The 68,935-nt window shown below is 35.4% G+C and overlaps 8 protein-coding genes and 1 long non-coding RNA gene across 14 annotated transcripts in view; 5 read left to right on the top strand and 4 right to left on the bottom strand.

Moving 5' to 3' along the window:
- Positions 1–3,382: 3,382 nt before the first annotated feature.
- LOC125221899 (chlorophyll synthase, chloroplastic) lies at positions 3,383–7,006 on the bottom strand. The gene is made up of 15 exons (XM_048124223.1): positions 6,760–7,006; positions 6,605–6,649; positions 6,365–6,453; positions 6,145–6,232; positions 5,682–5,767; positions 5,494–5,580; positions 5,357–5,422; positions 5,201–5,284; positions 5,051–5,112; positions 4,636–4,711; positions 4,481–4,543; positions 4,290–4,371; positions 4,135–4,211; positions 3,851–3,898; positions 3,383–3,732 (listed from the first exon to the last, which is right to left on the bottom strand). The coding sequence occupies exons 1-15, from the start codon at positions 6,872–6,874 to the stop codon at positions 3,667–3,669; spliced, it is 1,134 nt and encodes a 377-aa protein (XP_047980180.1). The 5' UTR covers positions 6,875–7,006; the 3' UTR covers positions 3,383–3,666.
- Positions 7,007–8,331: 1,325 nt separating this feature from the next.
- Positions 8,332–10,485, top strand: LOC125185642 (bifunctional monothiol glutaredoxin-S16, chloroplastic). 4 transcript variants are annotated; one of them, XM_048082203.1, is made up of 3 exons: positions 8,332–8,788; positions 9,614–10,088; positions 10,174–10,272. In XM_048082203.1, exons 1-3 carry the CDS (start codon positions 8,402–8,404, stop codon positions 10,224–10,226), a joined length of 915 nt encoding a protein of 304 aa, XP_047938160.1. In that variant the 5' UTR covers positions 8,332–8,401; the 3' UTR covers positions 10,227–10,272. The 4 variants fall into 4 exon arrangements, with proteins under 4 accessions (XP_047938160.1, XP_047938158.1, XP_047938162.1 ...); XM_048082201.1 differs by having other exon boundaries at positions 10,156–10,272; XM_048082205.1 differs by lacking the exon at positions 10,174–10,272 and adding an exon at positions 10,287–10,485 and having other exon boundaries at positions 8,333–8,788.
- Positions 10,486–11,424: 939 nt separating this feature from the next.
- On the top strand, positions 11,425–19,890 carry LOC125222489 (phosphoinositide phosphatase SAC8). Of its 3 annotated transcripts, none has more exons than XM_048125132.1 (20): positions 11,425–11,756; positions 12,393–12,479; positions 13,028–13,155; positions 13,241–13,332; positions 13,423–13,483; positions 13,765–13,821; positions 14,090–14,123; positions 14,280–14,360; positions 14,443–14,549; positions 15,309–15,395; positions 15,499–15,576; positions 16,147–16,211; positions 17,593–17,691; positions 17,804–17,903; positions 18,054–18,162; positions 18,259–18,331; positions 18,434–18,527; positions 19,273–19,359; positions 19,494–19,560; positions 19,637–19,890. In XM_048125132.1, exons 1-20 carry the CDS (start codon positions 11,594–11,596, stop codon positions 19,759–19,761), a joined length of 1,794 nt encoding a protein of 597 aa, XP_047981089.1. In that variant the 5' UTR covers positions 11,425–11,593; the 3' UTR covers positions 19,762–19,890. The 3 variants fall into 3 exon arrangements, with proteins under 3 accessions (XP_047981089.1, XP_047981086.1, XP_047981088.1); XM_048125129.1 differs by having other exon boundaries at positions 11,427–11,756; positions 19,634–19,890; XM_048125131.1 differs by having other exon boundaries at positions 11,428–11,756; positions 13,426–13,483; positions 19,634–19,890.
- Positions 19,891–19,987: 97 nt separating this feature from the next.
- LOC125222490 (acyl-coenzyme A oxidase 4, peroxisomal) lies at positions 19,988–23,573 on the bottom strand. The gene is made up of 13 exons (XM_048125133.1): positions 23,444–23,573; positions 23,166–23,270; positions 22,832–22,938; positions 22,557–22,634; positions 22,343–22,466; positions 22,177–22,250; positions 22,036–22,095; positions 21,701–21,810; positions 21,276–21,435; positions 20,999–21,075; positions 20,702–20,873; positions 20,527–20,619; positions 19,988–20,389 (listed from the first exon to the last, which is right to left on the bottom strand). The coding sequence occupies exons 1-13, from the start codon at positions 23,469–23,471 to the stop codon at positions 20,258–20,260; spliced, it is 1,320 nt and encodes a 439-aa protein (XP_047981090.1). The 5' UTR covers positions 23,472–23,573; the 3' UTR covers positions 19,988–20,257.
- A 1,198-nt stretch (positions 23,574–24,771) lies between these two features.
- On the top strand, positions 24,772–25,398 carry LOC125222492. The gene is made up of 2 exons (XR_007176569.1): positions 24,772–24,911; positions 24,977–25,398. It is a non-coding gene; the product is annotated as an uncharacterized LOC125222492 (long non-coding RNA).
- Positions 25,399–28,493: 3,095 nt separating this feature from the next.
- LOC125222491 (selT-like protein) lies at positions 28,494–30,506 on the bottom strand. Its single transcript, XM_048125134.1, has 4 exons — positions 30,250–30,506; positions 29,908–29,972; positions 29,167–29,485; positions 28,494–28,765 (listed from the first exon to the last, which is right to left on the bottom strand). Exons 1-4 carry the CDS (start codon positions 30,427–30,429, stop codon positions 28,670–28,672), a joined length of 660 nt encoding a protein of 219 aa, XP_047981091.1. The 5' UTR covers positions 30,430–30,506; the 3' UTR covers positions 28,494–28,669.
- Positions 30,507–35,413: 4,907 nt separating this feature from the next.
- LOC125220047 (trihelix transcription factor GT-3b) lies at positions 35,414–36,736 on the bottom strand. The gene is made up of 3 exons (XM_048122162.1): positions 36,361–36,736; positions 35,671–36,218; positions 35,414–35,515 (listed from the first exon to the last, which is right to left on the bottom strand). The coding sequence occupies exons 1-3, from the start codon at positions 36,613–36,615 to the stop codon at positions 35,455–35,457; spliced, it is 864 nt and encodes a 287-aa protein (XP_047978119.1). The 5' UTR covers positions 36,616–36,736; the 3' UTR covers positions 35,414–35,454.
- A 14,830-nt stretch (positions 36,737–51,566) lies between these two features.
- Positions 51,567–56,365, top strand: LOC125222708 (calcium-dependent protein kinase 13). The gene is made up of 7 exons (XM_048125470.1): positions 51,567–52,390; positions 53,543–53,686; positions 53,932–54,084; positions 54,584–54,699; positions 54,785–54,952; positions 55,566–55,796; positions 55,871–56,365. Exons 1-7 carry the CDS (start codon positions 51,763–51,765, stop codon positions 56,015–56,017), a joined length of 1,587 nt encoding a protein of 528 aa, XP_047981427.1. The 5' UTR covers positions 51,567–51,762; the 3' UTR covers positions 56,018–56,365.
- Positions 56,366–68,221: 11,856 nt separating this feature from the next.
- Positions 68,222–68,935, top strand: part of LOC125219005 (jasmonate-induced oxygenase 2-like) — a 1,978-nt gene continuing 1,264 nt past the window's right edge. Inside the window, exon 1 of the mRNA XM_048120843.1 lies at positions 68,222–68,870. Within this exon, the coding sequence (XP_047976800.1) occupies positions 68,377–68,870 (494 nt within the window). The 5' untranslated portion in view covers positions 68,222–68,376. The remainder of the gene's footprint in view (positions 68,871–68,935) is intronic.

The following is a 68,935-nucleotide window of genomic DNA, read 5'->3' as shown; positions in this document are numbered from 1 at the left end:
AGAATAAAGTAGAAAAATAAAAAGTTGAGAGAGAAGAAATAGGTTTGCTTTTCTATAAAAAAATGACCTAGTGGGACAACTCTAAAAGAAATACGACCTAGCTATAGAGGGACGAATGAAATAATAATTGTTAGAGAATCAATAAGAGCATCCACAATGGATGCCCGATCGCGCGCCCGATCGGCCGAGATCGGCCGAGATCGCCCGATCGGCCGAGATCGCGCGCCCGATCAGCCCTCGGTCACGCCCGAGCGCGACCGATCCCGAGCCCGATCGATCGGGCGTGAGATCGGGCGCCCATTGCAGGCCGATGCCCGAGCCCGAGCCCTATCATTTTTCTTTTTTTATTTTTTATTTTTATAAATTATATAAATCCTAATTAAAAATACTATAAATACTCCATTTTTCTTCATTTTTCACACACCAAATTTAGATGACTAGTTTGGTTTTTTTTAATTTAGTATTTTAGTTTTAATGTAGTTTTTTTTAAGCTAAGTATATGACCTAGTTTCACTTTTAAATTAAGTAATGTAGTTTTTTATTTTTTGCATTTGTGGTGTTTAATATAATATATTTTGGTATTTTAGTTTAAATAAAAACAAAATTAAAAAACAATGATTTAAAATTGAAATGAAAAGTGGATAAGAGATAGGGCATGCACTAGGGCTCCACCATTGCAGAAAGATAGGATATGCTGACGTGGCAACCACTAGGGCTCTCACTAGGGCTTCTACTAGGGCATCCATTGTGGATGCTCTAATAACGAGGATCAAGAAAATATATTCCATAATTAGAGTTTAGTTGTGAAACAAAAAAGATCACGACTTAATTTAATGGATTGTTGAGAACTTTGTATCATACTCCTAAAGTTTATATTCGAATTTTGGACTTTCTTATGTATAGAACTGCAATTCCTTTGAAGGTGAACCATCTCATTGTTAAAAAAAATAAAAATTCTAGCCACCAACTCTGTCCTTAGTGATTGTATTTATTATAAATGAGTCACTCATCCCTTAAAAGGTCTTATAAGACGAAGGGTATACACACTTATATAGAAGAGCTAAGATCATCATCAAGTTGATGTGGGACAAGATTTAAGTGAATTTAACACGCCCCCTCACGTTTGGGCCGGAATGGCATTGAACTTCCATCACATGGGTAGGCAGAGAGAAGAGATAATATAAAGAGATAAAATCCATCATCAACTTGGACCCGCAGTAAAATATTGAGAATTGGATAGGATGGAGAAACCTCATGGAGGATGAAGATTTTACATAAACCCTAGATGTGAGATGGAAGAGAAAAGAGATTGAGATATTTCAGATTTTAAAGAGAAACTGTGACAAAAGAAAGAAAAAACAAACGGAAACAGATTTCATGAGGCTCACAGAGATTTTTAGAGAGATTCAATGAGAGAACAGAAATTGAGATTGATATTTCAGTTTCATAGAATCATATTTCAATCTTTGAGAACAGATAAAAACCGAATTCAACCAGAGATTAAAATTGAGAAACAGATGTGATATTTTCGATTGATAGAATCCTATTTCAATTTGTGAGAATAGAGAAAACCGAATCCAATCGGAGATTTAAAATTGAGAAACAGATTTGATATTTCAGATTCATAGAATCCTATTTCAATCTGTGAGAAAAAAGAAAACCGATTTCTATCGGTGAAATCAGAGAGAACCGATTTAGATCGTTGAGAACAGAGAAAATTCAATGAGAAAAAAATTCAGATCAGTGAGATTCAAATCAACCGATTCAAAATTGAAAAGAAAAACAGAGATCACTTTGAAAAAAATTCAGATCGGTGAGATCCAAATCAACCGATTCAAAATTGAAAAGAAAAACTGATATCACTTTTTCCGTCGGTGGTGAGTCGATTGGAGTCGGAGAACTCTCCGACAACAAATCACTACATTTGTTCATTATGAACAAAGAGGAAATAGATCGGGAGATAAGAGTGATATGCGAAAGATTTTCGCTGATACCATATTAGAAATGGGTCATTCACCCATTAAAAGGTCTTATAAGGGGGAGGGTTATCCACACTTGTAGAGAAGAGCTGATTATCACTAAGTCGATGTGGGACAAGATTTAAGAGAATTTAACACGCCCCCTCACGTGTGGGTCGGATTGACATCGGACTTCCATCACGTGGGTAGGCAGAGAGAAGAGATATAAAGAGATAAAATTCATCATCGATTTAGACCCGCTCACCCCTTAAAAGGCCTTATAAGGGGTGAGTGGTCAATTTCTAAGGCCATGCTTGATATGATGGAATGGAATAGGGGAATGGAATGACATTCCTACCTCCATTCCATTCCTTTGCTTGGTAAATTCCTTAGGAATCACCATTCCATTAGGAATGGTCATTCCATTCCATGGGAATACTCATTCCATCCATTTAGCTAAGGAATGGTCATTCCATTCCATTTCATTTTCCTTTCTTCTTATTTTAAAATTTAACAAAATTATATAAATATTATTTAATATTATATTTAAATTTAATATCATCTCAATTTTAGCATAAATTAAAATTTTAAAATTTTTAATAATTGAAAAAAAAAACACACACAGCAACTCACACACACACACACAAAACACAGCAAAACACACACACAGCAAAACACACACACACACGCACACACACAGCAACTCACACACAACAGCTCACACAACAACTCACACAGCACACACAACACACACACATGCAGCAATTCACACACAACACGCACATGGCAAAACACACACACAAACAACTCACACACCACCACATATACACACACACATCAACACATGCATACACCACATATGCACACTCATTTACGTGTATCGTACAAATTTATATGATCCAAAATATTGACAAAAATATTTTTGAATAAATATTTTTTTTATAGAATCAACATATTTATTATTCATATTTCATTCCAATCCATTCATATATTATTTTGTAGTTACCAAGCATAGGAATGAAATCAATCAAGGAATAACAATTCCATTCCATTTGTAAACCTTACATTCACCAAGCACAAGAATGGAATGAAATTGTCATTCCATTCCCACCTTCATTCCATTCCCTCCTCATTCCATTCCATCATACCAAGCATGGCCTAATAGTATTACTTGTATTTCAGTTTATTTAAAGGATTAGATTATTGATTGTGTTTAAACAAAAAGATCACACAGTACGTAATAATTCCAGTTACTTAAAACGGATGAGAACTCATAGACGACTTCTATACAAAGAGGAACTTCAAGTTGGCAGCGTCGAAAGCCCGTGCTGTGGTGCTATTCTTTTCAATGGTATATATAACTACACACAGATAGCATGGACAGGTAAAATGCTGCTTACTTACATGAACCTTTTATCAAACAATGAACAAAAATCGAGTCGCTTGGACCGATCTGGATATTGTTGACTTGCATCAAAATTTCAATCACGAAAATGTAGTGCAACTTACAAAGGATCCACATGATAGTTCTCGAATAAGATTGTTATCTAATTTGAAAGGGCCCTATAACAAGACTGGCGTGAAGTTCAAACTACAACAGGAGAAGTAGATCCTGCTGCATTAACAAGACCTTTCTTCTACGAGAATGAAAATAACCTACTAGATAGTCTATAAATTCAGGCCGAGACTGTTACCTGGATTCATCGCTCTAAGACGAGCTAGTTGCTAATGCAGTGACTAATAGACCAAGTATAAGAAATGGCTGTGCACTAGCCTGAAATAGAATATGTAGCTAATCAAATACGTACAAAATACCCAAATGTTCAGCCGTTCAACTGCTTTTTATGCTCGTCATATTCATGAATCATACGATACAAGGAAATAATATGTACCTGATACTTGACATCATATTTCACTGGGTCTTTGAGGAAGTACTTGAACTGTTTTAGATGGTAGTCAAATTCACTAGTTAGAGCAGTATATGACAGTCTAACGGAGAAAATATGCGAAGATATTGAACATCATTATTTCCTAGCACTGTTGTAATTTCAAGAGTGATGGGGTTTCTGTTGGTAGAGATACTTATTATCAAATTCTGAACATTATTTCCCGCTCTAACTTAAGGAATTATTCAAGGAATGAATCCAGAATAAAGATAGGTCTCAACCATCACTACCTGAAAAAAGACTTGAGGGGCAATTAACCCTAGAAGAGCTAAAGCATACAACGGTTTACCAGAACCTAGTAGATATCCTGCAATGAAAATAACAAAAGCTTGTCATGAGATACCTTCACCAAAAGTTATCTTTTGAGTTGATACTAAGCATTTACCAGCGACAGATATCTGAGTTATGTCGATAGCACCAACACAGATCCATTTTGCAGTCTCAGAGCCAAAAGCCACTGGGAGCGACTGTATATATTGAATTATGTAAGACTACAATTATTTGCTTCCCTGAATGCAAGTATGTATGTTCATCAGGATTCCACGCAAATTTATCAAACTAATCTGTAAAAGTTACCTGCAGTCCCATTTTTCGGTCTCCTTCAACACTCTTGAAATCATTTACAATTGCTATGCCCAGCTAAGGTTCAGAAACGCAGAATTTATGTAACATTTTCATCTCAATTAAGACGCACATAAAATGTAGAGATAGAAAAAAGAGATATCACGTACACCGGCTATACTGTAGAGCAGTGTTAGAACAATAATGTCTGGTGTAAGGGTCCCAAACAACGCTTGACCAGCCCACCTAAGATTGATATATCCAAAGTGTTAAGTAGCATATGTCCAAGAATTTTGAACATCATAAGACATACAACAGGGGGAAAGGCACCATGCTCATGGCATGAGTTTGACATAAATTATGACTATTATGTCCAGATGAATTTTACTCACATCTTACACAAATGATGAATTACACATTAATTTCATATGTATTATGTAGGCAATTATCCACAACAAAATAAACCACTGACTAATTTACTGCTCATTCCAAAGTGGTGACTAGTCTTCATCGTATATTGAAACTCCACACACAATTTTAATACTTCCAACATACATTATACAAAACTCAAAGTTGAGAAATTACCAAGGCAAACTAATGTAGCTCGCTCCTAGGGCGAAATTGCCGATCCAGCCATTTTGTTTTAGCTGCAAAACAGGAAGTTTCTACTTATTCATCCCTCTCCAAATTTTCAAACTTCAGTGTATAAATTAAGTTCAAAGATGAGGTGGACACCTTTAAGGGTGGAGCTGAATATATGTAGGATAACAAGGATCCGCCAAGGGCAAGGTAAAATATCACGGGGAAATTATGCCCGGCCTACATACAAAATGCAATTAGGAAAGATTCTACAGCATTTGTAAGTAAAGAACTATCCTTTTGAAGACCTACCCACACATCCAACAGACCAGCCAACCCGAGGCCTGCCAGGAGCAGCACCCATATTTGTGTAATCACCTGATGATATGTAATTAGTATTGGAGAACAAGATCATTTCATACCAAAGAACAACTTAAAATGTAAAGTACCTCATTCTCAGATACTGCTCCTGATGGTATTGGACGATAGGGTTCGTTGATGGCATCGATCTCTCTATCATACCAATCATTTATCGTCTACAAGATGAAATACAATAAATACACAGACAGAGATCTGGAGACTAGAGCAGATATAGAAGTTCCATAATTAGCAAACATCTAAATAATATGGGAACTACCTGTGTATAACCAGTCAGGCAAGGTCCAGACATAAGCATGCAGACTACTGATTTAGCTACATCTTCCGGAGTCCAGTGGAAATTTCCTGTGAGAAAGTCAGGGTAATTGCATAAGATGTAGAGGGCACGAAGTATATTGAATCATCGTGAAAATGGGTGGTTAACTCATTATTTGAGGATTAAGGAACATAATTAATTAAATTTCAGTTTATGCACACGATATGTCTGCCTTTTGAAATAAGCTTATGACACAACACAATGACTACTATTAACAGCCTGCAATAGTAAATGAGTATATGATATTACGACAATATGTGAGGCAAATGCACTGTGCAGTAATCTCATGAATCTACAAACAGTAGTAGTAATAGTTACTAATATAAATTGACCCCAATGTCACACTTGCGTTATAAGTAAAACACTGCCAACTTAACCACCCCGTGTTGCCAGTGATAGAAATTACCCGACGCAGCAGCTCCACAGACTACACCCCAAACAAGTGGAGGCCATGTAACAGGCTTCATCAGCTGAACTCGAATCTTCCATTTATCCTAAAAATTATCAGTACGTGTATTAGCAAAATACCAAAAAATCATGAGAAAACTCCCGGACTCTATACAACACTCATTACCTCCAATCTCAGTATCAAATTCAATAAATCCATAGTTTATAAATAGACTTACAGTTTCCTGCTTAGCTCCTTTAATACCGAGAATCTGATTAAAGCTTGAACCCTTATCAGCCGGTGCCTTATCTGGTACCTTGGCTCCAACTACCACACATCAACCGAAAAATCTCAACAAAACATTTAAACCTCAATCCATATGCAACCAATTTAAACCATTTAAAATCTCCATATTCACCAAAACATCCGCAAATAAACACATAAAAATAATGAAAAAAAAACAGAAAATCCACAATACCTTTGTCTGTATCGGTCTCAGTAGCTCTAACTACAAGTCTCCGCACTAGAAAACTCAATGCGCACCAAATTAGTACATGAAAAACACAGAGAAGAAGCGCACAACGCAATCGCTCAAAACAGCAATCAAGTATTTATTAGGAAAAATAAGCTTACTATGTAAGGAAGTAGAGCTCGGATTGACCGACAGCCGTCGATTTCGCTGCGAATTGAATGCGCCGTAGTTGGAAGATAATTGCAGTGAAGAGGCTGAGTTGAGTAGAGAAGCCATTGCTGAGAAAACGGGAGAGCTTAGTGTTCCGATGATAAAACTATAGTGTCTTTATCGTAGTCTTCAGTGGTGACGTGGCGCACAGTGATTGGATAAGCGTCCGTTTGGGCTCTACTATGAAATTCTAGCCCAAGTTCGCTATTCGGCTATTTCCGGCAAGGCCAACTAAACAGTAGATTAATAATTAATGAGATAACCTTTTTCTTCAAATGGGATTCAACAATTCAACTTACAACAATTTCCTTCTTGGAACAAATAACTTGTAAGGATATTTTCCATTTTTGCAAGAGGGATTTTAATGCTATAAAGACATAACTGGGTCATGCATTTAAACTTGTTTTAAAATCCTTTATTTTTCTTAGTATCCAATATCAAATTTTGTAGTAATCAAATTCATGATAAAAACCAGTCCCTCGTCTAATTTAAACTAATAGATATAGAGTAAATTATTTTTAAGAAGTCTCTAGATAAAGTGAATTTTCACATAAGAGACATAAAATACTCCCTTCGTCCCATTAAATATGCAATATTTGGAAATCGACACGAGTTTTTATATAGTGTTGTTTTATGAGTTAATGAAGACAAAGTAAAGTAAGAAAGATGAAAAAGTAGAGATAGAGATGTTTTCATTTTAGGAAAAATTTCATTTTTAATGGGACATTCCAAAAAAAACGTTTCATTTTTAAGGAGATAAGATGTTTTCATTTTAGGAAAAGTTTCATTTTTAATGGGACATTAAAAAAAACGTTTCATTTTTAAGGAGATAGAAGAACTAATTGATAAGAACACGGAAGATAGATTTTAGAAGAAAGATATAAGCATGTCAAAAGAGATAAAATTTTTAAATGACTCAAAAATCTATCTAAAGGGAGATATAAGCATGTCAAAAGAAATATTTTTAGATGACTCAAAAAAAGTGTATAACGATTGTCATAAGATCAGAATTGATGGTGTCTTAGGAAACTAAAAGGAGTAAAAGATAAATCTTAAAAAGAGAGAGAGTTATTATGCGATTGCCGCATCTCCAGCAGCCTACCAATTCCCACGTAATGGCGCGCAACACATCAATTCTTGTGAATTAAGTGAAAAGACAATAAAATACTATGAAAGAGAATAATACTACATCCATCCCACAAGAATATGACAAATTTTGCTTTTTAGTCTGTCCCACTCCCACAAGAATATACAGTATCCAAACTCGGAAAAATAATTTCTCTATAATAAGTTGAGATCCGTTCTCCAATATCAATATTTTGATTACTTTTTTTTCTATATCTCTTTTACTTATCCATTATGCATTAAAACTTGTGTCCAACTAAAAGTGCATATTTTTATATTGACCGCTAATATTTAATTTAGAAAACGTTTTATTTAGCCATATCTGCAACATGCTGTAACTAGTGTAAGAAAGGCCCACGATTCAGCCCAATATAAAAAAACAGTGTATACAATACAACCGGATAATAAAAAGCGAGGGTCGTCTGATATATCGGAGAAGATATCTGTAAATCAGAAGGGTCGCATAAAATGGGTGCTTTAAACTTGTCATCTCCAACACACTTCCCTTACTCTCTTCAGAGACTCTCCATTTTATCCAATTCCATATATGCCCCTTCCCTTTCTTTCAATTCCCTTCCCAGCCCCACCGCTCTCTTCCTCTCCGCATCCTTCAAGCACATATCGCCGGCGAAGCACCGCCGCCGCGGCCTTATCGTCTCCGCGCTGCAGAAGTTGTCGGATACTGACTCGGTCACGGTTTCCTCCGATTCTGATGGAAACTTCCCGACCAATTCCGGTGTTTACGCCATTTACGACAGTGGCGGCGACCTTCAATTCGTCGGGATAACGCGGAATCTCGCCGCCAGCGTTCTCGCTCACAAGAAGTCCTTGCCGGAGCTTTGTTCCACCGTTAAGGTATCGAGTTTTGTGCTTAGTTAAATTGCGATTTTGCGAGAATGCATATGAAGAATCTGTACCTTTGTACAAAGCTTTTAGTAATTTGCTTCATCGAGTTTGAATTAATCTCCAGCTCTGAATTTGGAGCAATTTAATTTGATCAATTACCGATTCATAGTTGTTATAGTGCAATTACTCGGATGAAATCACCATTCCTTATCTGAATCCACCCGCCCCCAAATTTTCAATTAGGTTTTCATTGGAACTCTATGTGCGAAAAGGAATTTCATCGCATAATTTACCAGCTCAAATTCGTTAATTTACTCAACTTGGATGGAAATGTAGCACTAGAAAGTAGAAACACTGTTTGATTGGCTGTTTTGCTTTTTTCCAAATTCGACCATGCTTTATTTGAAGCCCCTTGATTGAATGAGTTTAAGCTTGAAAGCAGTATCATTTGAGCTCAATCACATTGTCAAGTGAAATTGAATTGGAATTCAAGAGTGGGGTCATAAATTGAAAAGATTGAACTACGTTTAATTTTATTTATTTTTTAACTTGGAAACCTAATAGTAAATCTTCTAATCGTAAGAAATAAGAATAGCTATTGCTTATCTTTATCGTTCCACGCAGAGATTGCTTACAAATACACTTCCTTACATGTAGTTTATCGTTCCAGTCAGCTAAAGTTCGAACTGTAGGCTCAAAATGTTTGAACAAGATTCTGATTACAATAGGCACATATGCATCATTTCATTGATCTGTATAGGTTTTTGTTCCATTATGTATAGTTCTTGTGTTTATCATTTGCCATTTCAAAATCATTGGATTGCCATTGTGTAGGTTGCAGTGGTAGAGGACCCTGATAAAACTGCTCTAACCGAAGCATGGAAAGCATGGTTGCAAGAACACATAGCAGCTACTGGGAAGGTTCCACCAGGAAATGAACCCGGGAATTCAACGTGGGTGAAAAGGGCTCCGAGAAAGAAGTCTGATCTGAGGTTAACACCAGGCCGCCACGTTCAGCTGACAGTGCCTCTGGAGGATCTCATTGACAGGCTAGTGAAAGAGAACAAAGTGGTTGCATTCATCAAGGGTTCAAGAAGCGCCCCATTGTGTGGGTTCTCACAGAGGGTCGTGGCGATTCTTGAAAACCAAGGGGTAGATTACGAGACCGTTGATGTGCTTGATGAAGAGTATAACTTCGGTTTGAGGGAGACGTTGAAGAATTACAGTAACTGGCCTACATTCCCTCAGATTTTTGTTAATGGCGAATTGGTTGGGGGCTGTGATATACTGACCTCCATGTATGAGAAAGGTGAGCTTGCTGGTATGTTCAAGTAGAATGTAATTTTATATACTCCTTTTTATCTTTTGTTTTTCAGAGTTTATTTTGGATCCAGGAGGAGAAAGAGGCAAAGCTAGTTGTATTAAGTCAAGTCAGATTATGGATTGATTGATACATTGTTTCCATGTATCAATAAAAAACAGTTTTCATGATATGAAACAAATGCAGGTTGCCTCGATTGTATACACTGACAAATTGTCAAAAGACAGATGAGACATATACCAGCAGCCACGAAGGCTTCAGACTATTGTGCTAGAAGTAGTCAACATAATTGACTCTTGATTTGGCATGGAATTTTTGGTGTCCTAGGACCCAACAACATAAAACATCCTCGACCACTTAAACATCTTCAACGATGTTTTCAACGGTAGAGCTTCGACGACACAATTCACAATCAACCTATGTCGCTAATGACATTTATCCAATTTGACTAACATTTGTGGAGTTCTTTTCGTGTCCAACCTTTGCCCAATAGAGCTCTTTTTGCACAGAATAAACCTACATTTTGCATTTAAAAACGTTGAAAGAACATTCTGTGTTCTACATGCATGGTTCGCCGATCATCAAAGGTCCAAGGGGTTTGTGATATCGGAAGTACTTGTTGATATCATGTACACATGGATTATATATTGAGGATGAATGACAGAATGACCCAAACTGGATATATGATCGGCTCATTGAGCTCATCCTGAATTGAGAAGCAGTGATTAATTGCTAATTTTGCCAAAAATTAAAAAAAAAATTGCAAAGCTGAAAGATCCAATTAAAAAAAAGCAACTTAAAATTGGAATTGTTCCGGTTTGGAACTGGCGATCTTGCTTGCTCCTTTGGTGGGCACATAATTTGCAATACTACTAGAATTTAGATATTGTGGTCAACTGAATGCTCTCGAAAATATCATAACTTGTAAATTATGTTCAATTTAATCCCAAAATGGAGTATCATTTAAGAAAGAAAAGTCCCAAAATAGTTGTAGTCATAATTCATAAATTTTGGAAAGTGATAATTTGGATACGTGTACCATTTTTCTTCTATGGAAATGTCTGGTCACCAAATCCAGAAACAACCTAACATGGGAAGGGTTATATATTCTCGACCCACAAAATAAAACATAGAAAATGATGTGTAACTAAAGGACGTGTTTAAATAATTGATTCTAATAAAATTTCTAATAGTAATATTTTTGAAATCAATTACTAATACAATTAACATTCCTAATTTCCATTATCCACGCTTCTTAGTTCTTATCCTTTTTTATTATACTTATCCAGTAAAATTCTTCCTTATTCATCTTAAAATTGATTAATTTGACAGTTTTAACTAACTTTCTTTCAAATTCCTCGCACCAATTGGATCGTTGACCTCTTATCACTATCCAATTATTCGATTGTGTTTCTCTTCTAAACATTTCCGAATCCAAACTTTTCTCAGAAAAAAAAAAAAAAAAAAAAAAAGAAATTTCAGAAAAGGAGGTAATGGAGGCGGAAATCGAATCCAATTCATATGGTAGTTTCAAGCTGTGGAGCGAATTGGAATTAGAGGAGTTCGCCGATAAATTAGTGTTTAAATCTGTGGAATCGCCGGATCAAGGCTTCTGTATAAACCGATTCGATGGAAATATCGACAAGCTTGACAACGGTCAGTAAAATTTTATTATCTAATGAGTTCTTTTATGGTGCTAATTATTCAATGATAGTATGTATATAATTTTTCGTTTGATTGTCAATTATCGGAGATCGTCATGTTTATTTCTTGAGAAGAATTTCTTTGGAAATAGTTAATGTCTTTGTGATTTTACTACGTCAAAGGGCGGATTGGCTATTTTGATTTTGAGGAACTTTGGTATGAGCTTCCAATTAGCGACTATGCCAATATTTTTTTGAAGTTTTATTTTATAATGTCATTGTAGCACAAAAAGTAGTTATTCTAGTGATATTTTAGAGTAATTTACTACTGAATGTTAATAGTGTTCGTGTGGAGGAGGAGCAAATTGTGTAGGAATAGGAATTTGTTATGCAATTTACAAAAAAAATTATTTTGGAAGTATGATGGTCCTAATGATGATTCTACATGTTTTTCGTGTGCATCTCACCGGTGGATTTTAAAAACCTCGCGAATTGACTTGGGTTACAGGTGTGGTTCTACGAGTATTGGATGATATTCTTATCCCTTTTCTCGATTATTTTCCTTTTTTCTCTCTGCGTAAAGCAACATCACTGCTGAAATTTCTGATTCTCAATCTATTGTTGACGTGGTGTTAATTTTCAAATATAGGTGATGGTCCTTCTGGAAGTCCTAACGTCTCAAGTCCTAAAGTCTCGACTGTATATGGCGTCGCTGGAACAATTAGGTTACTTGCAGGTGCTATTTTTAACTAGTCATAGAACTGTTGTCTACCACCATTATTATGAATAAGCGTCAGCTCTTTACAGCGAAGAATATGTCTGGCAATTTGTTATTCGAACTCTTTTGTGTGATCACTAGTACTGCATTTGTTAAAATGTTCATCAATTTTCCAGAGTAAGAATGTTCAGCTTCTTATCTAGATGTTTATCTAATGAAAAACAGAAAGAATTTAGAACCAGACACTGCAAGTTGAAGTTCATATGTTTTGTGTTATAGAAAGGATGTGAAAGAGGGATGAGACTTGAACTATATACATAGTAAGTTGAAAATTCTACAAAGTACTTAATCCTTTGAAATAAATTGCACCATATGCTATCTGGGTACAGCTCCTTCATTACACTGACTAGATTGACTCCAATGGAAACATGATATACAATCACATTGGAATGTGCATTGAAAGGGCCAATTAATGCTTAGATTTAATTAATCTGATCATATGCTTATCTAACATGTTGCTGTTCTGTCTACCATACTGGCCAAACTGACAGATTATCTTTTTGTAGGTACATATGTGATGGTTATAACTTCTAGGAAGGAAGTTGGAAATTATCTTGGTTTTCCTGTTTTCCTGGTTACATCAATGAAGTTTATATCCTGCAATGAAGCTTCAAGAAACTTAACTAGTCAAGAAGTATACTTTTGCATTTTTCATTTAGTTAATGTTTCAAAGTTCCTGACAGTTTGACTAGATAAGTAACAAGTGCATCTATTTACAGAAAAGGGATGAAGATTACTTTATGACTCTATTGAAGACAATTGAATCAACTCCTGGCTTGTATTATTCTTATGGAACTGATATAACACTGAAGTACGTTTTCAGTATAACTTTCTCCTATGCTTGTGTTTACATGAAAACCAGTTTTTATTGATTCGTCTTAAAAATAGCTGATACATTTAGCAGCTTGCAGAGGAGATGCAAGTTGGCAAAAGGATGGGAGAGTAAGCCGATTTGGAAGCAGGTATCTAGGTTTTACTCCAAGTTTTTAATTGGCTTGCTTATGATTCATATTTGGTACGTTGTAGACTTGTAGAGAATAGATTAACATATCAATTGTACATCATTTACTTGGAAAATATTGTTTCTCTTCTTTTACAAATCTAGATACTGAATTGATAAATATATTTAGCTCTTCCACTACATTGATTGTGCCTCATAGATGGAATTTTGCTCAACCTTATTTCTTTTCCTAGAGGTTTTTAAAATGCATTTTTCCTGAAACTGAATTCTGGTGGATTGCAGGGTGACCCACGATTTGTTTGGAACCGGAATTTATTAGAGGAGCTTATTGAGAATAAGGTTAGATATATATATTACCTTCCACTATGCTGGATAAAGAACATGCTAAGTTCTATGTTGGATGGTTTCGTTTTATTTTCTTTTCTTTTCTTTTTATAAATTTAAACCTCCATATTTGTTTCTTATTATTTCCTCACCGATGGAATCTTTTTTAGATAGAAAGTCTGTAGGAATGAAGTTTGGTTTTAGATTGAGGACTATGTGGTGCTCATTTCTCATGAGTCTGTTGTGGTATATCTTATTCTAATGGCGTGCTTTAATCATGCAGCTTGATGAATTCATCATCCCTTTATTACAAGGAAATATCCTTATCTCAGTCTCTGACCCCCTCCCCCCCCCCCCCACATGCACACACATAAATGTAGTTTTATGTTCTGTTTTTCGTATCAAGCATCTAATAATAATAAAAAAAAAGGATAGGGGAAAAAAGGATTATGTTTTACTTGACCAAGGATAAAGCTTTCAGACTGGAGAACTGAAGTTAAAAGATTCTCCTGCTATTATTAAAATAGTTTCACGGAGGTGTACGAGGCGCTTAGGTAACAAAACATGGTTGTCTTTTATTACATAAAATAAATTTTGGATCCTTTAAAATTCAACTTACTGCACATCTTGATTTAGGAACAAGAATGTGGAGACGAGGAGCCAATTTAGAAGGGGATGCTGCTAATTTTATAGAAACCGAGCAGCTGCTGGAATTTAAAGATCATATATCTTCTTTTCTGCAGGTGTACTTCAGTTATCTTCATCCTCCTGTAGGATATAGATTGTTGTGAATAACTGGAACCTCGCCTTATTTGATCCGATTGATCCCTTTCTTAATTAAAGCAGATAGTATAGAATAATAGATATCAATCGCATGCAACAGTAGGGATGAAAACAGTTTTCTACCTTCACATCTTGCTTCTTTTTTTCTTTTTCTTGAAATACCCCTGCTTAAGCGCCTTGAGTTTGGACTGTTGATATATCTAAACATTTTGGACTTTTGATACATCTAAACTGGAATAAATACCTGTTTTATAAGCATCTTTATGCTTAACAATTAAGTTACTGTGAAGTAGGGAAGCCATATAAGAAGTTGAACTTTGTGAACTTTTATTTATATATCCTTTTCACTTTAATCAAAACTGTAGATTTTCATGTTTACTTATCACGGTTCTTTCAAGTCCGTTAATATATACTCCCTCTGTCCCACTAGAAATGAAACGTTTTCCTTTTTGGGTTGTCCCATTAAAATGAAACGTTTCTTAAAATAGAAATAACTTTATCTCTACTTTTCCCTCTCTCTTACTTTATCCTCTCTTCTTTAACTCACAAAACAACACTACATAAAATCCTGTGCCGAAAAGCAAACGTTTCATATTTATTGGGAAGGAGGGAGTATGTATTAGAATGACTGTATATTGAAGATCTGGAGTGGATACCCTTTTATTTTGGATGCTCTAACCACAGGGAGGCAAACTCATAAAAAAAACCCTGTTTTTTAGGTTAGGGGCTCAATTCCACTTCTATGGGAGCAAATTGTTGATTTGAGCTACAAACCGCATCTTCAACTAATTAATCATGAAGATACAGTACGTATATATCCTTCTAATTAACTTCCTGTTTCAGAGTAATGTGTTTTTCTGTATCTACTCTTTTATTCATTGCTAACCCTATTATATCTGCTTGTACCAGTCTATGGTTGCCGAACGGCATTTTAATGATCTATTGAAGTGTTATGGAGGGTGTATTGTGGTTGACTTGACAGATAAGGTTAGATATTCTTGGTCAATACCCCTAGAGTTTCGGAGCAATATGCTGTTCAATGAGCCTGGTTTTAGCTGTTTATGTTGTATTCTCTAATATTTGTCCAAAGTGGTGAAAATTCGGTCATTTTCTTCTTGGTCAATTTTGCATTCATGGTAGTCAAAACTGGCTCTGTTTATTAATTCATCTTTGCTTTTGTATATATGATTTTATTGCCGGTTTCCTCAAAACACCTACTTCCTCCGTCCCAAGGAAGATGACCCCTTCCTTGGGCGGCACGTGATTTTATGTAGCTTTATTTTATGTGTTAAGTGGAGAGAGGATAAAGTAGAAAGATAAAGGTGTTTCCATTTTTAGTAATGAGTCATCTTGGTTGGGACAAACCAAAAAGGAAAGTGGGTCATCTTCAGTGGGACAGTGGGAGTACATTACAAAAAGAATGACACATCTACTGAGTTTCTAAGATTTGCACCTGTTCAATTATCTCAAATTCCACTATGTAATGTGTGTTGTTTAATGCCTGATTAATAGTCTCGTACAAATTTGACTGGGTACTCTGTTTCTTTCTGTCTTTAGCATGGAGATGAGGGTATGTTAAGTGCAGCTTATGAAGAAGAAATGCAAAAACATCCAAATGTGAGGTGCGTTATTTATATTGGTTCTGTAAAACTATGATATAAACTTCTGTTTCGCATATTAGGAATAAAATTGCCTAAGATAGCAACATGAAGTCCCAGTCAGAGCATCTGAGAGGTAAGGCGATGGATGAATGAAATATGAGCAGAGAATGAACGAAACAGCCTTTGGAGGAGAAACTAAAGAACAAAAGCAGGGAACAAAAGGAATGAAATAATATAAAACTGAATAAAAGAGAACAGAGATAAATCCGCTTACAGCCCTACGGAAACTACCGCCCTATACTACTTTTTCCAAAACACATAGCTCTTCTAGTGAGTAGCTATTTATAATAACTACTAAAGACTGTTACTTTAAATATAACTCTCTAACATAAACCACTACACTCACAATAAACAACATACAAATAATGACCAATAAAATATAAAGACTCTTGCAAAGGATAAGGGGTGATCCTTATCATCCACGTTCACCGCACCAATTGACAGAGTTGAGGCAGTGGATGAATGAAATATAAGGAGAGAATGAACAAAAAGCCTGCTGAAGAAGAAATGGAAGAACAAAAACAACGAACAAAAATATAAAACAAAATAAAAGACAACAGAGATACATCCTTTTATGAGGCCCTCTAAGGTAACTACAGTTCTATGCTACTTTTTCCAAGAGACGTAGCTCTTCCATTGAGGAACTATTTATGTAGTAATAAGTACTGAGGACTCATACTTAAATAAAACTCCTACCCCTAAACCAACTCTAATAGATAACTACTAGACTCCTTGAGACAATACACAACTAAGTAACTAACAAATAATAGTACTCCCTCCGTCCCATAAAAGATATCACACTTGTGGGACAGCACGGAATTTTAGGAGGCTTTGTTTTGTGTGTTAAATGGAGAGAGAAAATATAATTTTTATATTAATGTGAGAGGGAACTTTTTCCAAAAATGGAAATGTGACATCTTTTGTGGGACAAACTAAAAAGGAAAGCGTGACATCTATTATGGGACGGAGGGAGTAATTAATAAAAAATTAAAAATCTAAAGACTCTTGCAGGGGATAGGGGATGATCCTTATCATAATCCCACTTTATAGGTTTTGAAAATTCTAAATTCTTACAGAACTTAAGGAAATGAAATGCTTGTCCTTTTATCGTTTTTTTCACTTAAGAGCATAATTGATCCACTGACTGCTCCAAAATTTATGTGCCTAGATTATAGATGACACATAAATTAAAATATGTTGTGTTTAACTATGTTTTCTTTCCAACTATGTATTAACCAGTACAGCGATCTGTTTGAATTCTTTGTACTTCCCCCTTCTGTTTTCCTCCATGTTTTTAATGTGGCAAAGGAAAATATAACATGTTTATATGTTGTTGCTCCAGGTATGTCTCATTTGACTTCCACCAATCATGTGGCCATGGAAACTTTGATAATATCCAACTTCTGTACGACGAAATTTCTGAAGACTTTGAGAAGCAAGGGTAATATTTGGACTTTGCATTTCAAGTTTCTTATTTCTGAAATGTTTTTGTGAATGATACTATGGTGGATCTTGGTAACGCCCTTTTAATATTTACTATTCTAGCTGAACAGATACTTCCTTTTAGATTCTGAAGGAAAGATTCTAGCAGAACAGGAGGGAGTGGTTAGATCGAACTGCATTGATTGCCTTGATAGGACAAATGTAACACAGGTTGGAGGCCTACATATTCATTTTCTCTCATTCAATTACTAGCAATCCCTGCATAGGACCTTCTCCTTATCAATAGTGAAAAATACTATTGTTTTACTGTTTTTTAAATCATGAATTCTTGATATTAATAAATTGATGTTTCAAGTGCAGAGCTACCTTGCACAAAAATCTTTGAATTCTCAGCTACAGAGAATGGGAGCCATTTCTTCAACTGAAAGCATTTCAATGTTCAGTGAAGATTTTGAAGTTTTTAAGACCTGTATGTATCAAATATGATTAATTCTTTTAGAATGTTACTTTTGATAGACTATAAAGCACTAATCTTTTTCTCATGCTATTCATGGCACGGTGGCAGTATGGGTAGAGCACGGGGATGAGATAAGCCTAGAGTACTCTGGAACTCATGCTTTAAAGCGGGACCTTGTAAGGTAACCACAGAACTTGGGGAAATTACTAAATCTCTGGATTAGTGTCATGTGATGAATAGAAATTCACAGAGTCTAGATGTTTTGGTTGCATTTTGGTCACAGGTATGGAAAACAGACATTGTCTGGTATTATTAAAGATGGGATAAGTGCCCTGTCAAGATATTACTTAAATAATTTTCAAGATGGGGTTCGGCAGGTAATCATCTAGTACTGTTGTTCATACTCGTTTTTCTTTCATCTTCCCCGTGTTTCTTTTTTTTTCGCAATTTTACATTATTTTTTCTTGGGTTATTTAAAAAAATAGCATGATCTTTGAACCTATGGTGAGTTTTTAGCCTGAATCTACAATAATTCTCCCTCCGTCCCAAAAGAATATGCACTCTGAGTTCAGTTGGCGCGAGTTTTAATACACAATTGGTAAAGTAAGAGAGAGATAAAAAGAAAATGTAACTAAAAGTATTGTTAGTGGAGAATGGGTCCTACCTCATTAGAGGGAAAAGAATTTCCAAAAATAGAAATTGCATATTCTTATGGGACGGACTAAAAAGGAAAGAATGCATATTCTTGTGGGACAGAGGGAGTAACAAATATGGCCTGAACTGAAGTCTGTTGTCCATTTTATAGCCCAAATTTACAATAATTACAAATAAAGCATGAACTTAAGTCTGTTACCAGGAAGAAAACTAAAACACTGGCAAACTGTGGTTGACATGTATCACCAAAAAAAGCTGAGTTGGAATAAAAAATATAAATAAATAACAATGACAGTTACATATTTTATGAATAACCCTAGATTTGTATGAGTATTTGTACGTAATTGAGTTTGAGTTTGAGTTTGAGTTTGAGTTTGAGGTTAGTGTAAATGGTTGGAGATGGCCCAAGTTGATGCTATATTTTTAATAATAACCCTATCGGTCCTGATAACTATACCTCGCTTGCAGGATGCTATCGATCTCATCTGTGGTCACTATACTGTGAGCAGAATTAGACCCTCTCCACTCCAGCCTAAAGGAATCGATACCCTCTCAGTAAGATATAATCTTTTGCATAATAGTCACATTCATTTTCAGGTTTCACAATTGGAATCTCAACTATCCATTCACTCACTCTGTGTTAACAATAAACTAGATCACTTTCTAACTCGGGAACTGTATATTTTCAGTACCTTCCAGTTGCATCTGCTTTAGTAATTGGGGGCTTGACTGTGACGTCAATCACATTAAATCAAGGTATCATTACATTTATCTCAAGCAAGTGATAACGGTCACTAACATCGTCTGGTGTTTATTTACTGAACTGCAGCAGGTCGAAATGCACAGCAGTATCTATCTTCTGTGGTCTGCGCTGGGCTAACTGCTGGATTGATGGCTGTTGTTAAGGCCAATGGGAGGCAAATATGTTCGAGGCCTCGCTTGTGTGGTCTGTTTTAGGCAACGCTTGTACACTAGCCAAGACAAGTTTTTCGAAATTTGTCTAATAAAACTAAGAATAGAAGAGGTGGTGATGAACTGTGAAACTCAATTATTTCGCAATGTATAAATTTACATCACTTTGTTATTGGTGAGCATAGTTTTATAAAACACACTGGGTATGGAGATCTTCACATCATGCAACATTGACTGCATAATCTAAGCTTGGTTTCATCATATACCTGAATTTGCTAAAATAAAATTAATTGAAACCACTGAGATCGGAATATTCACATCCCATACATGAAATTGCCTGAAATTACAGAGATGGTGATGCTGCCACTTTTATTGGAGTACTAATCAATAATACTTATAATATAAAAGGTTCAACTGTAGCAAATTTGTAGCTAGTCGAGTTTCTCTTTTAATTGGCACACATGCTAATTCCAACCACCCATCTTGGGGTGCAGAAGCCAAGCAACTTAACGAAACCCAGTCAACTCATGGAGCCACAGTATCACAGACGACTCCGGTTGCTCAATGCTGCTGGCCTGAAACTGGCGATTCCTGTGATCTCTCTGCCCGTTACAAGGGTGTTGATGTCGTAAGTGCCTTCATATGTATATATGGGCTCCAAATCACAGAACGCCTGACAAAAAAATCACATGGTAACAAGGGAAAGAGTTGTTGCATCTCTTAAACAATGCAAGATCGTTATTCTAACAAATATACTAAGATGAAAATTCGCTCTTTGGATATAGAACTAAAGGTTACATGATACCGTACCTTTGCAACAAGAAAATCGGTTAAAATCCCATTGCCACCAAGTAATTCCCGCCCAAGAGAAACAGTTTCTCTTGCCTTCAAGGAAATCCATGACTGAATGGAAAGTTTCAGTTAGAACCAAAATGTGCTATTCTCCATGTTTCTTGATTAACCAAGTGCAATAGCAATGCTATACCTTGCCCATGCTAGCTTGACCAGGAGTCATTTTACCACTCTCGTACAGCTTGCACAGCCGCCAACCAACGAGAAACATTGCTTGAATATTACTTAACATGCGAACTAATTTCTGTTGGTTGATCTGGAAAGCTGCCAATGGAGAACCAAATTGCTTCCTCTCCTTCAGGTACCTTTCATATAATCAAGCTCATAAAGCTCAAGAAAGGGATTTAAGGACATACAATGGGTCATGCACTGCAAAGGTGAGGTAGGTAGTACTTAGTAGCATAAAATAAAAAATAAGTTAGTTATTTACCTGTGACAAATGTCATACACACCCATCGATATGCCAATTGGCTGCCAAGCAACCATGACACGAGAAACAGCAAGCACCTACTTCCAGGTAATGTTCAATCATTAGCAATGTAAAGAAATCAAATTATTAGAACAAGGTTGTGTTACCCTCTCGAAGCAGAAGGTAGATGAAAAAGATACAGAGCCAGAAAATTTCTTCAAGTATCATTATGAATATCATGTGCTATTGATTCAGGCAACATAAGAAACTAGCCAAGATATGTTCTAGGATATCGTACCTTGCTTGTATCTTGAAATGAATTAACTCCGGAAAGCCTGTCTTCATCAGGTACAAAAACTTTTTCCAGTAAAATATCACCGTTTTGCACAATTCTTAGGCCAATTTTGTTTTCTATTTTGGTCGCTTGTAAACCCGGAGCATCCTTCTTCACGATGAATCTGTAGCAAATTCAGATCAGGTAAATAATGTTGATACATGTGCTAGAATTTGGATCATGATCAGCATCATAGAAACAATGTCATCCATCACAAGAAGGAGAAAGAAAAAGTGATCAATACAGACCATGAAAATGTAAATCTCCTTAATAAATCAACAAGGGCTGAATGAGGAGGGGAGAGACATTTAAAGAGACTGTATAATGTGTTAGTAACATAGCAAAACTTGGTTATGCAGAAAGAGACAACATTCTGTTTTTTGACTTACCCATTAATCTGATTCGTAGCAGTGTTTCTAGCAAAGATAACTAAAATATCTGCAAAAGTACTATTCCCTATCCACCGCTTTTGGCCATCAAGTATCCAACCACCCTCGACCTGATTATTTGAATCCAAAGTAAGTATCTACAATAGTGGTCAACACAAGCAAACACATTGATGCAAACTCATATAGACATAATATGTGATGTCATATTTGAGGAATCATGGTTTTCTTAATTAAAACCTCATTTTCTGAAATTCTGTCCCTATAAGATCATTTATATATAAACAGCGTATAAAGTAATGAGAAAGGAATAAAGAGTAAAAATTTATACTCCAAACCTTTCTTGCAGTTGTTCTCAGAGCACTTGCATCACTACCATAATCAGGTTCAGTTAGCGCCTAGCACCAATCAACAAAAAAGTTAGCTACCAATTTGCGACATATCAAGAAAAGAGAATATGCATTGCAAATGCTTCTCACCCAGCACGCTATTGTCTTCAGTTCTGCAAGGGAAGGTAGATATTTCTGCTTCTGTGCTTCCGATCCACAAAGTCCTATCATTATTACAAAGAAAAGAAATAACAAAAATAAGTCTGATCACCATCAAGGAAACAAGACCAAAATCAACAAGCAGTAGCAAGGTTACCAATTGTCAGCATTGCCAAGGAGGAATGCACCAAAATGAATGTCGAACAGCTGGCATCAACTCTTGCCAGTTCTGCTGTAGCAATGGCATTCGCAGTTATGGAGAGGTTGGGACAACCATAGCCCTACATAGTATGCAGTTAGATTCCAAACTGGCCCCATCTCCATAGCCTTCTTCTGGAATGTAAAGCACAGTAAAGTTCAGAACGAAATACCTTGATACTGCCACCAGCTACACGCAGCGCACCAAGCTTCGGAACCACTTCAAATGGAAATTCTGCCTTCTCCCAATACTAAAAGACACATTAAGTTGGCATTTAAACCATTGTACAGTGAACAGAAGAGTATGTATATATGAATGTCTACGCAACAGTATACAACAAGCTAGAGCCTCTCTCTCGCCCTAATTCGACACATCTGGCTAATAACAAACATATATATACGAATAATCAGAAAGTGTACAAACAATTTGGTTACAAAATAAGAACACCTTTGCCATTATCGGAGCAACTTCTTTCTCCATGCACTCTCGCACTCTCTTCCTCAGAGCTTGTTCCTCGGCAGTCAATAGATCATCAAACTGATAATAATCCGAAACTGTAAACTCAAAAATTCAGAAATAGCAAAATCAGCACCAGTATAAAGCATGATTTTCACAAAAAAGTAAGTAAAAAAAAAAAAAGTGAAGCTCAAAAGGAATCAAATGTGCAAAAATATCAGAAGCACACGAGTTTAAATTCCAATTCACTACTAGTGTTTCGCAACTGAAATCCACGCAGATCGCTTTAATCCTTCAATAAAATAGCAGCAATCTTTCAACTTACCGCTGGGAGGAAAGACCGTAGCTGGAGTTGCTTGAGGAAATGCGACGGAAACATCCAACGCTGGCAAATCAAAATACGCGCTCTTCGCCTCTTTGTTCATATCTTCTGCACCACCAATTCAACCATTTTTCAATGTTACATCTAAATCGATTACCTTAGTAAATGAATTGATTAACAATAAATCGGATCACGATGATACAGTAACATAACATAAGATGCAAAGGAAAACAGAAAAAAAAATTTAAAAATATATGTGCGGGTATGTGTGAGTGAAAAACCTTGAGCTCTGGCAGCTGGAACTTTCATGGCGACGAATTCTCGCAATTGCAGATGAATGTAGCGAAATTGGATAAGCAAGCGAAATGAAAAAGAATCGATATAAATAGTACTGTAGGCCAGGAAAATTAATTAATAAAGTACTACTAGTAATTCTTATTTATCTTTTCAAGTCATAATTATACTTTCTTAAAAAAATAATAAACTTTAATAAAAGAAAGTAAATTATAAAGACGAATAAAAATAATTAAATTTTACTTTTTTTTTATCAAGATAAGATAAAAATATTTTTTCAAAATTATTAAAAATATAATACCTCTTCAAACATTTTGACTAGAGCATGAAATATTAGGAAGAAAAGATAAATACAAGTATATCCTTTTCTCTAGAGATGCTTTAAGAAAGATCAAATTGGCACGACACTCTAGGCTTTGTCATTGTCAAGTGACATTTTTTAAACTGACAAACATTTTCCTTATTTTTATTGAGAGATTTCTTTTTTTACTTTCTCCGTCTTAGTCAAGATAGCCACATTCTTAAGTGACATAAGATTTTAAGAAATGTTGTTAGGTAAAATAAAGTAAGAGAAAAAAAATAGTTGAATATTTTAATAAGGAGAAAGGAGAGAAGAGTTTTTTTCAAAATTATAAAATGGTCATCTTAATTGGGACAAACAACAAAAGGAAAGATGGTCATTTTGAATGGGACGGAGGGAGTATCTAAATTTGGATAGTACTCCCTCTGTCTCAGTTTAGGAGTGCAATTTAGTTAGAGCACAGATTTTTAGAAATTGTTGGAGTGTGTGATAATTGAAGTTAAATATTGATTGTTGGAGTGTGTAATAATTGAAGTGAGGTAGTAGAAAGTGGAACCCTTTTGACCTTTTGTATATAAAAGGTGTTTATTTTGTTTTTTTTTTATGAAAATAATGGCATTTGAGTGAAAATTTCATCAACAATAAGATTAAATTTATGTCCAATTATAGTAAATTTTAAATGAGACTCTTAAACTGGAACGGACGAAGATGACAAATTTTCCATTTCCTAAAGAGTAAAGGCCAAAACTGGTCCCGAACATATGCCCATTTTATGATTTTGGTCCTGAACATTATCTTTTGAATTTTTGGATCTCAAACATTTCAATTTGGATCACAATTGGTCCAAAGTTAACTTTTCTGTCAAATATTAACGGTCTAACGTTTTAAATTGTTTTTGACCAAATTAAGATTAATAACACAACAAAATTTAGCGACAGAACAAATCCGTCGCTAATTGGGACTAATAAAAAAAGGAGTCCAAGTGTTTGTATCTCTGTGTTTGTGTGTCAAGGATGGAGAGAAAGAGAGAAGCATTTTTTGGACAAGTGCAAGAAATGCTCGAAGAACTACGCTGTCAATTCCAACTGGAAAGCTCATTCGAAAACCTACGGCACAAGAGAGTATTGATGCGACTGCGGCACCCTTTACTCAAGGTTCATTTTCAATTTTTTTTTTCAGATTTAGTTAGACGTAGGCTGATGAGCAGAAGGCCAATTAGACGAAGAAGCTGAAGCCGAGATCTGGAAAAACCGCATGAAGGCGGAAATCAGTGACTCCGCCGCTGGGTGAACGGACGGTAGCGGCGGCTGGACGCCGCTAATTTGGGGACGATTGACGATTTGAGCGAGGGGAGGGGGGCAAATCCTCTGCAAGCGCGACCTCGGCGGCCTGGGCTGCGGCGCCGGCGGCGCCGGTAACCGCTCGTGCGCTGGCGAGCCGGTGAGCTTCTGAACAATGTCGTGGAAATCGTTTTAGTTGATGTTGTAGACCGGCGGCTGCTGCGATTGGGTCAAATTAGGGTCCATAATCGAAACTGCGGAGGAGGAAGGCGGCGGAGGGGAGGAGTTTCCGAATAGATTTTTGATTTTATTTTTGGATGCACAGTCTCTCTTTCACACAAACACTTGGATTCCTTTTTTTTTTTGGAATCTCCCAATTAGTGACGGATTTGTTCCCTCGCTAAATTTTGTTGTTTTATTAATCATCTTAATTTGGTCAAAATCGTGATTAAAAACATTGACCGTTAATATTTGACGGAAAATTTAACTTTGGACCAATTGTGATCCGAATTGATATGTTTTGGACCCAAAAATTTAAAAGATAATGTTTAGGACCAAAATCATAAAATGTGCATATGTTCAGTACTAGTTTTGGCCTTTAGTCATTCCTAAAAGTAAAATGAAACTTATTATTTTAGGAAATGGACACTACAATCCACCAACACTAATTTTACTACTTTTTCTCTTCTTTCTCTTACTTTATCCATTTTTTTTTTCTTCTTCTCACTTACTTTACCAATTTTATACTCCTTCCGCCTCAAGGTAGTTGGGACATTTCTTTTGGGCACGAGATTTAAGAAATTGACATTTTAAAGGTTAAAGTGGAGAGAGTAAAGTAAGAGAGAGAATAAAGTTACAGAGATTAAAAGAGAATAAAGTGAGGGATGAAATAATGTTATTATCAAAAAAAGAAATGACTCAACTATCATTGGACAAACTTAAAAGGAATACAACTCAACTACCTTGGAACGGAGAGAGTATTAAAACCCATGTTATTTTCAAAGTATCTATTTTTAAAAAACTGAAGGAATAATTATATTTAAATTTAACTATATTAATGTCATACTTTAGAAATCGCTCATAATCTAAGTTTGGAACATCATGACATAAGTAAAAAAGAAAAAGAAAAAGGGGTAAAGGTTATAAAGATGTGAAGTATATATAATCTAAACTTTAAAGTATGGTACTCCCTTTTCATCTGTAATTAGAAGTCTTGATTTATTATTTTAGTCCATCAGTCATTAGAAGTCATGATTCATTTTTTCTTATAAATGGTAGGTATACTTCACTTTCTACTAGTTCATTCTACTCATATTTTAGTATAAAACTATATAAAAATAGGTCTAACATTCAACTATCTTTTTCATCCACTTTTATTTATATTTCTTAAAACTTGTGCCAAACTCAAATGAGATTTCTAATGGCGGATAGAGGGAGTAGCTTTTTCTTCATTTTTTTTTCTCTTTTTAAAATAAAATAATACGATAAATGATATTCCTCATCCTTAAAAAGTATGAACATTTAGTTTGACACAGATTTTTTTACATAATTGATAAATTAAGAGAGAGATAGAAAGAAAAAGTAAATAAAGTATTGTTAGTGGAGAATGAGTCTCACCTCATTAGAGAAGAGAAAAGAGTTTCCAAAATTAGAAAAACCATACTATTTTTTAGGAACATACTAAAAAGGAAATAGTCCATAGTTTTTAAAAACACATGGGTCATGTTTGGTTGGCAGGAAAGTAAAGTTGGCAAGGAAAATGATTCATAGGAAAATGAATACCGGGAATATGATTCCTAATAACTTTACTTTCCTGTGTTTGGACAATATCAAGATTTTAAATTTTTATTTAATTTAAACACCAAACTAAAAATATACTTATTATTTTTTATAAATAAAAAATAATAATATTGTAAATTTTTTAATAAATTATTATTAACAAATAATAATAATTATATTACTATATTTATTTACGATGGATAGTTTAAATATGGATTATCCATCATAATACTATATAATAATATAATTATAGTTACATGGAGTATTATAGTACTCATTTATTATAATAATAAATATTTATATTATAATTATAATATTCAAGGATATTATAATTGAATAAATTTTATAAATTAAAATTGCACTATGACTTTATCGATTAATTATCAATTTATAAAATATAATAGTTATTATTTATTAAAGATTTATATTATAGAATTATATTTGAATTATTTAATAAATTATTATTACTAAAATGAATTGTTATAAAATATAATTATAATTATGATAATTTCAATTATAGTTATTTATTATAGTGAAATTAAGTATGATTTATAATTTTAAATTATTTTTAAAACATTGGAATTATTATTATTGTTATTATTATTATATTATTACTATTATTAGGTTATTATTATTATTATTATTATTAAAACTATACTATATTACTTAAATATGTAGAAATCCTAAAACTGAGAAAAAGAATACCTAAGAAAAGTTATGATTCAGAATCCTGGAAAGTTGTACTAATTTTCCTTATTCTCGGATTCTGATTACTTTCCCAGTTTGATTATAAACCAAAACAAACACATGAATTTAAAATTTAAGGAATCAGAAGATTACTTTCCCAAAAAAATTCTGACAACCAAACATGGCCATAGAGTAATATACAATTATGCATCTTTTCGTCGCCTATTTTAATTTTCACCGCAACTATACAATTATGCATCTTTTCGTCGCCTATTTTAGTTTTCACTGCAATCAGTCGTCGTTTAAGCTAACATTCAGTGACATGACATTTTGTGCGTCGTGCCAGTTTTTTTTAAAATAAAAACATATGGAGATGCGAGGTATCAATCCCCGTACCTCTCGCATGCTAAGCGAGCGCTCTACCATCTGAGCTACATCCCCAATTGATATACAATGGTTGCAACTATAATAGATAACTTAAACGATTATTTTTGGTTAATTCATTATCATACGAAAATATGACTCATTTTGTTTTTTTCTCTTAATGGAAATTTATCCGAAAGAATAAAGGGTGGTATGTGTTCACTGTTGAGCAATCTACTGAACCAACTTTTATAGGCTATAGCTTATGTAAAACATTAGCTTATGGAGTAGTATTATCTAGTTTTCCTTTTAAAGGAATCTACTTAACCTAGCATTCTAACATAATCCTTCACTTTTGGATCTTCAATAATGTTTTGTTGGTTGAATTGAAGGTTATGTAGCTGTTGATACAGGCGTTGCATTTATAACAGAGACTACATAATATGTATTGTGTATTATGTATAGATCTGTTGGCTATGAACTTGTCAAGCCAAAGCAATGGAACACATATAGATAAGCATTTAGCCTCCATTTTTGTAGTCACTGCCATTGTTTATACTTTATACCATTGTTGCGACTTGCTTTTCATCCATGTACAGTAGTATAACGTTGCTATAAAATTCGAAATGGAAAACTACTGCAGAATACGAGCAGCATGACTTTATAAATGACAAGAACTAATCTTTCAAATACACGTGCTATTCTATGAGGAAAACATAAAGTTCTATAGATTAAACTAGGACTAATGTTTACCGATATTCTTTAAAACTCTTGCATCGAGTGCCCTCCATCAGCCATAAAAATCAAATGATCACTCTTGAATTAACAATCCTACGAGTAACCAGTTCTTTCAACTCTATCTCTCCGGGGAACCTATTCTCCTTAAGTTTGGAGAATGCCTGCATAAGAAAAACAATGGAGTCAGGAATCACTTTGCTAGAAAACAAGTATGCGACTATACAACTACCACCTGTTTGACTCTGTTAAAATATTCTAATCGACACCTTCTGCAGTTGCTAACTATGGGGCAACATTACACCTTTTGAGGAGCAATGCACAAAGGAAAAGACCCATCTTCCGCCACAGTATGTACAGATTCAATTACCTTGGAGAAGATCACAAGCCCTAACTTATTCGTATTCTCACTTAATTTTTTAATATAGTAAGGTTGCATCCCCATAAATCCTATAGTTCCAGAATCTAGGCAAAACAAGTTGATAACGAAAATTTATCACTACAAACTACCAGTCTGTAACATATATAAATAAGAATTAGTGATGAAAGATAGGAGAAACATTACCAGTTCACCATTACAGTACACTTCAAAAGCACCAGAATTTTGCAAGAAGGACTGAACGAAGTTTCCAAGTAGCCAAGTGCTTGCCATGCTCCCAAATCTATTTGCACGCATGGAATAGTACCATTGGGGTGGTGCAGCTAATCCTAGCCTCGGGAAAATATGCTCACCGCCCATTATGACGCCAATCACGCCAAATTGTACAACTGGCACGACCTTGCTCAACAAGCGCTTAGGCAGAGGAGGAGGATAATTTGCAAGAACAACATTGATCCCAGGAAACTGACTTTCTAACATATTCTTCATTGTGACAGCGGTCCCTCTGCCAAAACAGAGGCAGATAAATGAACTGCTACGATATAGGATAAACTTTATTTTTACACTCAATTTCTGTGATTTTCCACTCTTGATCACTCTTTTGCCTTCACGGTTACTCATGTGACGTTCTCAAGCATATATCTAGAGGACAAACAAACTTTTGTCGAAAGATAACAAATCCAATTCTAACATTCCTAAAAGATATTCAATCTCTCTTCATGTATTCTCACACAAGTCACGATCAATGCACGGTAAATCATTCCCCTTTTTTCCTCTTCAATACAAAAAATAGTAGGCATAAATAAAGAATCTGTAAACAACTACTGCAAAGATAATCAAACCTCACCTGAAAATTTTAACAAGTTAGCTCAACCATAACTACTAAATTTCCATCAGAATTGGGTATATGTGTGTGTCTATAAATACCTGTAAGAACAGGATGAACAAAAATCAATGCTAACAGTGTTTCCATAACCAATCCCGCTTGCTTTCTGAAACAAAAAGGAAAAGAAACAAAGTGCGTTAAGTCTTAAGAGGAGTACACGAAATTGGTAATGAATAGTTACTCATGATTCATAGATAAATCCACACCATCTCAATCCAAATTAGGGGAGATAAACAAAACCTAATACATCAATGAAGACACAATATAAACAAATACAGTAATTTACTCATAATAATTCGAGTTCAGTAAAATTAAAAATCCATCTATCGCAGAATACAATTAATTCCAATTCATATTCTCAAATTGTTGATGATATCGGGGACCTGAGTAGGAAATTCCAGGGGTGTGTGGCGGGGCTGGATCAGTGGCTGCGAATCGGGGTGGTGGTGGTGGTGGTGGTGGGGAGCGGCAGGCTTCGACGGCGCTGGAGAAAAGAGGCTGAAGATGTCGGAGCAGAAGAGGAAAAGGGGCAGACCTACCAATAGAAGCTGTGCCCGATCCATTTTTGCGACGGAGCTCCCGATTTTGCCGTGCAAAGAGCTTTTACACTAGGCGAATACAGATATGGTAAATGTAATTCTTGTACTGCCTCAATATAGAGTAAATAATTTCATTTTACCCAAATTGTATATCAAATCACAAATGTATATCTTCAATCCAATCGATCCATTCCAGGCCCAATGAGATGTGTAAAATGGGCCAACTTATTAGACTAGTTAATTCATTACTCCCTCCATCTTTTAAAAAATGTTCCAGTTTACTTTTGACTTAGTCTACAATTTTAAAGTCATTTTTACTATTTTCCATTTAGGTAAATAGACCTCACCGTTCAGCTAACTCATTTCGTTCACATTTTACTACTATAAAACAAATATTTCTCTCGTCCCATAGAAATAGATAATTTTGATTGACACGAATTTTAATATATAATTTGTAAAATAAGAGAGATTAAAAAAAAAATAGTTGAAATTATGTAGTAATGGTAAGACTCATAAATAATAAAATAAAAGAGAAGGAGAAAAATGTTTTCATAAATGGGTATGGACTATTTGGAAAATGGAAATATGGTTATTTCTATGGAACTAAGGGAGTATATAAAAGTGAGGTCCATATTCCACTAATTCATTTCTCCATTTTTTCTTCATAAAATTAAATAATTTCTTAAAACTCGCGTTGAGTCCAAATGAGAATATAAATGGCAGATGAAGGGAATATATGTTTGAGCCACCCCTAGCCTCGATTGGTCCAGAATTTGGACAAACTTCTAATAAGTTTGGCCCTTGGTCAGTCTTGGGTTTAAAAAAAGCTAACTCAAACTCGTTACAATATATAAGCTCAACTCAAGCTCGTTCCATTTCTAAAATAGGGAGGTCCTACTTCCTAGACTAGCCCATAACAAGCGACCCAACCTTTTTTTTATTATTGAATGAACATAAATTTAAAGGCCGTGCTACGGAGAACTCGAACCTGAGACCTTTGGCATCAGACATTATTAACCTCTATCACTTGACCAACTCACACACTGATCGAACTATCTGATAAGTCTATGTGCGGTGCACTAAAATGTGGGAGTATGTCATTTTGCAACCCTGTTTCATTATGTAACACGATTTTATGCCTAAATTCAAATTTTATTCTCCTCATTCAATGCTAAATTTGAATCGTTCTTTTTCTTTCCATTTCCATAAGAATTGTTATATTTAAATAATATACTACTATCATCATTTATCTAATGATTACACATAAAAAATAAGATCACATCTGGATTCACAATAAATATTGCATGTTGAACAATTCGACACAAAAAATATACTCTACTTATTGCTTTATGTGATTTCAGCATTTGATCAGATTTTGTAGATGAATTCACCACTAATAATTTCTACATGTATTCTGAGTGCATGACCAATTCCAATACAATAGTTCTTTATAAAAAAAGCTAGATAATCTCGTATTTTGTATGACTAAACTTTATCGTGTATCATATATAGTATATGTACTTTAATTATGATATGGATCCTGGACCAATGATTCTTTTCATGATGCATGCTTTAATTAATTCATAATCTAGCTATAATTAATTAAGTCACAATATATCTAATCCATAATATTCCAAATATAATTGCCAATAAAGAAACTTTTTTTTTTCCTCATCGAAGGATGATAAAGGTGAATTTGGATGTGGTGGTAGTTTTCGAAACTATTTTTTTACTTGAAATTAAAGAACATGAATTCGATTTCCTGATATTTTGTTAGAGATATTAAGTAACTCTATTTTAATTTATTATTATTTTTTTTTGGTAATTACCAAGGATATCTACTGGTAGGCTCAGTGACTATTCCCCGCACTGATTTGTAGGCACCTCAATGAGTGGGATAACTGGCCCAAGGATTTAAAGTTGCTCCATACCCAAAGGCAGGGATCGATCCCCTGACCATTTGGTTCACTCTATTTTAATTTTAAATAGTGTTTCTGGTGTCAATTACCCCGTCCATAAAATAATACTCAATTTGCTATTGTGGGATGTCCGTAATTTAAAATTTCAATTGCTTTTTTACATTTTAGGTAGTTAATCCTACCATCTACTAAATTCTTACATTCATATTCTACTATAAAACTAAAAATATACTCCCTCCGTCCCCGATTAAGAGTCACACTTTTTCATTTCGGTCCGTCTTCAATTAAGAGTCACACTTCATTTTTACCATAAATGGTAAGTAGGTCCCACATTCCACTAACTCACTACACTCACATTTTATTATAAAACCTATATAAAAAAATGGGTCCCTCATTCCACTAACATTTTCAACCAACTTTTCTTTACATTTCTTAAAATCCGTACCCGATCAAAGTATGACTCTTAATCGAGAACGAAGGGAGTATAAAAGTGAGATTTATATTCCACTAACTTTTTCTACCACTTTCTTTCACAATTTCTTAAATCTGTGCTGTGTCAAAGTAAAACTATAAATTGTGGACTGAGAAAAAGAGTATTATCAATATGAATGAAGTGTCACTCTATTTATTATCAATACGAATAAATTGTGGACTGAGAAAAAGAGTATTATCAATATGAATGAAGTGTCACTCTATTTATTATCAATACGAATGAACTGTATTAGCATAATTAAGCAATTAGTTAGGAACCGTGCTTCAGTATAATACTCCTTCAGGCCTCCTGTCTCTAATAAATATGAACAATTCATTTTTAGTCTGTTCCTGAAAATTATTAGCTTTGTAATTTAGGCAATATAAACACTACTAATTATGTAGATCTTACGATCCACTATATTTTCTCTTCTCTCTTACTTTACTAATTTTGTAGTATTAAAACTCGTGCCCCACTAAAAGTTCATCTTTATCAGGGACGAAGAAAGTAACATAAATTAATGACGAATGGGGTGGGGTCTGCTCGGTCTAGGGGTGGCACGGTACAATATACCGCACCGAGAATATCATACCGCATACCGTACCGCAAATTGCGGTATGAGAAAATGTCATACCTGTACCTTACCGAAAATTCGGTATGATTATTTCTGATACCGTTACCATACCGTCTATGCGGTATACCGTACTTTTACGTTATACCGGAATAAGGTATTGACATACCGAGTACGGTATACCAAAATAAGGTATGACATACCGTTATATTTGTGTTTCATACCAAAAAAATTCTATTATAGCCAAATATTTAAAATAAAATTTCACCTATTTAAATAATGTCCAAAAGATTAAAACTATACCACAATCAAATCTATACAGTGGACTTGATTTGCATCTCTGCGTGAGTGTGTTTGGGGTTAGGGGCGGTTGAACTAAAATATGGAAGTAGGGTTAGGGATTTTAATATACTACCTCCGTCCCCCAAATATTGACACACTTTGACCCAGCACGGGTTTTAAGAATGTAATGAAAAGTGAGTTGAAAAAATTGGTGGATTTGGGTCCTACTTTAAAAGTATTTGTTTTATAATAAAATGTGGGTAGGAATGAGTTAGTGGAATATGAGGTCCACTACAAAAAATGGTAAAAGTGAAGTGTGTCAAAATTTCATGGACGGACCGAAATGGTAAACTGTGTCATACTTTCAGGGACGGAGGTAGTATTAACTATTTTTTATATAAATTTTAAATACAACATATATATCGAATTTTTGGCAAATATCGTAAATGTGGTATCTTGTGGTATACCGCGGTATAGGGAAATCTATACCTCTACCGTACTGAAATCTATCGGTATGCAACTTGCGATATACCGCAAATTCGGTATTTCCGGTATTTTTTTGGTACGATAAGTGCGATATTACGGTACATTTAGCCAGCCCTAGTTCGATCGGCTGCCCTAGCCACTAGCTTATGAATACAAAAATTTCTATTAAATTCGATCTTCCCATTTAAAGACTAAAACTGCACTGAAAATGAAGAAAACAGAAACCTAAGTAAAATTATAAAAAGGCGAACAACTCCAGGTCTCTCTCCTATTAAAAATATTCACTTTTTTGAATCTCCTATTAAAAATATTTGCTACACACACTTATTATTTATTTGACAAATGATAGATTAAATGAACGAATATTATCTCTTAGGATCGGAATGGAAATCTTAGGATAAAACACATAAAATATTTGATGACACATCCGTAGATATTTTGTGATATATATTCCACATTCAACACAATGTAAAATGATTCATATGTAAAACGCAAACAAACATATTTTAGTATGAAAAAACTCAACATTCATTTCTTATACAAATGTAAATATACGGTTGTTACCCTAAAATAAACAAAAAAATACCACGGTATTAGTCTACTTTCTCTTCATTATAATGTAATTTCACCTGTCTCTCCTCGGAAAAACTTTATAAGAACAAGCTCAAACGAGAAAATGATTAAATATACATAGTATAAAAATAATGGAAAATACCCCAGATTTAATATTCTTTTACAAATCAAATGCATTCACTTTATGCTATGCTTGAATATCATGAATTTAATTTCATGACAATATAGTGACTAGGGGAAATAAACTACGCAAATTTACAGATATTTCATGACAATACAACTGTATTTGCGTAGTGATTACTCTACTCATGAATGGTGACCCTATATATAATGTGAATGGCCACACCACCTTAGTTATAAGCTAATCATCAATGTTGTTGCTTAATCCATTTGTATTCCCAAACATCCACAAATAAATTATTCAACTAGATAAATCTTGTAGTACTATCTTTTTTCTTCAATATATACAATACTTTAAAACATAAAATGATGAGCAAGTATTTGCATCACATAATCCTCATAATACTTGTTAATTAATTAGTGAGTACTATGATTTTTCAACCTGAACATAACATCCATATTTACTTTTATCACTAAATCACTAATCATGCAGTAAAAATACACACAATAATATATACGAGCAATAATTATTTAGTTGCAAGAACTAGCTAGGTAGAGATTCATTTCACCTTTTTCTCACCAATAAGAAGAAAATATCAACCTTCATTAAATGGGATTCACATCTCTTAACACAATAGTATCATTTTCTGACTTCTCTTCCAAGAAATTTCAAGACTCGTGCAATCCCTAGTCATGAAATTAAACTCCCAATATGCTTAACAATGACACATTAATTAATCATGAAAAAACTAAGACGCAATATAAATCAATACTATAAAATTAAATTAAGTTATAAAGAAGTTAACAAAGAAGATATACTATCTTGCAAAAGAAATTCTTACATGTTACTATCTTCTCTTCTAAGCTTGTTCAAGAGAGCTGTAACAAGAGCATCCCTTTTGTCAGCTCTAGCCTCCTCTCTTATCTTCCTTTGCTCCTCCCTCTCTCTCCACCTCTTCTCCATCATCATCCTCTCATTCTCCAACGCCTCCATCGTCTGCCGCCACTCCATCTCCTTGATCCTCCGCTCCTCCTCCCTCGCCTCGTACGCCTTCATCCACTGCATCTCCATCTGCATTTGCTGCTTCATGAATTCATCCATCATTTCCCTCACTCCCGCCACCACCGAAACATTCGAATTAAGATTGCTTGCACCTCCCTTCAATTTCTTCATCTTCTTTTTATGACCTTTTTGCCCGTCGCTCTCCTCCTCCCCCTCCTCCTCCTCGTCCGACGATAGCTGCGCCGCCTTCTTCTTCTTCGAGGCCGTGCCACTCCCCTCCGCCTCCAGCCACAGCATTCTCTGCATCCTCGTCGCGAATATCGTCTGCAGCTCGTTGTAGAATGGGAATTGCTGCCTCATCGCTTCCGTCTCCATCGTTTCACATCCCTAAATATCCATTTTTACTTAATCAAATAAATTGGTACTAATATAATCATTTTGCTTCTGCTAGAAACTAACTTGTTGATGAAATATCGATGATCGGTAATAAAAAAGAAACGAACAAACAAACACAAACACAAACACATACCTTGTATCTGGTGACGAGGTTTTTCCATTTGCACTTGCACTGCTCCGCGCTTCTGCTATAGCCTTTTTCTTTCATCCGAGTCGAAATCACCTCCCAAAGCATCTTATTACGCTTCGTCTCCATGAAATTCGGGTCGAGTTCGGCCCGGATAAGCAAGAAATCCCGGGTTTCTTGAATGCTCCATTGCGGGAACCTATCGCTGCCGCCGACGGATTCCGAGTATTGCTGGTGGAGCTGCTGGTGATGGTGATCCATATATAATGAACACAAAGATGGAGAATTATTGAGGAAGATTTGGTGGAAAGGGAAAAAAATCTCAAGAAAAAAGGGTTTGGTGATTCATATTATATGAAAAGGGTGGTGTGAAAATATGGTGTGAAAATCAGGAAAAAAGACAGATTTTTCTTATAGGAAAAGAATGATTTTCTTTTCAGATTTGCTTAGGTGTCAGGAGAAAATAAATAAATGAATGCGAAAATACAAAGCCTGATTCCTCTTTTTAATTATATCATTCTTTTTCTACCGTTAATAACGATTAATGTATTTTATATATATTACTACTAAATAATATAAATAAAATACAATTTTTTTAATTCACACTCGAATTTACTGTTGAGGTAATGTGAAACGAATTTCTAGAATGAGGAGAGAAATGCAAATTTGGATTGGATTTTCTTTCTAGTGGTCTTACTATCTCATCTCTCTACGCGTAAACTGATGATTTCCCTTTTCTATGATACTATATGAATATGATACAACTAATATCTGGAAAATCAATACAATATTATTGGGCCATCCACATTTGTTCATATTGTAAACTGCTGTATGGGGTGACGTCATGCTGACGGGGCTCTCCTTTTTTTCGTTTCTTTGTGGGGCTTTGCTTGATTTATTCGCTTGTGCCACAAGGCTTTTATTTCTGAGATTTTTTTCTATATATGATATATTATCATTATTATCACTTATTCATAGCGATTGATTGATTTTACTTTTTATTAATCTTTCCTTGCATTATAAAATAAGTGAGAATCTGAAGATCTGTATTGGTGGAGTATGAGAAACTTAATTTAGTACTCCCTCCGTCCCCGATTAAAAGTCACATTTTTTTATATTGGTTTTATAATAAAATGTGAGTGAATTGAGTTAGTGGAATGTGGGATCTACTTACTTTTTATTTGTAAAAAATGAAGTATGACTCTTAATTGGGGACAGACCGAAATGGAAAAGTGTGACTCTTAATCGGGGACGGAGGGAGTACTATATATCTGCCTTTTTGCTGAAATACTTTCCATTTCTTTATAATTATGCATTATCATGTTGTATTGTAGTTTACAATTTTCTCATATCGATGCAATATAACTATATAATTATGGTATTTTAGTTTTACCTTTTGTCCCAGATTATTACTAGTTATTTGTTCCATTTCTTTGTGAGTATGGTTCATGCATGGAATGGAAGTCGAGCAAGATTTTTGCATAGAAAGCTTGCGGTTGTTATTGCTACTTCACGAGCTGTTGGAAACAGTTAAAATCAGTTACAAAAGGAGTGGTCATGAGTAGATAGCTTGTAGTATATAAGAGCTCGAGATTTTAACTCTCTAAAGGCTATGTATATCAAATTTATGAGAGTTCATTTTGTACACACATCAAAGAGCTGTTATTTTACTTCGATCAAGTTTTCTGGAGTGTAGTTCTTGGTGTATAGAAACTTGTAGCCTTGTTTGTAGCATGAATAAAGTTAAAAGCTCTTTTCCCGTGGACGCGTAGGCATTCACCGGACCACGTATATTTTGTGTGTATTTTTCGTTGTCTCATTCGTTAAATCGGGTTTCAATCGATTCTCATTATCAAATTGGTTTTGTCTGTGGGAACGCTTCACCATGGCCACCACAAGATTTGATTTGGTTACCAAAATGATTGGGAGCTACTACAACTTGATGTGGAAACAATATTCATGCATGGTGATCTTGAAGAGATGATATTATACATAGAGTAGTTTGAGAGTGTCATTAGAGCATCCGCAATGGTCGGCTAGCAACCGGCTAGCCGATTCGTCGCGCTGGCCGATCGGCTAGCCGAACCATTGCAGTCGGCGAGAGCGAAATCGGCGAGCGCTTCGGCGTGGGCTGGCCGATCGCTCGGGCTGGCCGAAGCGCTGGCCGATCGGCTAGCCGCCATTGTGGCGGCCCGATCGGCCAGCGCCGATTTTTGTTTTTTTTTTTTTAAAAAAAACCTATACAAACGCGACTTTCGTTTCATTTTCATTTGCACCACTTGTTTTAACGAGTTTTTTCTCTCTCTAACTTTCTGTACAAGAGCATCATCGAGCGATGGATCACAACAACGAGTCCGGTCCAGCCGACGAGTGGATCTCTGGACTCCCACGGTACCTGTGGGATCCGGATGGGGCAGATGGGCCTGGGGTTTAACATCCCTTGGAATCGAAGATGATGGGGATGATGGCCTATAGTGCGCGCAGGGGGGTATGCGGGCGGCGGCGGTCAGCGCCCGGGTGGGGGTATGCCCCCAGATGCAAGCAGCCAGATGATGCCGCTGCTGCAGACAGATGATGGGAATGATGTGGCAGGGCGGGATGTAGGGGGGATGCAGCACGGTATGCATCCCGGGATGCAGGGGGGGGTACAAGGGTCACCGGGAGGGGACACGGTATATCGGCCCTCGCTTGATTTTTTGACGGCTTCGTCTCACACGTCGACCCCAGTGGAGACGCAGTTCACCGGCGATGACCTTCGTCATTGCATGATATGGGGATCGATCTCGGGGAAGATGATACTCCCGTTCCAGCGAGGGCGGGCCGCGCCGAAGAAGAAGACGAGGGGAAGGGGAAGGCCAAGGCGGTCGGCGAGTCATCGCAGCCCGCTGTTGACGACACCCCTGGCCGGAGGAAGTGGACGGAGGATGAGTACGCCGGGGTGGCCGGGGGTGGTTGGAGGTGTGCGACGATCCGCCTGGTTGCGAACAATCAGCGGATCGTCAACATGTGGGCGAAGATCGGGGAGCCGCTTATATGACGCACCGCCCGCACGGGAAAGGACTTCAGCCCGGAGGAGGTCCGGAAGGGGTGGGAGCGCATCAGGGCCGCGGTGGGCCGTTTTTCGATTTTGTACGCCAACGCCCTCCGTCGGCTCAGGAGTGGGCAGAATGAGGACGACGCCCGGAGGATCGCCGAGAGTCAGTTCCCCTTGGCGGGGAAGTATAAGGAGTTCACCTACCGGGAGTGCTTCTTGTTGCCGAAGGACTCGAGAAGTTCCGGCGGGGTGCGACGCCGGGTAGTCGAAGAAGCAGCCGACCGAACTATAGCGGCGACTATACGGCAGCTAGCCGGCGGATCCCACGACCTCCCCCCGGATCACCGAGGAGTTTCCATCCCCTCCTTCATTTATTGGTCGCCCCCGCCCGGTTGGACGAAGCGGGCGCAGCGGGCTGCGAGGGGCGGATCCCCCCTATCGCCCCGCGAGGTCCAGTCCTCCGCCCTCCCACCCGCCCCACTCGAGTACACTCTCCATTCGCGTAACCATACGTGGGATCAGATGTACAAGGTCTTCCAAGAGTGGAAGACCGCCACTGACCCCACGGAGAAGATGTTTCTTCACGAGATGCTCGAGAGCATGCGGGTTGATTTGGAAATCGCGAGGCACGGCTAGCGAGTTCCGATGTGGGCTCAGATACCACGGGCGGCGGCGGCAGCGGCGGCGGCGAGGACGACGGCGACGGCGATGAGGAGTAGAGAGTGGCGGGGCTCGTGTGTTGAAGCCCTTTTTTTTAAAAAAAAAATCATGTACTTTTTTTTTTTAAATCTTTGTACTTTTTTTAATGGAATGGATTAATTTTCCCGATTAATCGTAATTTTAATTCCGTAAATGTAGTATATTTTGAATTATTTTTATTGCGGCTGGCCTATGGCTGGCCTAAATCTGATGTGGCAGATGGATTTTTTAGTGTTGCTGACGTGACAGGGGAGAGAATGGCTGGCCTATTGCTAGCCTATTGATGGCCTAAGCACCATTGCGGATGCTCTTAAACTTCAAAACGAAACAATGTGTGCCTAAATGGTTTTGGAGTTAGTTGGAAGTCATAGGGATTTAAGAGGGATAAAATCGTAATAAAGTTTTGTTGAATAATATGATTCTGATTATGCTTCAAATTGCAATTTACAACAATATGAAGTCACACTCAAGATACATTTTCAACCTATATGGTTTTGCAGTTAATTGGAAATCGAATCTTCAGTCTGTGATTACTTTATCCACTACAGTTGTTGAGTATATGGCATTAACCAATATCGTGAAAAATAGTTTTTCTCTTAACAAAATACTGGGAAATTTTGAAATTAAGCAGAAGACTGTCGTAATAAAATGTGAGAGTAATAGTGTGCTATATATCTTACAAAGCATCATACTTTCTATAAACGAATAAATACGTCGACATTAATATATACTTCAGCCAAGCCAGATTTTCTACATTGAAGCTTGATGTTGTTATTGTTGCTTCAAGAGTCGTTGGAAGAAGTTAAAATCAGTTACAAGAAGCGGTTATGAGCAGATCACATGTATCCGTCCTTAGAAATAAGCTGAATTTTCTTTTTTATATGTCCCATAAAAATAGTTCATATTCATTTATGGAAATCTGTTTTTCTTTTTTTTTTACTTTTATATTTTAGGGGCTCCACCATTCACTATTTTATTTCAAATATTTATTCTCATTCTCTCTTACTTTATCACATTATAACTCGTGTTATATTCAATGGGTCTACTTCTATGAAACAGAGGAGGTACTTAAGAGCTAGAGATGTTAAACCTTAAGGATATGTATAACAAATTTCCGAAGTTGATTATGTACACAAAATCGTAGTGTTATTTTTTTTACTTCGATTGATTATCCTGGGGTGATGTTAGCTCTTAGCTTGGGTGTATATCTTGGCGTATAGAAACATACAGCCGTGTTTGTACATCGAATAGAGTTTTTTTCTTCTCTGGATACAGGCATCCATCGAACCACATATATCTTGTGTCTGTATTTCGTTGTCTTTTTCGTTGACTGTTTTGGCCTACTATTTTCTAAGCAACCTTCACACCTAAAGTTTGGTTATACAAAAATCAGATATTAAAATAACAATTAATTAAATAGTTTTGTTGACTAATTAAATACATCTGGGAAATTGCTTGTAAAACTATAGTGTGATATACTCACTTCTATAGTGTGATATACTCACTTTTATCGTATCAAGGATGTGATAAATTGGTAACTCATTCATTAATGACTAACTATAACTAATTTAAGATTATAAGATTTTCAAAGATTTAGTGGTCTACAAATTACCATGTGTAATTTCGTTTTATTATTATTTAAATTTAAAAAATAAGAAGATTTAACAAATTTAGAGTTTTGGTCAAACCGTCAATATAGTGTATAAAAAATATCAATATGATGCATTGAATATGTCAACACAATTTTGAATTGACATTTTATACGTATTGTGTTGACATTTATTGATGGATATGTTGATATTAGACTGCTTCGGAAAAAACACGAAAATTCAAGATTTTTTTTTCAAATTTTGATATAGAAACATATGCATGTAGGATCTCGTTGGAATCCTTATAAAACTATCTTTAACTTGATAGATGTTGAGTGAAAAAATAATTTAAACTGAGATAGTTATATGCATAAGTTTAGAGATATTTTTCAAAAATTATTTATAACTACTTTGTTCTTAATTGACATAAATACCCTAATTGACATTTTTGATCTAATGTATTGATACTCAAAATTAAATGATCATGACCCTTGATTTAAAGATCGTCATGTAGTTATAGTCATCAATCTAAGGGTGAGTAGCAATATAACGCAACCTATCACATCAAATATTAATTTATAGTATCTCTTATCTGTGCTTAAATCCCGACCATTATTCTTCCGTTACAAACACGTACTATATTATTATTTACTGTATTTCGTTTCACATTCAAATTATTATACTTTTTTGGAACCTCGGCATCTTACAATTTATACATAAACTAGTATCACCCCTGTGCGATGCACATGTTAAAATATGTTAAAATATTAATGTTAGATTATAAATTAATTAAATGAAATTAGAAACAATATTATTATATTAAAAATTATAAACAAAATGACTATGAATTTTATACAACTAAAACATATTCCCTCTGTTCCTTATAACTAAAAGAATAACTCTAATCTACAATTAACCAAACTAATTGTAATAATATAAATGTCAAAAAAGACTGAACCCGGACATGCAAATTGTACATGAATCGTTTCTCCTAAAATTTCAACACGTGAGAAGTATTTATAGAGATTTTGTTTTGTTTCATTATAGTTTTTAACTTCCCTCATTCATCTTCGAAACATTCATTTCATTGCAATATAGTGACACTAAACACTAAAAACCCAAACCTTGAAACCTAAATCCTAAACCCTTAACTTTAAAATATACTCATCATGACTAACAAATGAGCCAAATATCAATAAAATTCTCTCTCCGTCCCAGTTCAAAACTATTTGTTATTTATATTTCAAAAAACCTGACATTTGTTGATAGAGATATTTGTCGTCGAGATTTTTAAAAGGCGAGTTATCAATATGCATAAGTTACAATATAAGATATAAGTCAATCCATGTTAAATACCATTTGTTATTAGTGTTTGGGAGATTTCCGGCACGGTGTAAAGTTAGTTTTGCGGGAGGCGAGGTCGGGGTTGGTGGAGAAGTTGAAAATATGTCATGGCTCCAACTTCCAAATTTGAGGAAAGCCATGGAGATTCTATGGTAGACCACTTTGATGAAACCAAGCTCTTTGCAGCGTCTACAATGAGGGTTTTGGCGCCAGATTAAGATAGGTCCACGACGGGGATGGCTGCTGCTCGCCTTGCATGTCTTCATGTGGGTGAGATTGCCGATCGTGAGATAGCACCACCATTATAATAATGAGTTTTAGAGAGAAAAAAGAGAGGGAATTATGGATTTGAGAGGAAGAGAGTGAGTGGTACTATTATATATATGCAAGGAGATAAATGGGGTGTTACAAAACCTTTCATTTGCCATGATAGAATTAAAACTTTGACGTGTGATGCATGGAGAGAAGGGGATGTTACAAAACCTTTCACTTACTAAATTAAAAACCTCGAAACTTCCCTATGTTTAAAACTTAAAAAGCTTTTCATCTTCTACATTAGAGTTGCAACAAACATCATGACATGATTTTATAATAATTATAATTGACATATGAAACTGTCGGCTACAGTAATGCTCAATAATTTCCACACCTATATCATAAAATGCCGATTAAGATGCATAAATTCAATAACTAAAATTAGTTTAAATTAAACTTTTTTTTTAAATTCAAAATGACAAACATGTGAGTATCTCTCAAATATCAATAAAATTCTCCCTCCGTCCAGTTCAAAAATTTAGCATTGTACAAAATAATTTAAAAATTGAATAAATTCACAAATAATACCATACACTACTTGTGATGATAAATATAAAATTAAAATTAAAGTATTTATATAAATATAAAAAATATTTATAATAAAAATAACATTCACATAAACATCTAAAAATGAGTAGACAATTAAACTATAATTTATTGTATTTTAAATGGTCCATTTATTGACAATTTAAAATAGTACATATTATAGTTAAATTGTCTATTGTACTACAATAGTATACTAATATTATCAAATTGATAATTTTGTAGGAGTATTCATTGAAATATTTAAAATTAGATTACTATCACAATTAGAAATTATTCCTAAACCGTAGTAGGTAGTATTCTAACTATAGTACAAATTTACAATTATACAACAATAAGTAGAATAGAAATTACAATGAAAATAGTAAAACAAATCGAACTATAAGTTGAGTCGAGAAAAACCCTCTTTCCGGCCCACAAGACAAATTACTTCCAGCTATTTGCTCTCGGATTGACATATTGTTCCTATAGATAAAAGAACTTCCTCATAATATGTAGAAACACTTCAAACTATTAGACACTAATGAACTTGATGAAGCTTCAAGAATCAAACAATATAATGCTCCTAAAATGCACACTAAAATATAAAAAACTTTAGAAAGGAGGAAAATGCTATTGTTGATGTGTATTCCATCAACAAATCAATGCTTTTTATAGGTACAAAATAAGAATGCAAAAGGTTATGTAATTAAGTCGCCTTAAACCACAAAGTTAAAGCAATGAAGGTTACAAGAAATGAAAAGCCAAATAAATGTCTCTCCATTACCATCCTCCACTACTCAAGCCATTATTCTTATAAGAGTTCCCTCTTTTTATTTTATTTCTTTTTTATTTCTTTGCACAATTAGTTAGATGTAATTTAACGTACGAGACTTGATATGCATGATTGAATTGAGACATAACATTAGTAATGGATCATAATATTAAATTATTTCAATCACACATTAAACTCTTTTTATTTACTCCAAAACTCAAGAAAGATGAAGGAAATTGTCTAATGCTGTTGCACGGGAATTAATTCATTAATTCTCATCATAAATTCCCATCACCATATGTAACCGTCCAATTATTTATATGATCATGATTGTAGTCAATTAACCAATTTAATAACTTTTGTTTATTGCATTAACATCCTTCTCATAAAATAATTATACAAAAACTCCCAAAACTCTCCATTTATATATGTATAGATAAAAGTCTAAACCCAAGTGCATCACTAGTTAAACCTCAAATCATACTACTATTATATAAAGAAAATCTATATAGTTTTGACTTTATAGACTGTCCTATCATATGTGAGATATTTTTTTCATAGCAAAAAATATAATTTTATCAATTGTTTTAAAATTACTTTTTCTTTATTTTTTTCATTTAGGAAATTATATCATTGTTTAATCACTCTCTTATTTTAACCACTAAATACTACTCCTACAGTTTAAAAATTTGTGCAGAAAAGATATGTGTTATAACGAAATAGAGAGAGTATATATGAGAAATCACAATGACTTAAGGTAGTCGGTAGCTAGAAACACACCATGAATCCAAATATTGTATTTGCCTGTATTTCCTAAAAATAACTCGCAACCAAATACTTATAACAACTGCAATTTTTTTATTGCCAATAAAAATTACTCCGTAAATGACAGTTCCAATTTAAGGTGGGTCGAGAACTAGCCACTTATTAATTCCATTATCATAATCCGACAGATAATGATGGTGAAGTAGAAAAAGATTGTGTTCACTTTATAATAATTATTAGTAATATATTATCCAACTAGATCAGAACCATATATAATTTTTACAATAATATAGAGATTTAGGCAAAACCTCATAAAGAAAGAAAAGATTAATTATTTTTCAATAGTTTCGGCATATCCAGTACGCGGAGTTCTATTATATGCCTCGTGCAGTTGTCACACAGTCAATCCACGTGTCACGCTGCATGACTCGGGCTTTTGAAGATGTGGGTCCCACTCGTTACTTAATTCACACAGCTATGATGCAATCCGCGTTTTTGGCGTACTTATTAAGACATTTTTCTATTCCTCAAATGGACATTTCTTGATATGAAATTTTAGGTATTTTTGTTTTATAAATTAGGTGAAAATAAAATAAAATAAAGATGATAATAAATATCTAAAAAACTCAATTTGTCATTTAAAATAGACAAATTATTTTTTCCTGATTATAATATATAGAAATAATTATTTTTTTATCCTCATATTTTGCTATTTGTATATCTAGTTTTAAAATTTTAAAATAGCTGCGAACATCTCTAAATTTTAATACTATTCCATTTTAAATTAATTGTGCATTCCTTTTTTTGCACTAAGATTTGAAAAATTAATGTTAAGTTAAATTGATGATAGAATAAAGTATAACAGAAAATAAAGTACGAGCGATAAGGAACAAAGTATAAAAGAGAATAAATTTTATTGGGGTATAGTTGTATCCCCTTATAATGTCTGTGTTGAGATGAAAAGTTTTATCACAGCAAAGTTGGAACGAAGGAAGAACTATTTATTTTATCTTTGCAATATTCTCTTAAGGTTAATTTTTTAAATTTTTTGTATTTTCTATATATTTTTTTATTACACTTATTTTATTTTTAATTTTTCTTAATTATTTAATAAAATATTTATTTTTGCATTATAGACAATTTTGTCTACAATGCAAAATAAAATGTCTATAAATGTAAACCTTGTATATCTATAATGCAAATTAAATAACATCTATAATGCAAAACTAAACAAATTACTCCTATAATGCAATCCGCCTATATTTAAAATGCAATCTGCAAAAAACAATCTATAACAACTACTTGTATATATTGCATTGTAATGTTTATAATTTTGTATGTTACGTGCCACATGGAACACGAGGAGATAAAAGCTAAAGGAATTTAATAAAAATGTCTTTCGGAGTTGAAGAACATTTTAGATCAATATTACATCGAAATGCAAATACGTGTGAGGATATTTTTAAAGTATGAAAACCGTAAATATGCAAATGGAAAAATATAGGACTAAAGTTATAGTTCTAAAAAAAATCAATTATATTTATAAAATTCTCAATAAAATTATGAAGATATTTCAATAACAGTATAAAACAAAGCCACATAGTTAGGCTTTAAATCAAACAAATTGGGCCCATTATTTGGGCTCATAGGAGGGCCCAATATGAATATCTAAACTCCCATTTGATTGCAAATTAGATATAGCTGAATATTTATATACTTTCGCCACTTTAAAATAGCAACTTATATAAAAGTCCATTATAAAAATTTATATTTTATATATTTCCAAAAATTATTAGCTAATGCAACTTCAGATAACAAAGCAGTACTCCATAAAACGAGCACACAAATTATGGGCTTATTTTCTAATTCTCAACATAATTGGGTTTATTAGTTGGACTCACAGGGGACACAAAATTATCCATTACCGTTATAGTACACTGTTAGTAAGCTTATACTCCTACTTGTTTTTATTTTCAAATACCGACGATGGCATTAGAATTTAATTAAGAGAAAATAAAGGATCTAATTTTCTCTTTCTCTTGCTAAATGCACTCAATATTTTTGTTATCACATGATATTATTATTTCTACAAAGTAGCAAAAAACTATCGTGATGACACTTAATCAAATCAATGATACAATACATGTACATACATTAATAGATTATTTTTTATGGACGGGGGAGTATTAGTTAATAGTACTATTGTATCTATTAATTTAGTAAATATATTAATCTATACTAACTGTCAAATAAATTATTTTACTAACTGTGAGTTATTAATACTAATATCGAGCAAATAAAAATAAATTAGTAAGAAAAAAATATTAATGATTCATTAAAAATATAAAAAAATTGAAAACAAAAACTACAGTTAAAGAGTAATAGTAATATAAAATTATTGGAGCATTAAAAAAAAATACTAGTAGTTACTATCAATAATATCTATATTTACTAAATTTCATTTTATTACAATGACTATCATTGATAACATCATTAATATTACTATGGAAAATGAATATTTGAAAGGTGTTTGTATTTTACAAATATGTTGCTCAGTTTTTAGAGATGATTATTAGGGTTAAGATGCCATTTTATTGATTTAATTTAAAAATACCTATCTAGCATTAATTTACAACCAAAATCAGTTTCTTAAAAAATATTTAGTGGTGAGAAAATCAGGGAGAGATGCGTGCTCTGCTTTTTCTTTTTTGAAGGAATGGGTGCTCCGATATATCTCAACTCAAGTAGTAGTACTTCTTTATTTTAGTAGTAGTAGTGTATTTTAAGAAAAAATTAAACAAAGAGATAGCGTGAAGCCGTGAACCCACTGATCAATTGCTTTTATCTCTTTTTCTTGATTCCCGCAAACAACATAATTGTTCTTCTTTAATCAGCCTTTTCTTGAAGCCGATATATAATATAATACCTAACCAAAATGTTGTATTATCAATCATTATGCTTTGTTCATATGTTTGAAATTGTCTAGTGAAAGTAAGTGCATTTTTCCTCCTTTGTTTCATCATTATAGCTAGTGAAAGTGTGTGGTACTATGTTTTACTATTTCGTTTCTATATGAGTAGGAAATCTTCTAGTTGCATGTAATGATATCAACTCACGAAGTTTATGCATAGCTTTGACTACGTTGACTGAGCAATAATAGCATATGTTGGGTTGCAAATTATTATGCCATAGTTTCATTATCCTCAACTTTTACTCTGCGACCATCATCATGATTATCACTGCTTTTTTTTTATGAGAATCCTAATTTAATACTTTATCCATCATGTATATTATATTTCTCCTTTACATATGTATTAAATTAATACTAATATTATTGTCACATACCCACATGCAAAACAAAATTTAAGTTAGATTGTCACGGTGGATTCGAACTTGTGAGATTTTTAGCTTAAGAGATTATGCTGTTAGTAAGTTAAATACAATCCAAGAATAGGAGAGAGTACTCTTTTTTTTTTTTTTTTCCTGTTATTAAACGTCACACTTTAACCCAACATAAGTTTTAAGAAATGCAATAGAAAGTGAGTTGGAGAAGTTAATAGAATATGAGTCTTACTTTTATATACTATTCCCGTCTCTTGAAAATAGAAACTTTTGATTTTTTCTATTTCCATTACTTTTTCTCTTCATTTCTCGTACTTCAGTAATTCTTCTGTCTTACTTTACCAATTAGGGCATCCACAGTGGGACGCCCTGAGCGACGCCCTATGCACCGTCACGTCAGCATTTTATCCTTCACCCATTCTACCTGCAGTAGGGCGGACTATAGCCCACCCTAAGCATTTTATCTATTATTTGAATATTTAAATACTTCAAAATTTGGAAAAAAAAAACTTCATTTCATTAAAATTAAAACATTACAATACGAAATAAAAAAACTACAAATTCTCAACGGCGGCGGTTGCGGTTCCAAACTTCTTCAATCATGTCGGTCATGAGCTGAGTATGGTCTTGTTGGCTGCGCATTGAGGCCTGTCGCTGTAGAACCGCACCGAAACCCATCGGTAATCCTCGAGTGACAGGCGAGGTCGCCGTGCTGGGGCTAGATCCGGCTTCATCATCCACCCAATCGGTGACATGTTCACGTTCTTGTTCGACTATCATGTTATGCATGATGATGCACGCATACATGACGTCGGCGATGACTTCCTTGTACCAGAAACACGCCGGACCTTTCACGATTGCCCACCGCGATTGGAGCACCCCAAAAGCCCGCTCCACATCCTTCCGCGTGGACTCCTGCTTTGCCGCAAACAAGACTCTCCTCTCACCAATTGGGCATCTGATCGTCTTAAAAAAACAGGCCACCTTGGGTATATGCCATTGGCCAAGTAGTACCCATATGATGTCTGCGGCCGTTGGCAGTGAACTCGATGGCCGGGCCGCGACCCCTGCACTGATCGGCGAAGAGGGTGGATGAATTGAGGACGTTGATGTCGTTGTTCGACCTGGCTACACCAAAGTAGGCATGCCGGATCCAGAGGCGGTGGTCAGCGACGGCTTCTAGGATCATCGTCGGGTGGCTGCCCTTGTAGCCGCTAGTAAATTAGCCTCTCCACGCCGTCGGGCAGTTCTTCCAGCACTGACGGTGCATACGGTCGATGCTCCCTAGCATCCCAGGGAAGCCGTGCACCGTCTCGTGCATCCGCATCATGCTCTGGTAATCATCAGCAGTCGAGCGTCACAAATAGGTGTCGCCAAAAGCCTCCACAACTAACTTACAAAATTTCTTGAGACATTCGCGGCCAGTTGTATCCTCGACGTGAAGGTACTCGTCGAACATATCCGCTGTTGTGCCATAGGCCAACTAGCGGATCGCAACCGTGCACTTCTGCAACGGCTTAAGTCCGGGTCTGCCGATCCCGCCTTCCCGATTCTGGAAGTACTCATCACGTCCCTCCAACGTGTGCACAATGTGGAGAAAAAAATCTCGGCTCATTCTAAAACGTCGGTGAAAAACATTCGGGCCCACCTTGGATTCTTGGAAAAATAATCTGCGAACAGACGTTCGTACACTACGTCGTGCTCGCGGGGGGACATACGTCCGACATCGTATCGGGCGAGGAACCCGCGCCACCGCCGCCGCCGCCGCTGCCGCTGCCTGCTCCCGCTGCATTTGTGCCAAGCATTCCGCCTTGGCTTCATTAACGACATCGAACAAGGCTCGAGTCAAGGCCCGTCTGCAGCCATCCGGTGTACTCAAATCGTAGTCGTCGGGATTCATTTTTGAGACGATGAGAGAGAATAATTGAGGAGAAATTGAAGAGATGTGAAATTGAAGTGTGTGAAATGGTAGAGAATTGTAGTGTTTAAATAAGAAAAAATTTTGGAAAAAAATCAAAAAAAAAAAACAAAACGCGTGAGCATCGTCCGACCCATCGTCCGCGTCGTCCACAGTGGCGGACGATGCGACGGACGATGGGGTATCCTCCGCGATGCTGCAGTGGCAGACGATGCGACGGACGATTCGTCCGCACCATTGCGGATGCCCTTATACATTAAAACTCATGTTGTTTTTAAAGTTTCTATTTTTCCGGGACGAAGGTAGTATTAATTTTATAGTAACATGAGAGGGAAATGAGTTAGTAGAACGTGAGATCTATTAACAAAATTAGTACTCCCTCCGTCCCATAATAGATGTCATACTTTCTTTTTTAGTTTGTTTGATGTCACATTTCCTTTTTGGAAAAAGTTCTCTCTCACATTAATATAAATATACTATTTTCTTTCTCCATCTAATACACAAAACAACTTCTCCTAAAATTCTGTGCTATTCTTCAACTATGCCATCTACTATGGGCCGGAGGAAATATTTCCCTTAATTAAGATGAAACATTTTTCTTTTTAGTTGTCCCAACTAAGATGACACATTTCTATTTTTTAATAGCGTTCTCTTTGTTCTCTTTCTAATTAAATCACTTTGTTCTCTTTCTAATTAAATATCCAACTCTATTTCTTTCTCCATTTAATACTTACATCCGTTCTTTCTTTATCCAATTAATCATATTAACAACAATTTCTAAAAGCACGTGATGATTAAAAAACGTACATCTTCTTAGTCGGAATGGAGGGAATAGTAAAAATAAGTGTGACAAGTATCGAGTAGAAAAATAAATAAAAGAAACTGTTGACGATGAATGAGTAACATGTCAAACAAAGAGAGTGATCTCTCTGCAAAAAGAGAAATATCTGTACCGTTACTCAAACCCAGCTAACCTTGAGTGAGCCCTCAAACTCACACTGACTGAGAAATTCACACATTCTATGTGAAAATTTTACATACATTCAATGTTAAATCTGAGATTCTGCTACATCTAGGGTTTGTACTTGACCGAACTCAATTGTGAATGGGGAATTGCTGTAGATCTCCGGCTTCCGTAGCCAGAGAAGACGTCAAGTCGGGAAACTTCTCCGGCCACGACCCCGGCCGGAAGGATAAGTCCTCCGGAATCGCGAAGAAGCCAATCGCAGTTTTGACGGATGCGGAGAAGGAGAATATCGAGGAGAAGTATTTAGTCGATCGCGAGCTGGGGAGGGGGGAATTTGGGGTGACCTATTTGTGCATTGAGCGGGAAACCAGGGAGATGTTGGCTTGCAAGTCGATTTCGAAGCGGAAGCTGCGGACGGCGGTGGATGTGGAGGATGTGAGGAGGGAGGTAGCGATAATGAAGCATTTGCCGCAGAACTCGAGCATCGTCAGCTTGAAAGAGGCGCGGGAGGACGAGAATGCCGTGCATTTGGTGATGGAGCTGTGCGAGGGAGGGGAGCTGTTTGATAGGATTGTTGCGAGGGGGCATTACACGGAGCGGGCGGCGGCTGCGGTGACCAGGACGGTTGTGGAGGTCGTGCAGCTGTGCCACAAGCATGGGGTTATTCATAGGGATTTGAAGCCCGAGAATTTCCTGTTTTCGAATAAGAAGGAAAATTCGCCTCTTAAAGCGATTGATTTCGGATTGTCTATTTTCTTCAAGCCAGGTTTGGTCCAATAATAGTACTATTTCGTTTTAAATATTTGGAATCACTGGGAAGTTATTGGCTTACTACTTAACTCAATTATCTGGATACACTTGTATGCATAGAATTGCGAATTCTTAGCCGAGTTGGATATCGAAAGAGCTTTAGTGTTGTCATTGCCTCCATAGATCGTCTTTTGAATGTACTACTACTAAAATAGAAGATTATGTTATGATCAAAAGAGTGTGCAAGTAATAAATGATGGAAACCATGATAAAGAAATGCTACTGTAGTACCTTAATTTTAAAAAAAAATGTAGAATATGACTTGACACAGCAGTTTTGTAAGAAAAGGGACCTTGTAGCATTGCTCTGCTCTGCTAGTGAAGCTACTATTCCTTTAAGGGTGGGGCTCTTGCAATCTCAGGTTGCGAATCTGATAAGCACAACAGCCCGAGCAGCAGCCCCTCAAGCCCACGCACACACTTGGACGACCCTCCTTAATTCCAAGATTATGTTTAGTTATTTCCTTATGGAGTCAAGTCTATCTTAAGTCATATTATCGAGTCAAGAAATTATTTCCTTCTGGGTTTTCTTTGTGGTTTTTTCCCAGATCAGTTTAGGAGAGTCGAACCATAATAGGATTAGGCCTTTTTTCCAATTATAAAAAGTTTTGTTATTTCAATTAAACAAATAAGAATTACAGTATATTTCTTAAAAAACCCAATTTTCTCACTTTTTCTCCCCTTTCTTTGGTTGCCTTTCGTATATGCATGCCATTGCACCTTTGACGTGTATCAGAGTCTATTGTGTTATATTTAGGGTCTTGTAGATACAATATTGTGTATATAGAACAGTGAGGTACACAACCTGTGGCTATTTAAAATGGAAGTAGATGCTACTGGGTTTGGTATGCTGTGAACCGTCATTTTCTAAAATATAAGTCTTATAAGTTTGTTTATTTGTTTCTCCTCAAGACAGCATCATCATTTTTTATACAGACACTCGATGACTTTTCTCGTGTCTGTCATTTCATTATTTTTTCGTTGAACAAGTTTATATCCTTGTATGTCAATGTATCATGTCTAACGTGCTTCAGCCATTGTTCATAATGTTGTATGTGGTCCTTTGCTTTGACCATCTTAAGAATAAAAGAATAACTCTTGGATTCTAGGTGAGAGATTTTCTGAAATTGTTGGGAGCCCTTACTACATGGCGCCGGAGGTACTCAGGCGAAATTATGGGCCAGAAATAGATATCTGGAGTGCAGGGGTCATTCTTTATATCATGTTGTGTGGGGTTCCTCCCTTCTGGGCAGGTAACTTACAATTCACTTTTTATCCTCTTGTCTGCATCCATCGTATCTTTTGTGAACACATATCTTAGCAACCTTGACTAGCTATTGCATACAGCATACTGTATACAATAGTACTTGTAAATGCCTGCCAATAAGGTTTTCTTTGTCAGCAGGCATCACATGTCCTGACTTTCGATACCAATGTTAACAACCCATAGGATATGAAGTATCCAAAATGACTTGACGTTTAAGCAATTATTCTGCAGAGTCCGAGCAAGGTGTAGCCCAGGCCATCATACGTGGGAAAATCGACTTTGAACGCGAACCATGGCCAAGTATATCTGACAGTGCCAAGAGCCTTGTAAGACAGATGCTTGAACCAGATCCTAAGCTCCGATTGACAGCACAGCAAGTTCTTGGTATGTTATACATTGCCAAATTGTTGACATTTAAGTAAGGGATGATTGTTTGAACTTGATGGTCTACAAAATTTTTCTTTAACTGTTATAGTGAGACATTCATGTTCTATTAGTTGTGTAAACATCTTGGTTTGAGTTTAGGGGAAATAGTGTTTCATACATACATTCGTATAGCCTGAAAACATGCAAAGATTGTCCCTACTTATGCTGATTATTTGTCCATCCTGAGTGATTTACTATCTTTGTCTTTAATTCCAAGTCCTACTTTGGTCATGCTATGGGGTTAGCCTATGCAAGTTCTTGTATATGGTTGTTACCTTATCATAATGAACATTATGGAGCATCATTGTGTATTTAGTAATCCAATCATCAAATTCAGTGTTTTTTAAATGACACTATATGTTTATAGAGTCACCTATCTAGCATGGCCATGCATTTTGTTTGGAAAAAACTGGGAATATGGATTAGTTTTATGGTTATAACATAATTTGGTTCACAGAGCATCCCTGGCTCCTAAATGCGAAGAAGGCTTCAAATGTTCCTCTTGGAGATGTTGTCAAGTCAAGACTGAAGCAGTTCTCCTTGATGAATAGATTCAAGCGAAAGGCCCTTAGGGTTGGTTCATTATTTTAACCTTTTCATTCTCTTTAGCTATCTTCATTTTTGGAGATAAAGATATTTACTTTCGGTCTTTGAATAGGTCATTGCTGATTTCTTATCTAATGAAGAAGTTGAAGGAATCAAAGATATTTTTGCAAGGATAGACACTGATAGTGATGGTATTGTTTCAACTGATGAACTCAAGGCTGGATTAAAAAATTCTAACTCACAGATGACAGAGACAGAAATACAAATGCTCATTGAAGCTGTAAGTCTGCCATCTTTTAACCCAGTACACGTACAGCCATTGCTTCACATTGATAAATTTGTGATGGTGGCATTAGTGTAGCACCTCTTAATTTTGAGACCTAGATCAAAGTTTCGTGTATGCAAGTTAAGCAGTTGAATGGGTTGGTCGTTGGTTTACTTTGCCTATAATTGCGAAGGTGTGAATAAATGTAATGAAAACTAGTGTTTTTAGTGTGGAAAATCAATCTATGGTTATTAAACTCGTGCTTTTACAAGTTGTGAACAGAACTTATTGGTTGCTGTGAGGCCCATTCTCATTCAACAATATAATTGGGAATCTGTAAAAGAGATATCCTTTGGTTTACTTTGACCTTACTGTGACTTATTTCTTTGTCACTCTAATTTTCTAATGTAACATGCATCCAGGTATCTGCGTCAGGACTTCTGTACATAGTGATTTATGTTTGAAGCTTCAAATACCCTGTCCTTGAACTCCCCACCAGTAGTATAACGTAAATCAATAACTGAGAAAAGAAATAGTCCCGTCTCTTTGCCTGTATATGTATGATTCGTTGTTTGTTCGAGTTTACTAATCATATTCTTGCCGATGTTTATTCATTTCTTCCCAACAGGTGGATGCAAATGGTAAAGGAACATTGGACTATGGAGAATTTCTTGCTATTTCACTCCATCTGCAGAAGATTTCCAACGATGAGCATCTTCACAAAGCTTTCTCCTATTTTGACAAAGACGGAAATGGTTACATTGAGCCTGGGGAGCTTCGGGATGCCTTGAAAGAAGATGGCGAAGATGATAGTGCAGATGTGGCAAATGACATTTTTCAGGAGGTTGACAGGGATAAGGTGAAAATAAATTCTTTAGTTTGAATATGGGTAGGGCCTGAAATAGATTATAACCACAATTTGCCACAATGCAGGATGGACTTATAAGCTATGATGAATTTGTAGCCATGATGAAAACTGGCACAGATTGGAGAAAAGCTTCACGACATTACTCAAGAGGGAGATTTAATAGCCTGAGCATAAAGCTGATGAAGGATGGTTCGGTTAACTTGGGCGGGTAAATATGACTGTTTCTCTCATCTGTACGAGTTACCAAGTTGTTTCCCTTTGTAGTGAAATTACCATTGTTATCATTATTATGGCTTCCACATATACAATGGGGTTCCATCTGATTGGTAACCTAGAAAGATAATGTATGGGGTGAGTACAATTGACTAGCACAGAGCTTGCTGGTCCCCGAGACACTGATATATCGTATTCTCTCCCCCAATTCAACATCTCCCTCTGTTTCGTCATTGACAGATGATTTAGATGTCTGATACTGATTATTACTAGTAAATATATTTGTCAAAAGAATAGCTCTCAGCGAACATGTGATTTGTGCAAATTAAAACAATTTTCTTTGTGTTTGTTTTTTCCCTTGTCCTTGTGAATGTATAAGTTATTTTGGTCCTTATACTCCATATGGTTAATTTTTAAGATTTAATGTCTTCGCAATATATGTATGAATTACAACTTCTAAAACCTTGACCTTGTTCTCTTCTTCTATCTGCTGGCTTTACCTCCTAACCATTCCTCTAAAGAAAGTAAATGCCCACCACCTTGAACTAGGCCTATTTCAACATTTCATAAAACCTTAAGCCTTCAAAAGTTTTTCAGTGTGTGTGTTAACAATTTATCTATTTTAGTGTAGTGTGGTCGCCTCGTTCATTTAGTAGGGATGTCGACTACACTGTAGGTTTTGTCATTCTTCCTTCTACTAGGTGTTGTCCTATCGTGTTCTTCTGTTTCTGGCCCATCCAACAAGATGTGGTTTACTATCTTTGATGTATAAAGTGCTTGCGATTATTATCTCACACATTTTGTGGTATACGAATGACTTGCATACTAGGAAGAAACTGACATGTTTCCATGTGCAAATGACTTAGCTGAGAAGGGTGGATATGCAAAAATATACTGAAGTTTGATGTTTATAGTACTGTTATTATGCCTGGTAATAAATAATTTTCGATTAGATGATATTTCCCCTTGGTTTTGTCGACTAATAGATACTATGCCTGGTGATAGATATTTTTCGATTAGATGATATTTCCCCTTAGTTTTGTCGACTAATAGATATTATGCCTGGTAATAGATATTTTTCGATTAGATGATATTTCCCCTTAGTTTTGTCGATTAACTCATGTTTGTTTTGCCTGACCTAAAACAATGAAAAGAGGCAAGCTCTGTTAGATTAATCATTATCTTCATTTCCTCCTTCCTTAATCCATTTGTTGGTTAGGCAGTCTCTGTCGACAGCTTTGATGTCGGCCTTGTTGCGTCAGTATCATTCTGGATGTGCTTGTTTCTTGAATGAGTGGATACAGAAAAAAAAAAAAAAAAAACAGGAAAAGCCCACACATATCCGGGAAATGAAATGGAGATCGATATTGTCTTTTCATTATTTTCTGCATTATTATGCATCCTTTATTGCTCTTCGAGTGTTTTATGCTTTATAGTGTTGTTATTAGATTGATACACCTTCTTCCATAGTATTAACTATTAACAGATTTCTGCATCTTTATTATAGGATTGAAATTTAAAATGCTTCTCTTCTCTGCTCTGTGTATTTGAGACATGTGAATACTTCTTTCCTGTTAGAGTATATGTTAAATTTAAGAAAGTGATGATGCACTGCTCTAAGATTATTGCTCTGATTAATTCTTTGTATCTCTAGATTTCTAATATAATGACTTGGATGTGTAAGATGAGTATCTGTTGTATTTTTGCGTTTACCTTTATTGATCATGAGACTCTGTTTTACTCGAACCTTATCATAAAATTGATATCCAATCTGCACCGTATTTGTCGATAAGAATTAGCCATTTTTAGTTATGGTAGTTAGAATTAAATTAATATGTTATGCGGAAAAGGCAATAAATAACAAGTGGGGTTATTTAAAAAATAATTGGTGGCGAAAACTTGTACGTCAATATCTATAACATTAAAACAACGTGCAAAAAATAATTTTTTATTTACCGACTTCTCGACTTTGACTAGACGCCATTATCCCACTACGCAATGAGAGAGATACATCTTGCCTCTCAATAATTTATGATAATTGTGCTTACTTAGAAACAAATTACAAAAAAAAGTAAAATTATTTGAGAACAGATTATTGATGTAAAATGATCGTACAAAAGACACCGAATTAATGAGGTTAAAGGATATTTTTTTTCACGGTTTATTAGCATATTTAGCAATTTATTTTCAAAATTTATAAGTGCCCAACCATGTAGTAGTTGATTCAATTTTTATTCTAGTGAATAAAGAATAATATAGATAAGAGTCTTCTCTATATTATTATTCTCTCTTACTTTACTCTTTATTCACTTTAACTATTTATTAAGTATCATTATTTTTAAAACGAGTGCAAAAAACGAAAAAGTTCTACTTCCATGGAACAGAGTGAGTAAGTTTTTTGTGTCCTAGACTATGATACAGTAAGATTTAACTTAAATAACACTAACAATATTGGTTGCAAATATTTCTTGAAAAATAAAAGAATAATGACAAGTAAAATCAAAAGAGAGAGAAAAAAACTTAAAGGAGCACAAATCATAATCTGCATTTCAATTGCTCAAAAATAATCATCTAGAATCGCTAGTAGTATGAAATAAAAGATGCAAAAAAGCGATTCTTTATTTTGAGAGGGAAGAAATTATGCGAAAGTTAGTAGTAGCATGTGTAAATAAATTATCATGGTAAAAATTGGAAAGCTCCCAAAAGTTACAACATGGAATTGCTTGTATTGGTTTTGCAATTAGTGTACCCAACATGGGGAGTAAACAAAAGCTACTTTGGCCATTTTGTATCGTATGCTTCACCATTTTGATCATTTCATTCCATCAAATAAAACTAGAAAGAAAATTTTCCCCATCCCACATACATAAATTGTACTATGTGAGTGTGCATTCCATTTTGTGTACCAAAACTAGGCACAAATATTTCCCTCATAGGTTTTGGAAAATGACCATTGCTTGCATTTGGCAAAATAATCCTATTCCATTCATTATACGTGTAAGATTCTAGTATGCCACGCCACGACAATAGATATTCACAAGATGATAGTACTTTAATAAAGTGAAGCTCATATATGTTACGATAATAGTAGTAAAATATACTGTATATGCAAATTAAATGAGTGTATGCTTAATAGTTACTGGAGAATGCTATAAATTTAATAATTCATAAGTATTTAAGTGTAATAATACTAATAAGGAAAATATAGAATGTGATAATTAATGGATGACACATTTTTTTGATGATAGAAAATGCACTTAAATTGTGAGTAGCAAGTCCAAATCAATTGAAAAAAACTGCAAAACACAAGGGTACAGCAAGCCCTTTTCCTAAAATCAGTATCACGAATATTATCTTTAATACCTAGAAAATAATCATCATTGGTATGAATACTACTACATTTATTGTCTCTCTCTCTCTCTTTCATCCCCACCATGTGAGAATCTTGTGGGATCATCACTTTCCAAGGGCTTGACAATTGAAAAATATGCGCATAACGAGTGGAGGGGCAAATTTATAGAGAGAGAGAGAGAGGCAAAGCTATGTTGAAATTGTTGTTTCAACAAATCTAGTATTTGGACACCTGTCATGCACTCAAAGGAAGACTTGTCCTCACATTCCAAACGTGTCGATAGATACTCTTCTTTGCGTGCAGCTAAAAAGAAAAGAAAAAAGAAAGCACGTTGTTCGAGTATTAACGTTTACATATCAACTAGTACGTATAAACAACTTAGCTACGTCATCAAGTTCAACTTCATATACGTTTGATTATTTGGTACTACTATTAACAAGATTTTACATATATCAAAATTTTGGAAAACAAATATTAGTTGCAAAGATATATGGATTCTTGGTTCATTTGTAATGGCATATTTGTAGCTTTAATGACATTGAGTATGTGTTTGGGTCTAAGACGATCTCTCCAACAGAATCCCATTGAATATGATCAGTTTTATTGTCATATTAATGGTTGAATATGCAGTAGTATTTTTTTAACAAATCAAATAATGTTGAATTTATTACGGCCTCCGTCCAAAAAAAAAAAAAATTGTTAATGACACGAGTTTTAATGTACAATTGGTAAAATAAGAAAGAATGGAGGAAAATGTGGTGGAAGTAGTGTCAGTGAATTATGGTGTCCATATTTAGAAAGATGTGTATTGTTAGTAGATTTGTTTTAAACTTTCTATATTTAGAATTAGTCTAATTTTGATGGACATCCAAAATAATAAAATTAGTCTATTTTTTATGGACAAAGGTAATACTTTCTACCTGCTGCCAACTAATTAAAAGCTCAAAATAAAAATATTTTTTAATTTTTTTTATAAGTAAATTAATATATATATTTAAAGACCGCGTTATTAAGGATTCTAACCTGAGACATTTGGCTTTAGACATTACCTCTCTGCCACTTAGAGCATCCGCAGCGGTGACACGGCGGCTGCTCGTCCGTCCGTGCCGCTGAGCACCAGCTCGTCCGTCCGCCGCTGCGAGCTGTCCGTCCGTGCGCTGAGCAGCACACGTGGCCAGTTCTTATTCGCCAACGGCATAGCCGTTGGCTCATTCAAATTTTATTTTTATATTTTTAAAAAAATGCTAAATTAATTAAAAAAATGTTTTTAAATAAAAAAAAATAATACTTTCCCACTTCCCAAAAAAATATATCCGTTTTCTCCCTACTTTTAATTTATTTTTCAATTTTTTTCCCCAAAATTCACATTTTCATCTGTAAATACCCCCACTTCAACACAAAAAACTCACATTCTCATCTATTCTATCATCATCTACATTCTCTCATCTTTTTTCTCATATTCTATCATCTACATTCTCTTATCTTTTTTCCTCATACTCTCTCATCTAAATTCCCACCACACTACACAATGTCCGGCTCCGGCGATCACCCCTCCGGCAATCGCAGTTGGAACCATGATTGGTTCGACTCTGAACCCGGATTTAGTCCGGAAACGCAATTTACGGCTCCTCCTCAAACCCAAGGTTTGCAATTTCCGGGTGGATACCGTCTTTACCCGGTGGACGACCAAAATGCCTCCGGGTTCGAGTGGGCGACCGAACCCGGATCGGGAGGGAGCAACAGCTCTACTCCTACTCCTACTTCTATTCCTACTCCTACTCAAATGCCTCGTGGCACCCGCACCCTGTACACTTCGGGTGAGATGATGGCGATGTTCAAAGCCTACTTGGCAATCTCCGAAGATCCGGACGTCGGCACGAACCAAACCGGGGATACGTATTGGTGGCGCATCACTCGTCTTTACAATGAAATCCGCCCGGAGGGAACCATATATCGCAATGATAGCATGGTGCGCAATTGCATCTGACTTAGAGATCGGTAAGTTCCAGGGGTACTTCCAACAGGAAGAGCGGGCGGCGGGGAGCGGCAAGAGCGAGCTCGACATCATCAGTGCCGCCTTGGCGACCTACCAATGCTTGGAGTTTAAACCGTTCAAGTACCTCGCTTGTTGGCAGGAGGGGTGCCAACATCCGAAGTATAGGGGTGGCGTAGTTGCATCCTCCTCCAGCTCCTCCAAGCAAACGGTCCAGGTCGGTAGCCCTATCCGACAACGCCTCCGATGATGTGGCTACCCAGCTTGCCGGAACTAACTTGGGTAGCCCCGACACCGGCCCGAGCAGTTCCCGTCGCTCGCAAGGAAGGAAGAAGGCGGCGGCCAACCGCCCGCGCCGTCGCGCCCCGACTCCATCCGCCCCCGATCCCGCTCGCTCCCGCTCCCTTTGTGCCTTCTCCACCCCCGAACAACTCGTTGTGGACCCTCTTGGGCCAACTCTATTTGAACGATACGTCTAAGATGACTCCGGGGCAACTTGCAACACATGAGCAAATGGTCCGGGGTCTCAAGAGGCAATTGGGGTTAGAGGACTAGTCTTCCACGTGTGTAATTTTTAATTTGTAGGATTTTAATTATGTATTTTTTTATTTTCTAGGATTTTAATTATGCATTTTTATTTTTTAGTATTTTAATTATGTAATTTTTAATTTTTAGGATTTTAATTATTTAATTTTTATTTTTTAATGTATTTTTATAATGTAGAAATGTTTTTAATAATTGGAGTATTTAAATTGAATAATAGAATGATGAGACCCTTGAGCTTGTCCTTAGCTAAGAACACGGATGTGAGTGTTGTGCTTTTAGCTAAGGACAAGGAGTAAAAATGAGTCCAGGCCCACTTCCGTGCTCTTAGCTAAGAGCACGGATGGAGATGCTCTTAGCCAACTCATACACACTCTTTTAATCTTTATTGATACTCCATGGAGATGTCATGCATCTTTTTCATTCTGTGACCGAACTATTAATAAACCCTTACAAAACTATAATATAAAAATTAAGTATTAATTTATTAAAAATAAAGGACATTTTATAAAAATATTAATTAAAATAAGGATGTCAATCGAGTCAAATCATCTTATTTCATGTGAAACCTACTCCAGTTGCGACTAACCAGGTTGAAATTTTATCCAGATAAAAGTCTCCAATTATTCTAACCCTCTTAATTTAGTCGACTATCCGAGTTAATCCACGAGTTTTTGGGTTGTACTGAAGCAGTGGCCGTGTTAATTATTTGACGTCGCATAGCCTTTATATTCGAAAGAAAAGAAAAATAAGATAAAATACCGGATCATCATTTAATAATAAATTTAATACTGTACCAAATAAATACATAGTTAGAATAAAATTAAAATTAGGCCATAGTACTAATTTTATAATGGACACATTTTTTATTTATTTCTTGGAAGTAGTGAAAAATAAAATCATGGTAAAGAAAAGAACTCTGGAACTATTATTAATCCCACATAATGTGAAAATATATAGTAATTAATTAGTGGATCCATTGCCAAAATTCTTCGCGGCAGTTAAGGCGAACAAAAAGTGGGATGTAAATGAAAAAGAAAGCTTTATCTGAGATATAAAATTTTGATTGGTTGTTAGAGAAATGATCAACGCAGTTCTGCCGACATCAATATGTCACGTGCCGAGTATTTCCTAAAATCCATACACGCACGTTTTACTTGTTCCATTATTCCTATTCGAATTCGATGAAACACGATAGTTCATCCCACTCTTTGATTTTATCAAGGGTTAATTTACCATATTCAATCAGGCTTCAGAGTTTTAGCATTTAACATCACTTCTTTTCACTGAATTTAAGAATAGTGTGTTAGGTGAATGATGAATAAAGTAAGAGAGATGAATAGAGAATAAAATAAAAGAGACTATTATTTTTTGTTAAAAATAGAAATGACTCAATTATCTTAGAACTTTTCTAAACAAAAAAGTGACTCAATTAATATGGAACCGATAGAGTAATTCATAAAGTACGAGAGAGATAGAAAAAATGTTATTAAAATATTGTTATTGAAAAAGAAATCCACCTCATTTGAGATTTTTTATTGTCAAAAATAAAAATGGTCTATTTTTATGGTACATGCCAAAAAAGGGTTTATTTTCATGGAATAGAGAGAGTAAATGGTTAAGCTTTAACTAAACAAAAAATTAATCAATATGATATTATAGAATATAAAATATTAGAACTAAATATCAAAACATGTATGTTTTGGTTCATTTACTACTTTTTGCGGACACATATATATTAAGGTATGAATTAAAATAAGATCAATTTTTTTTTGTCAAAACTAAGGCAAATTAGGCCACTAGATTATGCTTAGCTGTCTATATTATGATATGTGATAGATTTATAAGATTTATTATACTCTCTTTGCTCCATAGAAATAAAGACTTTTAGGATGATACAAATTTTAAAAGTAAGAAATAGATAGAAAGAAAAGAATAATTAAATATTGTTAGTGGAGAATATAGCATCTCATTAGAGAGAAAGAAGTTACCAAAAATAAAAGTGGACTATTTTGATGGGACAGACCAAAATAGAAATGGTCTATTTTTATGGGACGAAAGGAATATGTAGTAAGGGTAATTTAGGAAATTAATCTTTTTGTTTAAAACTCATGTTGTCCAATACCAAGACTACTTTTTGTATTCGGATATAGAATTAATCTAGACCATTAAACTTAAAAATGGATGATCCAGATTCAATACAAAACTCATATCATTTTTCCGGAGCTACTATATCATTGTGGGGTAATATGGTCCATTCCAAATTCAAAAAACCAGTGCACAATGATATAGCAACTCCAGTAAAATGACCATATTACCCCAAAGTTTTAGAAAAATTGATGTTAGTCCTCTTTGAGAGTTATATCCTTTGTGAGAATTTATCCAATTTCATTATCGAATGGTTGTTTGATTAATTGTCGAATTAATTGAGTAAAGGTATGCATTCTACCTTAAGTGTAGCTAGAATTTTGTAGTCTTTGTATTATTTGCATTGCCATCTTCTTTTAGATGTAGGTTTGTAAGTCCCAAGAGAATCCCTACCTCATTACACCTTCATCCCTTTTCTTTGATCCACATCTTTTAGATCTAGCATTTTTTTTTTGTTAGATCCTATCCTTTTGGTGTCATTTCGTTAGATCACACTTGAGCAAGTCTTGGACAAGCAATTCATGAATCTCCTCATGAAGATTCATACTCCTCCGTTCCAAGATAGTTAAGGAATTTCTTTTGGGCACATGATTTAAGAAATTGATGTGTTGAAGGTTAAAGCAGAGAGAGTCAAATAAGAGAGGGAATAAAGTAAGAAAGAAGATGATAGAGTAAAGTATGAAAGAAGATAAAGTTTTTGCCAAAAAAAATAACTCAATTACCTTGCGATAACCTAAAAAGGAATACGACTCAACTACAAGACGAAGGGAATATAAAGTAGTTATGTGTACACAACTCGATTGGTTTACATAATTCCTTGATAAGTACCGCTAATGCAAGGTAGTTGAGTTGTATTCTTTTTTTTATTGTCCCAAGGTAGTTAAGTCATTTTTTTTGGCAAAAAACTATATTCTCTCTCATTATTTATTTTCTCTCCTACTTTTATTCTCTCTTCACTCTAACCTTTAAACAACAATTTTATAAATTTCGTGTCCAAAAGGAACAACTCAACTACATTGGGACGTAGGAAGTATATTTGCTAGCCCTAGTTACATGATTACCTTTTTAAGTTCATGTCTTTCTTATTCAATTGTTTAGCCTTAGTTAGACTTAAATTCATTTCATTTCAAGGCTAAAGCAACCCAATTGCTTTACTTAGTACTAGGACTAGTCAATACAACATGAACAAGAAATTACTTAAGGGTTAGTTGCATCACCAAAAACCCTAAACACTGAGAATACTAAACCAAGAAAGGTCATATACTCGAGGGATTGACAATCCACCTTACCATAGTGCTAACCTAGATTAAAGTATCGGATAGTTGAAAAACACTTTAGTTTGAGAATGAAGGAAAGTAGACTCGGTCATACTAAGCAACTTGGATGACTTACACTACCAATGTAATTTGCCATCAAGCTTTGTTAGATGCTCATTTGTACAGTTTAAACACACTTTGCATCCATCTAAACAGTAGATTGTAGGTTAAAAGCACTTCATCTGGCTACCACGATGTAACTCCAAAAAGCTTATTTTATTAATGCCCTTAAATTAAACTCCAAGTCTTTACATGGTTTATCTCATCAAAGAAATCAAACTATATCTAGCTATTACAAACGTGTATTGTATGTAGTGAATCACTTGTAAATGCTATACAACTAATTTCGTTCTCCACAAAATAATTGGAGATATTTTGTTTATAATTAAAAGGCTGATGTATGAAGGAGTTAAAAATAGGTCGGTCTTTCGAAAGAACAACAAATGATAATTTATTTACCAATTGATTCTAACGCAGTTGGCATCGCAGAGCTGTGATCACCTTGAGGTCATAGGTTCAAATGCCGCCATCTGCTGGGAGACTTTCGGCCTTAATTTGTAAATCCGGTCAAGCAGAATTAGTCGAACTACGCCAAAGTAGACCTGCCCAAGATTTACCGAACCGGCGGTTAAAATCGAAACCGTAACCGTCGGTTACAGTTCCGAACCGAAACCGTGAGAATTTACCCGAACCGAAACCGCTGATTTTTTGAACCGTGGTTCGGTTCAGGTTCAAAAATTTTCGAACCGAAACCGTGCTGGAACCGCTGGTTCCTGGTTGTTCCAAACCGGAACCGCGAAAACCGTCGGAAAACCGTGAAATCAAGCCGGAACTGCAAAAAACCGCAACAAAACCGACGGTTCGGAACCGTGAAAAACAGTAAAAAAACCGCCGGAAAATCGTCGGTTCGGATCAGAAACCGAAACCGTAACCGCGAAACACCCTCGCGGTTCGGTTCAGGTTCAACAATTTCCAAAACCGAAACCGGCGGTTCCGAACCGTAACCGCCGGTTCCTGAACCGTGGACACCTCTATGCCAAAGGCCGGCTCGAAACATCTGTGATCAAACAAAAATTGATATTTTTAATTTAATTGAATGGTAATTGCATGCAATAAAAGTTATTCACTGCATGCTAATATGAAAATAATGCGTGTGGTGTGAACACCACCAATAGTTACACATCAACCTTTCAATATTTAATTTGATAAATTTTCCCATGCTGATGATAGGCTCATCACGAAAATATTTTTTATTCTGCAACGATAGAAACAAGTATTATTCTACAACATCGATAGCTACATTTCACCCTTTGAATACTTAAAGTGTCACTAATAAGTGGATATCTATCTATTTTTGCATTATATAATTATATAAATTTAAGTGGCGAAGTCAATTAAGAACTATCGCTCACTGTCACCTAGACAAATTAATGTGGAAGTATACCTTAAAAAGGTGTATAATGTCTGAAGAGAATGTTCTTCGATTATAACCAAGCTAGATCAAATTGGCATGTGGCTTTTGAATAAGAGTATGGTGCGTATAATATGCGTGTCATTCTCGAATATTTTTATTTTTTTTTAATCTAGTACTATTATTTTTTAAAGAAAAATATTTACGCCCAAATGAAAAAAAGAATATATTGTGGGCAACTGCGCCTAGCTTGATTAAGATTATTAGTAGTGGTCTTCAAAAACTACTCTTTAAATCATCAATGAATCAAATTATGTACTCCATTCTTTATTTTGTTGGCATTTAGTGAAATTCTTTGACCATTTATTTGCACATGTTGTAATTAGTGGAAAGTTATTCTTTTTTACTTTACGACTTCGAGCTATCCTTCAAATCTTATCATGTGGAGTATATATATCTGAAAAAGATGCAAAATTATTTAGTAGCATATTATATAGTAGAATATAAATATTTCCCTAACCACTAGACGCACATTGGTTTGTGTTTATATTAGATGAGACGGCGTACATGCACTAACTTTATTCACTTCATGACTTAGTACGAGAAAATTAATTAAAATACTATATTAACCATAAACAAAAAAAATTTGATTTCTTCACATGCTAATTAATCTTAATTGATATATGTTGATTGTTGACTGGTGTACAAACCCAATTAATTGAATTAAATTTGTATGAATCTACATTAAAACGATAAAAGAACCGCTTTATCTTTTTTAATCCCGACACGAGAGAGTACTTCAACTTTAAAAACTGAAACAAATAAAGATTAGCTAGCAAGTCAGATTTGATGTATAATCCCTCTGTCCCATTATATTTGAAACGTTTTCCATTTTGATCTGTCCTATTTAAAATAAAATATTTCTAAAAATGGAAACAATATTCTCTTTATTTTTTCTTCTCTCTTACTTTACTGTCTCTTCGTTAACTCAGAAAACAACACTACATAAAATCTCGTGCCAAAAAGCAAATGTTGCATATTTAATGGGACGGATGGAGTATTTTTTTTTTCCATTTTGAACCGTCACACAAAAATAGTTATCTTCTTTTTTTGGTATGTTTTTCTCTCTTATGAGTAATCTCATTCTCCACTAATAATACTCCAATCATTTTTTTTATTTCTAGATCTCTCCTATTTATTTTATATTAAAACACCTGTCATCCCCAAAGTTCTTATTTTAATGGAAGCAGAAGGAGTTCATTCCAAAACATTTTCCTCTACATAAAGTTAAGTTATCCCCACGTTTAATAATGTATGTTATTCTCAGACGAGTTCCACTTGTTCACGGCGCCGGAAATTCTTACTCCTTTTCTATCCTATAGTAGTGTATGGCTAATTGCTATATATATATGTATCTATTTCTCTTCTCTCACTCCACTTATATAGTAGTAGTAGTACACAACATGAAATCCACGTTGCACTTCAAATTAAATTACGTCGATAGCATTTATTCCACACACTAAACTAACTTCCCATTTTCTCTATATAAGTACATAAACCCCTCTCTTCATTCATTCTCAACCCGCCAATAGAAAATGATGAGCACGGTGCAGGCTTGGCCCGAACCCGTGATCCGGGTCCAGCATTTGTCGGACAGCGGGATCCGGGTCATACCCGACCGCTACGTCAAGAAGCCCGTAGACCAGCCGGGCGCCGTGGCGGCCGCGGCCAGCGAGGGCGCCGACATTCCGGTCATCGACATGGAGGGGCTGAGCTCCGGCGACGCCGGGGTGACGGCGGCGCTGATCGACCAGGCGTGCCGCGAGTGGGGATTCTTTCAGGTGGCGAACCACGGCGTCAGCCCCGGCCTCATGGCGCGCTGCCGCGAGGCGTGGCGTGAGTTCTTTCAGCTGCCGCTGGCGGAGAAGCAGAGGTATGCTAATTCGCCAGCGACGTACGAGGGCTATGGCAGCCGGCTCGGTGTCGAGAAGGGGATATCTCTGGACTGGAGCGATTACTTCTTCCTCCATTTTCTTCCTATTGGGCTCAGAGACGAGAACAAATGGCCAACTTTACCCGTTTCATGCAGGTTAGTATGATATTGTTCACTTTGGGCCGGGCCTCATACAAATAGAGTTTTATTGGCAATTTACT

The sequence above is a fragment of the Salvia hispanica genome, chromosome 4, assembly GCF_023119035.1.
Source record: "Salvia hispanica cultivar TCC Black 2014 chromosome 4, UniMelb_Shisp_WGS_1.0, whole genome shotgun sequence".
NCBI lineage: Eukaryota > Viridiplantae > Streptophyta > Magnoliopsida > Lamiales > Lamiaceae > Salvia > Salvia hispanica.
This window is presented reverse-complemented; position numbering and strand designations above follow the sequence as displayed.

Coding starts and splice junctions, on each gene's coding strand:
- LOC125222490 (XM_048125133.1), bottom strand. CDS start 23,471: ATGAAAGTTCCAGCTGCCAGAGCTCAAG. Junction 22,467..22,556: donor TAGCTGGTGGCAGTATCAAG/GTATTTCGTTCT, acceptor CATACTATGTAG/GGCTATGGTTGTCCCAACCT. Junction 22,096..22,176: donor TGAAGACAATAGCGTGCTGG/GTGAGAAGCATT, acceptor GATTGGTGCTAG/GCGCTAACTGAACCTGATTA.
- LOC125185642 (XM_048082201.1), top strand. CDS start 8,402: ATGGGTGCTTTAAACTTGTCATCTCCAACACACTTCCCTTACTCTCTT. Junction 8,789..9,613: donor AGCTTTGTTCCACCGTTAAG/GTATCGAGTTTT, acceptor GCCATTGTGTAG/GTTGCAGTGGTAGAGGACCC. Junction 10,089..10,155: donor GACCTCCATGTATGAGAAAG/GTGAGCTTGCTG, acceptor TTTGTTTTTCAG/AGTTTATTTTGGATCCAGGA.
- LOC125221899 (XM_048124223.1), bottom strand. CDS start 6,874: ATGGCTTCTCTACTCAACTCAGCCTCTTCACTGCAATTATCTTCCAAC. Junction 3,899..4,134: donor CCCCTCAAGTCTTTTTTCAG/GTAGTGATGGTT, acceptor CATCTAAAACAG/TTCAAGTACTTCCTCAAAGA. Junction 3,733..3,850: donor AATATGATGTCAAGTATCAG/GTACATATTATT, acceptor ATTCTATTTCAG/GCTAGTGCACAGCCATTTCT.
- LOC125220047 (XM_048122162.1), bottom strand. CDS start 36,615: ATGGATCACCATCACCAGCAGCTCCACCAGCAATACTCGGAATCCGTC. Junction 36,219..36,360: donor ACCTCGTCACCAGATACAAG/GTATGTGTTTGT, acceptor ATGGATATTTAG/GGATGTGAAACGATGGAGAC. Junction 35,516..35,670: donor AGAAGAGAAGATAGTAACAT/GTAAGAATTTCT, acceptor TTTCATGACTAG/GGATTGCACGAGTCTTGAAA.
- LOC125222491 (XM_048125134.1), bottom strand. CDS start 30,429: ATGGATCGGGCACAGCTTCTATTGGTAGGTCTGCCCCTTTTCCTCTTC. Junction 29,486..29,907: donor TGTTCATCCTGTTCTTACAG/GTATTTATAGAC, acceptor CTGTTTTGGCAG/AGGGACCGCTGTCACAATGA. Junction 28,766..29,166: donor TGTACTGTAATGGTGAACTG/GTAATGTTTCTC, acceptor TTTCTTATGCAG/GCATTCTCCAAACTTAAGGA.
- LOC125222489 (XM_048125129.1), top strand. CDS start 11,594: ATGGAGGCGGAAATCGAATCCAATTCATATGGTAGTTTCAAGCTGTGG. Junction 12,480..13,027: donor AACAATTAGGTTACTTGCAG/GTGCTATTTTTA, acceptor ATCTTTTTGTAG/GTACATATGTGATGGTTATA. Junction 13,156..13,240: donor GAAACTTAACTAGTCAAGAA/GTATACTTTTGC, acceptor ATCTATTTACAG/AAAAGGGATGAAGATTACTT.
- LOC125222708 (XM_048125470.1), top strand. CDS start 51,763: ATGGGGAATTGCTGTAGATCTCCGGCTTCCGTAGCCAGAGAAGACGTC. Junction 54,953..55,565: donor TACAAATGCTCATTGAAGCT/GTAAGTCTGCCA, acceptor TCTTCCCAACAG/GTGGATGCAAATGGTAAAGG. Junction 55,797..55,870: donor AGGAGGTTGACAGGGATAAG/GTGAAAATAAAT, acceptor GCCACAATGCAG/GATGGACTTATAAGCTATGA.